Below are 72089 nucleotides of genomic sequence, written 5' to 3'. Positions count from 1 at the left end.
ATGATGCAACAAAGATTTCTAAAGTCAACAGACCTTTCTTTCAGATCTTTCTAAACTAAATTTTACCCTACTTTTATTCAAGTACAAGCTTTATATTTATCCACCACTGCATGTGCTGTGCTAGTAAAGGACGTGGCAAAAATATGTGATGCACAGCAATTAGCAAACTCAAACAAAGTGTTGGCTATACCAATTTTATGTGTGCTACAAATAATTGGGATTCATACATAAAGTTCTTTCCTCAACTCACACTTTGTCTTCTCATTCGCCCTCATTACAACACAACTCTCTGAGCCACACATGCAAAAGACTATAGCCTTCTGTCCAGCCTGTGTCAATGCAGAACCGCTAATGAACTAGTGTTGATAGATGTCTCTTCAAGGGTTAGCCAATCCCATCGTTGCAAAAAGGGAAATTGTATATATATATATATATATATATATATATATATATATATATATATATATATATATATATATATATATATATTTAAGTATCTAAATTATGTTTTGTTACCCCATTGACCAATTATTATTATTATTATTATTATTATTATTATTATTAAAATTATATATAGTTATAAAATAGTGTTATACTTCACTTGTTTCACTTGTTAAATTAAACTAGATGTTAAAAGATGTTTAAAATATATTTAGATAAAAAACAACACTTAGTATTTTATTATTATTATTATTGTTATTATTATTATTATTATTATTATTATTATTATTTGATAATACTTTAATATTATTTATTATTTTATTTAACAATATTAAAAAGAGAGATTGGACAATTTTGTTTTATTTTTTATTTTTATTTTATTTTATCTGATCTATCTCTTCAAATGTGGCCATTCATTGTGGTGCTTTTCCATTATAAATGATTAGACCCCATGGCGAACAAGCTGAACAAGTCAGTAATTAACCTCAAAGGGGATTTCAAAGTCTTCATGTCCTACTGGGAGCAACTAATTATCTTTCATGTTGTACGGTGTAATGATTCCATGCTAAATCCAGCATAGCTACAGACGATGAGAAATAGGATAGGATTAAATTTAATTCGTTTAATTCAAGGTTTATATGCTCTGATAATAAATACTGCTAATGAGAAACATATGTGGTCATTAAGTTCAAGCAGGCAGTACCTTAGATAACAGACAGACTGTTCACATGCTCCAATAGCAATCACATTAGCCGCACTGGCCTTGATAGTGGCTCACCGTCTCGGCAAAACAATTAAAGATGTTACCATTGGCAACGGCTGCATCTGAGAGAGCTGTGGGGGGCTGAGGATGTTGGTGGCGTGTGTGACCGACCCCTGAGATGCTGTTAAACACAGGGCAGGCGAGCAGGAGGCCGGGGGGATTCTAATTAATCGACTTGTTTCAGTGCCACTGCACAGCAAGTATTCACTGTTTAAACAGATGAAAGCCAAAACCCAGTGGCATTGTAATGGTTAACAGTTTACTGGAGCAATAAGGTAATGCTTCAGAATATATTAAAAACTAGACCCACAGGAAAGAAAAATATCTCAGTTGTTTCTCCTAGACAGCAGTAGATGATCAAGGACTTCTGTTTATGTCTTCTTCTTATTGAAGATTTCAGCTGAGAGAACAACTCCATAATGTCGGCGATTTCTTACAAATTTCAGAAGCGATTTCAAGAAAGGCTAAGCTGTGATCAGATTTGGCAAGATAACAATGTCTGGAAAAGAGTGAAAAGCTGGAGATTTCATTGTGAACTCAAATACTTGTCATCAAAATCTGCGAGGGCCAAATGAGAAATGTACATATAGACTCTCACTGTATCAGGTGTCTGCTTTGTTTACTTTCAGTATTTCATATTAGCGATCATATGCATTGTTTGCAATCATTCAGTCATCATACACCATGTCATGTATCGCTGCATAGAAGTAATCTTTAACAATTTCAGTTAAAATCAATGTTTCATCATGTTTCATTTATTTGACAAATAATTTTGCATTGTAGTGTCAGGGGCATCGTTTATGAGGGGGCACAAGTAAGGGGGGGGGGGGGTCTCTCATGCTTGTCATGTGACACACAGCAGCCACAAACTGATATAGGCTTATGTCCCTACTGAACAAAAACAAAACAAAACAGTAACAATAAAACCATCACAGTATTACATTACAAACCATCAACTTTTAACCATTAAAACCCATTAAAAATGGTTTTCTGTAGTTTGTTATGGGACATATTCCATTAGGATTTATTGGTTTTGATAAGCAACCAATAGAAGGCAACCAATTACCAGTAGAGACCAACAGGGCAAAAAGAGGAAACAACTAGAAATCAGTGGTTAAATTCTATTTACAACACTGTTACAGAACAGTTCAACCCAAATATTCACATGTGTACAGCGTATTTTATGGAGGACTGTTTCCTGATCCTGGTTTCCTGAGAGAAGACTACAATGCCTGCTGTTCTGACTCACAGTCTGTAAGTAAGTTTTCAAATTTAAAGAGTTTGAAACTGATGACTCAAATGTGAGTTTTTATCAGTTTAAAGTAGCGCTTGTTGTTTGTAGTTTCTTCGATCACAAATGCAGAAATGGTTTTATGTTTATGCGGAGTTTAATGTGTAAAAGGACAGTATAAGTCATTATAATCAGTCATTATAATAATGATTACGATCATTATAATAGTAATTATCCCCACTGGATGCAACAAATACCTTATTTGTAATGGATTTTATTGGTTTTGTCTCGTCGTGATGAGACAAATGTGTTCCACTGTCATGATGTGAGACAGTGTACAGTGGTCAGTTTGATTATTATAAGGGAACATGGTTCAATCTGTTTATTTTATATATATTTATATACAGTTTATCATTAAACAGGATATTCCTTGAATCATAAATAATCAGGAGAAAACAAATCATAATATATATATACAGTATTGTTTAAAATAATAGCAGTACAATGTGACTAACCAGAATAATCAAGGTTTTTCGTATATTTTTTTATTGCTACGTGGCAAACAAGTTACCAGTAGGTTCAGTAGATTCTCAGAAAACAAATGAGACCCAGCATTCATGATATGCACACTCTTAAGGCTGTGCAATTGGGCAATTAGTTGAATTAGTTGAAAGGGGTGTGTTCAAAAAAATAGCAGTGTGGCATTCAATCACTGAGGTCATCAATTTTGTGAAGAAACAGGTGTGAATCAGGTGGCCCCTATTTAAGGATGAAGCCAACACTTGTTGAACATGCATTTGAAAGCTGAGGAAAATGGGTCGTTCAAGACATTGTTCAGAAGAACAGCGTACTTTGATTAAAAAGTTGATTAGAGAGGGGAAAACCTATAAAGAGGTGCAAAAAATGATAGGCTGTTCAGCTAAAATGATCTCCAATGCCTTAAAATGGAGAGCAAAACCAGAGAGACGTGGAAGAAAACGGAAGACAACCACCAAAATGGATAGAAGAATAACCAGAATGGCAAAGGCTCAGCCAATGATCACCTCCAGGATGATCAAAGACAGTCTGGAGTTACCTGTAAGTACTGTGACAGTTAGAAGACGTCTGTGTGAAGCTAATCTATTTTCAAGAATCCCCCGCAAAGTCCCTCTGTTAAAAAAAAGGCATGTGCAGAAGAGGTTACAATTTGCCAAAGAACAAATCAACTGGCCTAAAGAGAAATGGAGGAACATTTTGTGGACTGATGAGAGTAAAATTGTTCTTTTTGGGTCCAAGGGCCACAGGCAGTTTGTGAGACGACCCCCAAACTCTGAATTCAAGCCACAGTACACAGTGAAGACAGTGAAGCATGGAGGTGCAAGCATCATGATATGGGCATGTTTCTCCTACTATGGTGTTGGGCCTATTTATCGCATACCAGGGATCATGGATCAGTTTGCATATGTTAAAATACTTGAAGAGGTCATGTTGCCCTATGCTGAAGAGGACATGCCCTTGAAATGGTTGTTTCAACAAGACAATGACCCAAAACACACTAGTAAACGGGCAAAGTCTTGGTTCCAAACCAACAAAATTAATGTTATGGAGTGGCCAGCCCAATCTCCAGACCTTAATCCAATTGAGAACTTGTGGGGTGATATCAAAAATGCTGTTTCTGAAGCAAAACCAAGAAATGTGAATGAATTGTGGAATGTTGTTAAAGAATCATGGAGTGGAATAACAGCTGAGAGGTGCCACAAGTTGGTTGACTCCATGCCACACAGATGTCAAGCAGTTTTAAAAAACTGTGGTCATACAACTAAATATTAGTTTAGTGATTCACAGGATTGCTAAATCCCAGAAAAAAAAAATGTTTGTACAAAATAGTTTTGAGTTTGTACAGTCAAAGGTAGACACTGCTATTTTTTTGAACACACCCCTTTCAACTAATTGCCCAATTGCACAGCCTTAAGAGCGTGCATATCATGAATGCTGGGTCTTGTTTGTTTTCTGACAATCTACTGAACCTACTGGTAACTTGTTTGCCACGTAACAATAAAAAATATACTAAAAACCTTGATTATTCTGGTTAGTCACATTGTACTGCTATTATTTTGAACAATACTGTACAGTACAGACCAAAAGTTTGGACACACCTTCTCATTCAAAGAGTTTTCTTTATTTTCATGACTATGAAAATTGTAGATTCACACTGAAGGCATCAAGGGCTGTTTGAGTGATGGGGTGCTGCGCCAGATGACCTGGCCTCCACAGTCACCGGACCTGAACCCAATCGAGATGGTTTAGGGGTGAGCTGGACCGCAGACAGAAGGCAAAAGGGCCAACAAGTGCTAAGCATCTCTCGGGGAACTCCTTCAAGACTGTTGAAGACCATTTCAGGTGACTACCTCATGAAGCTCATCAAGAGAATGCCAAGAGTGTGCAAAGCAGTAATCAAAGCAAAAGGTGGCTACTTTGAAGAACCTACAATATGACATATTTTCAGTTGTTTCACACTTTTTTGTTATGTATATAATTACATATATAATTCCACAAGTTTGGATGCCTTCAGTGTGAATCTACATGTAAAAATCAACCTGTCCTCCAACCAATACGCTCGTACAGGTCGTTTGTCCAAATCCCTGAAATACGACCCATCAGAGCGTATACTACAATTGCGCCCCTATCGGCAAAAGGTCGTTTTCATAATAATGTTTTGTACTCTTTTATTTACACTCTGATTTGTGTTTCGTGTAGATCAGTTAGTAGATTATTGCGTTATACCTTGATATGTAATCATGCTATCATGGGTTCGATCTCATGGAATTGACGTGCACGAAAAATAATTTAGCATGATTTCTGTGAGGATTAGGTTTAGGGGTGGGGTTAGGTGTGGTCATTCGAACGAATAAGCCACCTACAGTAGTAAAATATGTAGGAAATACTGTGAGATCGGTGTTAAACGCCCACACATTGCATTTAAATAAACGTGCGTTTTGATTGGTAATGACGTCATACGTCATTTCAGGACGACAGACGCAACGCGATACTGTCATTATTTTTAAGCCTGCTAGAGGGCGCTTAACTTTAAAACGTAAATATAGGTCGTAATAAATGCTTGCACAAACGACCTATATGGTCTTTTTTGTTGGAGGACAGGCTCCTACTTTAGATTGGGTACTGCCAAAACATGAACAAACAATGAATAGATTGTTTGTTAAGATGTGTAAATAGAGGTCTACACAACAAACAAAGGCCAACAAATGAAGATCATATGAACTGAAAGTTTCCTGACATTTGTAAGCATTTCAATTTACATTAATCATGTTAATCATTAGCTAAGTAACTTTAAGTAAGTAAGTAAACATCAACAAGAACATTATCTAATATTTCTAGCGTGAATATATAAAAACTAATAATATGTTAAGCTCTATATAATATTTGTTAATTATAAATGAAAGTTATGGGTTACCAAACATGTGAAAACACAGCAGTCATGATGCACATTTATGCACAGAATATGTGCTTTTATAAGTACTAATAAACAGATAATATGCTAGTAATATGCATGCTAATAAGCAACTACAGTAGTTAATGGTGAGAACTGGTACCTCTACTAAAGCGTTACCATAAGTATCGTAAACTAACAGATGTAACCTAAATATGATCACTATTAACTTCCCACATGAAGCCTCTCATATGAAGAACATTTTTAGTCCAGTCAATCACAGAGTATCTAATTGTAATCAGCAGCAATCCTATCTGTATTCCAGAAGCAGCCATTCCCCAGCTCCTGTTTCCCTTTCCATGCACTTGTTTTCACTTCTTTGTTTTTCATTATGAATCCAGTTTATGCAGCAAGGCAAAAGCTTAATAGATAGTGGGCTACTTCAAAGCACTCCACCTGAAAGGCCATCATTCACCGCACTGAATTAGCATTAGCGTGAGCGCCTGTGTGATTATGTGACGTGCTCCTCCCCATGCAAACAGAGGAGGTAATGAAGCTCTTCAGCGCTGCACAAATCATTCGCCAGAACGGAGTTGGACGCAAGAAAACATACTTAGCTTGTGATTGATTCATCGATGGAAAACTTAATGCAGAAATAACTAATAGTGTTGTCAACTTGATTAGCCTGATACATTTGCAAATGTTTTTGCCTTTTGGCAAGAAGAGATGCATTTAATGCTTGAATCCACGTGTTTTATTACCGCTGAGATTATGAACATTTGCTAAATAAGCTGGTTTGATATTTTTTGAGCTATATCAGCCTATTTCTATCCAGAAAAAAATTGCATGAATCATATTAATTTTCTCCAAGCAAGAACAAAATAAGGTTATTCATACATTCATTACCAGCAGGGATTTTTTTTTTGGATTATTGCTGGATTCTTCACTGGCCTAAATACTAAACACTGCAACTAGTGTCATTTCTAATTGATTTTAAAGTATTTTGGATTGTATAAAAATCCCATATTGGCTTAGGACCGAAAAAATATCTTGCAGAAATGCTGGTAGATTGTAAACCAAACAGAGCTTTATTCAGATCACCAGGAGCATCCCAGTTAAAATAAGGGTTCACTTAATGCATGCTGAGAGGACATTTAGCTATTATGCCTCCCACAGCTGAGGTGCAGCTTAGACTAGTCTTAAAAGTGAGCAATCTATTTTATTTTATATTTCTGCAATACTGGCCGTGACTGATTCTGTTTAGTAGAGAGGGAATACATACACCCATTTTTCTGCATTGCGTTTTACTCTTCTATTTTGCCTTTATTTCTATGTCCTTCTTAATGTATGCCTTTATTTAATTTTATTTCATTTGGATTAATTTATCTCTAATTTTCTACATTTTGTATTTCTTCATTTTTATTTATATTGTTATTGCATCTTTTCATGGCTAGTATTTTTAAAAAGGACTTTGGGTCATTCTGTGTCAACTCAACCAGACGTCCCTGTCTGGTCTCTCTACCAAAAAAATTGCATAGAGCATTCCTGTCTGTGTCAGTGCCATACATATTCTTTTTTTTTTTTTTTTTTTTTTTCACAAGTTTGCATTCCTGTAACTCAAGAAGTCTTAAAATTCTGGTTCTTAATAAACTTTTCATTTGTAATCTTCATCTTCAAGACCATTAAATTGTTAAGTCCCAGAGATATGTAGGGACCAACAAACCTCTTGAATTTTACCCATTTTCAGTGGATGAAAACCAAATGTTAGTCAATTTGCAAACAGCTGATATTTTTTGTATGTAAAGTACAAAGTATGAAGAACAAATAATATTGAAATTTTTATTATTTATTGTTTCCTTCTATAAAGAAATTTGAGCTTAAAGTTAAAATATGTGTTGTTTTATTATTAAAATTGTTAATAATTGACATACTACTTCACATATAACATATTTTTGCTTCTTTTTTTGATCATGAAAGATTAAATAATTATATTCTGAAATTGTTTTACCAAAACAACACCTTCAGTAAATTTGAGGACAAATGTCTGCATGTTTCAATCCGATGGACTAAAAAACAAAAACTAAAAAAATAAATGAACGTGCAATCAAGCAGTAAACACTGTTTTCCATGGATAGACGGGTATCTTGATTATATATTGAACTCAAAATGCAAAAGTATCTTGTCAGCATGCTTGTTTATACTCAAAGTGCAACTTTGACATGAAATTGAAAAGCTGTTCTTCATATCAGAATGCGGAGTCGGACGAGCATCCAGTAATAACAGAATAGAAAACAGGAATATGTGCTACATGATAAGATATAAACAATTTTGCTCCAGCCTATCTGTGATGTACAGACTCTGTGGCAGATTGGGAGGACGTGCAGGGAACAGACAGGGAGGGGGACAGCGATGCATTTGAGACGCACCCCAGCAAGTGTTGCGAAACACACAAACACAGTTACACAGCAGGTCGACTCATTCCGGTCTGTCGTGTCTGTTGTGATTAACATGCACTCTTATCAGTCTGTCCTTCCTCTCCCACTGATCTGGGTGCACGTGTAGTGCCTCTGTCCCCCTTCTGTCCTTTATTTCAATGGCCCAGAAATCAGAAGATAGACTGCAGAGTTATTCATCTGTCTAAAAATTCAAACTGCATGGATATAAAGAGTGAGTTTTAAGAGTTTTTCAGCATGGCTGGCAGGAGGTCACGCACTTTGCTGAAATGCTGGCTGGTACTGTCTGTGCATTTCTGGCTTCTTCAAGTTTGTAATAATCAGAGGCTATACAATTAATTAATTAAGTCCCGATTAAATGTGATTAGGAATGACATTTTGATTTAGGACTTGGAAATTAATTTTGAAGTCTGCATGAAGACTAAAGCAGAGCATTATTATATACATCATTTGTTCTTGCGTGTTCACATCATGACCATATACTGTAAATACAGAAAAACTCCATCTAATATATGGTGAGGCATGTAGCGAAACAAATAATAAGAAGTTTTTTATAATAAAAATTATGTATTACTATGTTTGCCATTGTGATGATCCATAATTAACATACATAAAACTGCTCTAAAGCATGTGGGAGAAATTAATGTAACAAAATATGTCCTCCAGAAGGCAAATGATAACAACACACCTCCTAAAACTCTATAACTGAACGTAAACTCTCAGTACTCAGAGATTCAGAAATGAGAGCAATGATAGACAACATTGTAAACAAAAGCAATGGAGCTCAAACAGCCTGCTGCACTTTAATAAAATCATTCCCATAGAATGAAACAGCAAAGCGTTACATTCATCTGCCCTTTACATATGCAATCTGTTTGTATTTGGTATTGTTTTATGTTTGTCTTTCCATCTGCTTGCTTGAAACCAGTGGCTATGAAATAAATAAAACTGTTGTTCTTTCTGTCAAAGTGGATTCCATCCAATTCCTTATTCCACAGTCCTTTCATGGATTGTAGGTGAACAAAAACTACTGGGATGAGACACAGGATAACTGCTTATTTAACAAAGACCAAAACTTAAAAGCATCTTCTTGCTTTGATTATCAGCTTTCCTCTACTGCTCTATCAACCACCTGCGTTTACTAGCATCCCTGCCAGCATTCACAAAAACAATACTGATTACATGAATGCATTACTTCTGAATAGAAGCACATGATTATTCCATGAGCATTTGGCACCATAGGATGAGCAATTTGCTGCAAAAAAACAATTCAATTGTTTCATTGTATCAAAGCAGTTATACAGAGATTGATGATGTTACTGCTTAGAATATATTAATATTTTTACGTCGCATTATGCAAATTAAAGCTGGGTGATAATTTGCATTTTGTAATAATACCAGTTAGTTGAAGTCATGTTTTCATTTAAGCAGAAACAATGGATACAATAAAGCGATGATGTCCTTGCAGGGTTCATCTTGAATCTCTGTAAGATCCAGAAACAAGCTCCGGACTGGAGTTGGCATAATCCCCAGTTTCCTTTTCGGTCCATTTGAGTTTCACTCTCGACGTCACTTCAGATGATCAATAAATTGGGATCTCGCTTAGAGAGACCAATCCACTTCAAGTATAAATTAAATGAGCCAATGCACATTTGGCATGTGATTATTAAATCCAACTGCTGCTGATCACAGCGTGAGTATAAGTAGGCAGCAGGTGCAGCGCATATTCAGCTTTTCGCTTTGGAGCAGAGCGATCACTTTGTCTTGGCGGCAGTCTAGCGGGGTCTTCTTCAGGCAGTAACGAGGGCGGTCTGAGGGTAACAGTGCTGGTAAACCCTCCAGGCAATCAACCCTCGGGGGACCATCGCTCCTGTTGCACTCTGCAACCAGTTGAGCTGCCAATGGAATGTGTTCGGCCCTCTAAATGAAGAGTACCAGCAATATCCTTTGGCGCTCCTCCCAATGACTGTATGTTGATTGCTGCATCGGAGGGTGAGCCGGAGCTCTCTGGCGAGGAAGATTCGGCTTCGCTGCTGTCCTCTGGGACTGTAGCAATGCCTGAATCAGATCCGTAAATAACGACTATGCCAGGGGTCGCAACCTTTTCGGCATGATGTGCCTTTTTTTTTTTTCTGGTTAACCACTGTGCAAACAGTAAAACTTATTAATCGAGACTGAATCGTTACATTATATTTCTTAACAACAAGGGTGCAAAATTACTTCATTGTTTGTAGAGAGAGACAGAAGCAGACAAATCTCTCTTTCTCTCTCTCTCTCAAAATGACCAAATCATCACTGGATGTAGCTGTCAGTCAGTTAACATTTCTATCGTAAAATGTATTATTAAAAGTTGACTAATATTAAATGAATTGCAGCTTCATCTTACCTCACTCTCTTTAACATTAAACTGATGCTTCGCGCTCTGCTTTTGTGAACAGTAAACCCCGCCTACTTTGATTTGATTGGCCATCTCAGTCATTTTGACATTGACGAGCACTGTTAGACCGCTGAGGCTTTGATCTGAAGTGCCTAAAATGTGCAGTGTTCGCTCGTGCATCCGTAGACTAGCTCAAGTTAATTCTCAAATTTTAATAGTATTTATAGCTTCTAACAGGCTGTGTGACTATGATAAATTATTACCTCAAAATGGACGTCATTGTGATGCAAGGTCTCCACCTCTGACTGGGCTAGAACGAGCCAGTCATCAAGGTTACAGAGAATGAGGATTCCCTTCTATCTTAGAGTGGAGAGAGCTGCATCCATGTACTTCGTAAACATGCGAGGGGACAAGGATAGCCCAAAAGGGAGGACCTTGTATTGGTAAGCCACACCCTTGAAGGCAAATCTCAAGACTGGCCTGTGACAAGAGGGCTATTTGGATGTGAAAGTAAGCTTCTTTCAGATCCAGAGAAAAGAACAAGTCCCCTGAGAATATTTGTGAGAGGATCTGTTTCAGTGTGATCATTCTAAAGTGCTGTCTCATGAGAGCACGATTAAGACATCTTAGATCGAGGATGGGGCAAAGGCCACCATTCTTTTTGGGGATGAGGAAGTAACGGCTGTAATAACCTGAGTTGTGTTGAGCTGGAGGGAACAATCTCTATGGCTCCTTCCAACAACGGATTTGTTACTTTGGCCCGCAGAACGTGAGCATCCTTGCTGTGTACCGATGTGGTGACCACTCCACTGAAGTGCGGGGGCCTTCGTGCAAACTGAAGGAAATAGCCGTGTGTTATTAACCCCAAAATCCATTCTGACACTACAGGAATGGCTTGACATTTTCTGGCCTGGATGGACAGAGGTTGGATTGGTTTGAGTGCTTAGTCGCTGCGTGGGGACACAATACTTGTGAGTGATGTGAGAGGAAAACTGCTCTTTTGGCGAAAAGGTGTGTTTTATTTCTTGCGTTATCATAGTGCTTTTCTGTTTGGGCACTAGAATGGGCCCAGTGTTTACCGCAAACACAGCTCTGTCGACTCCTGTCAACAGCGAGCAGCAGTTCAGCTGAGATCAGCAAGGTACTCGTCACTGAAGGAGAAGAAATCTGAATCCTATGGTGAAGCGGGTACTTATATAACCAGAAGCCCCGCACATTCTGGCGGGCTTTGATGGGCTTCACAGCCATAGGTTTGTGTAGCACCCCTGCTGAGCCATTGGTTCATTTCTATCCAGTGCACAAACCGATAACCATGCAGTTTCACTGCGTGATTGAATAAGGCTTCAATCCAGGACAAACAGGGGGTGTGTACGCTGCTCTCGCCCGAAGAGAGTGTGCGCACTTAAAACGTGTCTCTCCTCTCGCTCAAACGGTGTCCCGTGCACTCTCAAATCTCTGTGTGCTCATGCGCCATATATTGATTATTTTCGCACCTGAATTAAACGTTGTCAAAGGTTATCATTATGCACTTTCAAAAATTAGTTTCAAAACAGATTTGTGCAGGGCCTTTCCTTGATTTTTTTATTTTTTTTTTGCATTTTGTTTTAACATAAACTGGTTGTTGTTGCTACTTGCTACTTTGTTTTACTATATCTCTTTTTTTTATTTGTATTTAGGTTTGCATGCAGTTTTTGCCATTTCCATGCCTCGCGCATCTGGTTTTGTGCGAGAGCAAAGTAAATCCACGCATGAGCGGAGACATTTGCGCTCACGCATAGTATTAATGTGCTTTCGCGCTACAATAAAGCACTCTCGACATTTGTCAGTGAAATAACGCCATAAAAAATGCTTCATCACAGCACGTGAGTACCACATTGAGATGTCTTGGGCTCAAATTACTTAAAAAAAACTTTAGTGTTTAAACTGACAAGACTTAAAATGCGTGAGAATGAACAACTTTCTTGAGGAAGCAGCACTGGCCTGATCGCTAATGCAGTTTTTAGGGTCTAGGTTGACAGATGGGGGGCTGAAACCCACATAAAAAGTGTTTAGAACTGCCCCTGGTATAGCGTGCATAATTATGCTGAAACATAAATATATAAACAGTTTACGTGATTCAATGTGATGGCTAAGGGTTTTCTGAGGTACGACAAAACGTGGTTGGATTTCTGACATGGCTAACTGTTAATCATCTTACACTGTAATTAAGCGTGACTGATACTCAAGCCAACTCTGCTCTACCTGTCGACTCAGATTGCCCCCTAGTGGATGGCTAAAGATTTGCTAACTCATATTCATAAATCAGAGCGCTGTAAATTTCTGCCTAATTGTTTTGTGCAAATTTTATTTTTTTTTTGCCATGCAATTAAGCTAAGTTTAAAGACCAATTTAAAATATCGGTAGAGTAAATAAAGTGCAATAAAATCTGTATTTTGTTTAGGCAGTAGTTGTGGCAATTGATATATCATGTTGTGAGATTTGTCCAGAGGTGTACGTTTTTGTGCACAATGCATTGTTAAAGGATCAGTGTGTCATGTAATTTTCCCATATCAACTTTAACAGCCAATTAAACAAATAACGGTATAGTAAAAAAGCTAATTCACTTTATTAAACCGCTTTGTCGAGTTTAATGCATCCTTACGCAGGTTTGAAATGCTGAATTGATTCAATCACTTCTAACAGCACTTAATGGGAACAGTTCATTCACAGAGGGTAGATTGTCACTATTTAAAGGGAAAGTTCATATGTTAATGAGTAGCAAATGACTAAGTAGCTGCATTGATTACTTTTATGCCACTGATCAGGCTTTTATATGTAGTTTGGGGTAACAAATGCAACAAATTTAAAACAACAAATAACAAATGTATAATGCATCTGACACTTTAAATCAATGTTTCAAGCAAAGGGGGTCAAATTGTCTAGAAATGGTCCTGTGTCTGCCAGAGAGGTTCTTTCTGATATTTCTAGCCACTCTTTGCATCCTGTGATGAGACAGCACCTGGAGCTGAACTGTTCTTCTTTTTTTGATCCAAAGTTTTATTGGACTCACTTGGGGCCTTGTTGTTTGGCCATGTCGGACTGTTCACGAAGTGGTCAAATTTCATCAGTGTCTTTGTGGTTTTTAGAACCGTTTTACTGTGAGCATGTTGGTTAACTTGTGGTTTTAAAGTTGATAAATGTTTCACGTAGTTTAAAAGGCTCATTGGATGGACATTTTCCACATGTTGGCATGATTTATTAGGGTCTTCATGAAAGATCTATAACATATTTTGCTTAAAAACACTCAATGGCTTTGTAAACAATTCCCTTTTTGCCTTGTCAAAAACAGCTCTGCCCCCTCCACCACCGCCCTGCCCCTTTAACCTCTCGGCTCCGTCCCCTATGTACGGCTGCCCTCCGCCCCGTCCCATGTTCAGCATCCGCGTGCCTCCGCCCCCTCCTTGCTTCTCCATCCAAGCTCCGCCTCCCCCACAGCAGGAGGCGGAGCAACCTCCACTCTTCCAGAAGAGGAAGAATGTCTCTTTAAATTATGAGTTACTTCCCACCTCACCATCCTTCCAGGATTTCCTCTAAAAATAAAATAAATCCACTCCTCTCTTGTCTCCTCCGAGGATAGGACTAAAACTAATAATTTTCATTCATCTGTGCAGCCAGCGACAGAACATTTAGCCTGTTTTCTGCTAAGTTTTGCCACAGCATCTGAACAAGTACACGGCTGTCGCTTGCGAAAACAGCGGTGTTTCTGAGCACCATAGGTGGAAAGGATCAGATTAATGAGTGGTAATATTATAATGAGAACCCCTTCTTATGTCAGAAAGTGGGAGAAATCTGATCAGCTCATTTTCTCACATGCTTGCAGAGAAAGTCATACAAAACTTACTGGGTTCTTCTTTTTCACATTTGGTAGATGCACCGGACACTTATTATAGCACTTAAACATCTGTTGAGCCCTTTTAAAATATTTGATTTCATTTCCAATTTATTTTGGAATTCAAAACTAGCAAGACTTTGATTAGCTGCTTCAGGTGTGTTTAATTCGATTTAGAGCGAAACTCTGCAGCACACCGGCCCTCCACAACAGAGTTTGGAGACCCCTGCTTTATGCAGTGAAATATTGTTTAAAGTTTATTCTGCTATTAGGAAAATATATACTGCATATTACACCTGTCCTATAAATACAGCAAGGTATGCACACATTAAAGCAGCTTACTGTAGTAAAATAATAATAATAATAATAATAAAATAAAGGAATTCAGACTTTTTTTTTTAAAGACTGTTATAAATATTCATACAGACCAATGGCTATTATTTCTTAAATGAAAAAATAAATAAATAATAAAAAGATAAATAAAATAATCTTTTCGATTATGTATACAAGTCAAATCAAGTATAGATTTGGATGGAGCCAGACAGTTGGAAATGAAAACCAACAGTAGCCGCCCACTTCCATCGCTGAAATGAGTCTACAGACAAACTGATTCTACTTAATTTGTCTTGTTATGTGAGGATATGGGAAAATCAAATCCAATTTTCATCTTCACCTTCTTCCATTTTCTCCTTCATCTTTTCCCTGCTCTCTCCTTGTCCTTTCTCCATTTTCACTCTTCTCGTGCAGTCTGACCTCCAGTAGAGAATGTGGTTTACACCCGGTCATGCATGGAAATAAATACCGTCATATACTGTGAAACCGGTATAATTGTGACGCATGTCGTTATTATTATAGCTCTGGTGTGGACATCCACATTCTCATAACATTAGAAGGATTATTAAAAATGCAGTTATAGTTATCATTCTTGGTGTGAACGGGCCTTGACTGGGACGTAAGAGAGTTAGAGAGACAGTATGTGGTTGAGAGAGGGACTGAAGAGGGTGAGCAGTGGAAAGCCATTAAAAACTCACAATACAGGCAAACTTCAACATGTGATGATGGGTGGGCGTATCAATAAAGAGGCCACAATGGCATGCCCCCCTTACACGCTTATTAATTAACATTTCAAAAGCTTTTGAGTGTTCATAAAGAAGCTAGATTTCACTCCGAAACCACGGCAGACTGACACAAGTGCTGATACGTCCCGGTTTAAACACACGACGCTATAAGAACAAGGATCACCATTACACGGCCATTGAAATATAGTGCAAGAAATTCTTGATCAGGTAAAAGAAACAGAAGACAGCCAGTAATTCTGAGCGGATCAATAGTGCCCTCTACAGGACACAAGTAAATATTGCAAATGGAAAACATCCCAAAACCCATGACATTACAACATGGTAAATGTCCGTTTGTTGATGAACACATTTACTAAAGTTGTAAAAGGGAATCAAATTGAACTTTGTGTCCAAGTAGCACTGATATGTTCTGTGTATGAGTACACAACCAGACTCTTTATGTAAAATAAACCCCAAAATCAACCAAACGATGCTCACAGTTGTGAAGTGAATGCACATGTATTAATCGACAGACCTTTTAATATAGCTTTACATAAAAAAGTATCTATACAGCTGTTCTGTACCATGTCATTGTATCACTTAACCTGTAGTCATTCTGTTTGTACCTTATAAAAACAGGATAGTGTAACACTATAATTACAATTCAAACACATTTCTGATATCAGGAAGACGAGATATACAATACAATTGAATCTACAGCATGTCTCTATACAGTGCACAGGTCCTCTGGTGGCCTACAAAACGTGTAGCATTACACAAGCAGTGACATGGAAATGAGTTTCATCTTCTGTACCACTCAAAAACGCATGATTTTTACAATAACTGCATGATGTAACATCAACCATTTTGTTTTCAATTGTTCAATGCATGGTGAATTATATCATCATCAAGAGCTGAATCTCATGAAAACGGTCAACAATATGTTGACACCAAAAAAGAAAAAAAGAAAATAACGCTTTGCTTAAAGAAGGAGCTTTAGGATCATTCAAATGTTTGGCATTGTGAAGAAAAAAAAAAAAAACATTCCAGTGATATGACAAAAAAGAAAATGAAATAAAAATAAATAAAACATTTTATTATGGTAACTTGATGTTTTTTAATTGCTTTTAATCCATGTTTATATGAAAAGTGTATTTTAGTATTTTACTGTAATAAAAAAAAATCTATTACAGTAACAACATTTACCATTGAGTTTAATGCACATGAGAATAATCAGAAACATACTATTAGAATAATTTAGGGGGAAATTATGCTTAAATGATGCAAATAATATCACAATGCTTTCTGATGTATAGACTTAATTTTCTCCATGCTAAAAAAACATTCTTATGATTTCAGGGATAAAATATGGACTGTTTTTGTGGGATTCACTTTAAAATATCTAAAGTGGAGTGCTATACTGTTAAAAAGAGAAGCAAAAAAAAGAAAAGATTAAAGCAGGTGTTTTATCAGTGTGAAAAGGTAAAACTATGGTGATTTACAGTAAAATGCACATAAAGAGAAAGTGAGACTGTGTGCTGATGTCCTGAGAATATCAAAGATGTGCTTTTAGACCCACACACACCAGTAAGTGTGTGTTCAGCGTGAGAAACAGTGCTAAATGCAGCTGTCAACAGACTTTCTTCTGTATTCCTCAGAAGTCAGGCTAAAGAAAGTCATGCACCAGTGTTAAGGCAGAAGTGGACAGCATTTATCATTACACACACACACACACACTTTCACACACACCCAACCAACCACATCTCTCACAATCGCTCACCACTCAAACAGTTTAATCACCAGTGTCATAATTTCCATAAAAGTATTATTGTTATGTACACAAGCCTATTGTTGATCTCAGAAACGTGTGCACCATGAAGACAATTAAACCAGTCCTGTGTCCTCTTCTCCTGGAAATACTCTGCAGAGCGCTGGTCCTCTAAACCTGCTCCCCAAGTGTCTGAATGAAAGAGTAGCAGCATCCTGCACACACCCGCATCACTTCCTGTCCAGAGCACTGAGCGGCTGGCCTGGATCATGGCAAACAGGATGCTGCGGTGAGATCAGGCTTTTAGCTGCTTCCTCCTCTCAGATGACGATTATGGCCGATGAAACCTGCCAAGTGGAAAAAGACATGACATTTTCATCATAAAGTCCAGCTGATGGTTGAAGACAATGATTATTATTTTCCAATTATCCCCTTTAATCAGAAAAAAAAGGTGTCCGCCCCATACTGTTCTACGAACAACTCTCTATTTCTCTATTCATCACTTTCAGAAAGATTGTTGTAGAAGTAACTAAGCTTTTTTTCAAGGACCCACTGAATTGATCAAAACATGACAATATAATGTCCCGAAATAGCTGTGTTTGAAATATATGCTGTTCTTTTAAGCATTCGTTTCATTTGAAAGGTTTCTTTAGCAGTAAATCAGCAGATTGGAATGATTACTGAAGGATCAGTTTTGATTACAGGAATAAACTACATTTTTACATATAATCACATAGAAAACAGTTCATGTTTACAATATTTCTAGTGTTCGTTTTGATTTGATCTGAATACAGTGTCCTAACTAAACGTGATAAAACATTCTGCTACGAAAATAACACTGAATATTTCACAATATCACTGTTTTTATGGTATTTTTATAAAAAAAGATGTGTTCCTGTAGCTCAAGTAGTAGAGCACTGCAAAATCAAGCGCAATGTTGTGGGTTCGAATCCCTGGGAACACATGATAGGTAAAAACTGATAGCCTGAATGCACTGTAAGTCGCTTTGGATAAAAGCGTCTGCTAAATGCATAAATGTAATTTAATTTATTTTAAATAATTGTTTTCAGGTATATCTACATAATGTTTGTTAATCAGGTATTGGCTGCTGGGTTATGGTGTTCACGTGAAGTAATTGACCCAAGTTCCCATTAACAGCTCATTATTCTTGTGTGTTTAAATACTTCTTCATTTATTCCAATTAAAAAAAGTGCTGAAAGTCTCGGACCTGGTGTATATCCTGCTCTCCACGTGAACTTCCATTTCTGAGCTCTTAAACTCGTTCAGCTCTTTTCTTATGGCCGCCTGGAAGAGGACAAGAGAAGAACATCACCAGCGTTCAGGGTATCACTGCTTGTACCGAGTAACAAAACACATTTCTGAGGATGTCATGGTCAAATCAACAACTATTGCAATACTTTAACATCAGTATGGTCGATAAATGCCTTATCAAAAATGAGAGCAGTGATTGGGCCGGACCTTGTCAGCAGGGGTGAGTTTGGTCCAGGGTTTGTCTGCGCGCCGGTCGTAGTCTTGAGCGTGAGTGGACTCCACATACTCATGAAAGCGCAGGATCTTTCTGGCCTGCAGCTCGGCCACCGTGGGCCTCTGGGACAACTGCACACACACACACACACACACACACAACAACCATTGTTTTCAAGCTCAGTAAGATTAGTGCCTACTTTCACCACGAGCAAAATAGTTTTGCCCCTAATGGAAAGAGTGTGAAAACCATAACTTAGTTAGTTTCCATTTTCCTTTGTCCACTTTTCACTGACAGTTATGAAGTTAAAGGAGTGAGTGGAGAAGCATTTATATTTGAATATGTATTACATTACATTTAGAATTTTAACTCTCTAACACAAGTGATTTAATAAGTTTTTATTATGAAAAAAAAGAGATAACCTACATGAGCAAAATTTAATATAATAATTTAAATTATATTTAAAAAGACAAGACAAAAACTTGGACTCTTTAAGTCTTAATACTCTTAAGTCTATTGCACATGAATGCTGTATTTTTTTAATTTCTATTCATTAAAGAATCCTAAAAAACATATAAAAATAAAACCTATGAAGCAGCACAACTGTTTTCTGATATTACCGATGTTAAAATGGTTCTGAAGCACAAAAAGGAGTTAAGGCTGCTGAAAAATCAGCTTTGCCATCAGGGGAAGACATTACATCTTAAAATATATTAAATATAAAAGTTATTTTAAATTGTAATAATAGTTCCCTATATTACTGTTTTTTTACTGTATTTTAATCAATTAAATGCAGACCTGGTGAGCAGAAGAGACTGAATTTAAACAAAATAAAATCTTAACGACTCCAAGCATTTGAACAGAAGTGTATTTTTAAACAAAACTGATGTCAAACAAGACCTTTAGAGGTAAAAAAAAAAAAAAAAAAAAAAAAAACCCTAATAAGTTATGGATGTGTGCCTCAAACCTTTCTGGTCAGTCTGCGCTTGATTTCACTCCTTTCTGCTCGTCGGTCAGCTTCATTCTTGGCTGAAACAGAAGAGCATGCCAATATTATTATTATGTTTAACTGGAAGTATCCAGAGCATTAGGAGACCAGGGCTGTGAGACTGACCTAGCAGGATGTTTCTCTGCTCAAGCTCTTGTGCGGTGGGTCTCTGACTCAACCTCCTGTGAGAACACACAATACACACAGTGTCTTCATCATAAGACTACAACAAACAAAAACTAGCCAAGACACATCTAACAGAACATACATAGTTTTTGTTTTGTTTTTCCCAACATAAAAATCCTTATTCTTTAAGTAAAAAAATTACTTTATAATAGAGGATACAAATATAACACAATGTTCAAAATACAGTGCAATCTTTATATTTATATCCATATATATATATATTGGAAATATACAGTTAGTATATGGTTATAACATTTTCTTAGCGATATATGCTATTTACACTATAGCAAGAGATAGTTGCACCTCAGTATTGTATATTAAATCATTCAATAGTATGCAATAATAACATATTGAGTGCAGATAATGAATAAACATCGCCACTGTTTCTGTTATGCGTGTTTTGTGATGTGGTCTGTCCCAAACAGACACTGGGGGCAGAGTTACTGTTAATAGGCTCTGCCAACGAGATGGGATTTTTGCACTTAATGTAAATAGTCTCTCCGTTAATATTAACATTTCTGATTATTTAAACAATCTATTCTTTGGGCAATTGCCTGCCCTATTGCTATGCCTCTGAGTGTCAGTGTGGACAGTAGAGAGACCCATAAACCGGCGGTGAACGCAGACCTTGTGAGTGCGGTGCCGATCTTGCTGCGGACGGCTTCCCACTGCTCTTTGTTGTTCCAGGTGATGTTCTCCTGGTCCGGAGACTGCTCCTTCTCCAGCTGACGCTCCAGCTTCAGTGCCAAAGTGTCCTTACGCTTCACACGGAGCGCGAGACCACCTGACGAGATACACACACAGACACACACATTACTTTTTCTTGTACACATTAGATTTACTTGTTGGCCAATCATACACAAGAGTGAAAAATATCGGTTCCTGCATAGAAGTCAAGGTATCGGTATTGATATCGGTACTGATAACCAGCCCTATACCATTCAAAAGGTTTTTAATGTAGGGCTGCACTATTAATCGAATGTGATTGTCATGTGTATCTTGTCAGTAAAGCCGGTTCTGTGATTAGTAGTAAATCTCAATCACGTGTTTTCAGATGGAGCAGCATTTACTACACAGAGCCGTAGTTCACTGACAAGCTACACAAAATCACGTTCATATTCACATATTATTTCATTTTACTTAAAATCGAATAAATCATTCTAGGATAATGACAGCTGTTGGCGCTGCTTGTCAGTGAACTACGGCTCTGTGTAGTAAATGCTACTCAATCTGAAAGCAGGTGAAAATACCACATCTAATAACGTTTTTACTCCAAACTCACTTCATAACGTCAGCTGAGTGTTTGAAATAAATCCTTCTACTTACACAGAATACTATATTTCAGAGTATTATAAGCAATGATAATAGCAAGATGGTGATTAGCATTGCATTATTATATACTTTATTATAAGAAACGTTTTAATAAGACTCATTTGTAATATTGAAAACATCTTGACCAACTTAATATTTCTTTGTTGAATAAAAGTGTATATATATATATATATATATATATATATATATATATATATATATATATATATATATATATATATATATATATATATATATATATATATATATATATATACACATACACAAAACCAGTCTCAAGTGTCAATTTTCCGATAAATAATTTTCCCATTGTTATGATAACCCTAACCTGGAATCTGAGGGTGTGAAAAAAAAATCGAAATATTGAGAAAATCGCCTTTAAAGTTGTCCAAATGAATTATTTGCAATGCATATTACTAATCAAAAATTAAGTTTTTAAATATTTACGGTAGGAAATTTACAAAATACCTTCATGGAACATAATATTGATTCAATTTCCTAATGATTTTTGCCATAAAAGAAAAGTTGCCTGTGGCAACAGTAAAGTGCTGTTTTTAATGAATATATTAGTGCAGGACATTAAGTAAATAACCCTCATACAGTGGCTCAGACCGTATAAAAGGATCATACTCATGGGAACATCCTCATCTTCTTCATCGTCGTCTCTGTAAAGGATGGGTCCATCCGAATCGCTCCCACCGTCCTCATCATCACTGTTTGCATGTCCCGCATCCTCAGGAATGATAGTGACCCGCGGGTCTCCCACCAGACAGCGACGACTGCGCGCCTCCAGCTCCGGCTGCGGTGTGGGCCGAGGGGCAGGCCGCAGCTTCTCCAGCTCTTCTTCAATGTCAAAATCATCATCCTCAGGCCTAAACAATACATGATGATCATAAAAACACAGAACATATGAATGGTGTGTGGTTGTGTATATATTTAACGCAACACACAGCAAGCATGTGACGTATTATAAATGTAGTGTAGAGTATGTAGCATGACTAGGACGATTTAAAGGCAACGACAAACCAAGATCTCAAAAGAGATCACTCTAATGAGATTGGTGTAGAAGAGGCAAGCATGTGCTGCTTTGTATTCGTTTTTAATATCTGATGGCATAGAACTTCTGATTTCTCTTTTCAACAAATAGATTACTGCCACCTGCTGGACTGGAGAGTAACTTCCCCTCACATAGGCACAGACTGTACGTACTAGTCGGCTATAGTCACTGAAAATTAAAGTGGGGGAAAAAAAAATGCATTTGCCCTCAGGCCCCCCAGAGAGGAGTTTGTTTATTCATGGCAACAGATCTGGAGAAATGTAGCATGTAGCTCACCAGTGGACCCTCTGCAGTGAATGGGTACCATCAGAATGAGAGTCCAAACAGCTGATAAAAGCATTACAATAATCCACAAGTAATCCATACCACTCCAGTCCATCAATAGTGAGCAAGTGGATGTTATGCTACATTTATCCAAATCTGTTATGATGAAGAAACAAACTCAACTACATATCAGATGGCCTGAGGGTGATGATATTTCCAGGAAAAAATAATTTTGGGGTGAACTATTCCTTTAGGTCTAATATGTACACATAAGCAACATTTCTCCGTGGGATGCAAAAAGTAGCAGTCTGCTACAAGTATTCAAGAGCAGAGATCACTGAGTTGAGATAAACTGATGTGCACACTCACAGTCGCAGAGGTTCGATAGTGACGGGAAGAGAGTACCGCCCCCCTCCTGGGGCCTCCGTGAGAAAGTCCGGCGGTAATTCAAACAGAAGCGAATGAGCTCGCTGGGATCCCTCCGGGTTGGCCTGGACTGGGCCTGGGCTGCTCAAGGCTTTCTGGATACGCAAGTACAGAGGTAAGGGCAGATGAGAGGGCGGCTCTGTGGTAGGGCTGGGCGGGTCCACGTGGGGGACCTCAGGGGGTGGGTGGGCACGAGGAGGGGTTGGCGGGATATGGTTCGGAGGAGGAGAGAGTGCTTCAGAGTTTGAGTTTCTACTGTCATCTGATTGGGCAGGGGGCGGGACAGAAGCAGGGGCTGGAACTGGGATGGAGGTGGGGCCTGGAGACGGAGGCTCATGCTGATTGGCCGAAGAGTCATCTGAGTGGTGTTTGGTCACAGGAGTCATCCTCTTTGGAGGAACGGGAGGAGATCGCTTGACTTGGACCGGGACTTGAGAGGGATCCACTATAGAAAAAATAAATAAAAAAAATATATAAATATAATCAAAATAAACCACAAGAAATGAGGGTTAAAACACAACTGCAGATTAGTCTGTATGAAAGAGCCATGCTAGGATTCTAAACCAATGATTTGCATGCCATGGAATTAATCATATGATATTAGTACAAGATGAGGAGGGATTTAATATACTAAGATAATAGATTTTACAGATAATACTCTAAAGATAAGAGATTTACCATTAACTGTCAAACACGTATGCTCTGTTCCCTTCAATGCCCTAGAAGCAAAAGCAATGGCCCATTCCTCACATTCCAGATTTTGAACCAAGATTTCTAACCAACATTAATGGCATCAGTATAAATTTGAAATGTGTGGGCAAGGTTTGGAAAAGCTAATATTGGGGCTTGCTGCAATGCTTGCTTCATTTGTTATAAGGCTAAGTGTGTCACACCCCCGTGGACTGTGGATTGTGGTTTCTCCTTTCTTTGTCCATATATGGTTGTTCCTGTTCTCATTAATAGTTAAGGTTTAAAACACACTACTCTATGCATGTTTATGAACGCAAATCCTAGCTAGAAATGAGTTACAGTCTGAATGCTGCCACAACAGACGACGTAGGAAAGACTTGTTCACACCAAGGATGATAAATCTAACAATAACTATAAAGTTTTAATAATTGTCAATAACTGGGAAGTCCACATCACAACTATAACAATGGCACAGAGCAACAATATAGCCATGATCACTTTCAGAATTTGTAAAGTTAAAATGAACATGAAATCTAAACCAACCCCACTTTGTTTCTTAATGCCATGTTAATACACAGACGTGAAGAAAATAACTCCTGTCTGACTGAGTGTTAGTATGCACTTGCAACATTCGGGCCAAGCATTCATGTCTGAATTTGTAGACTTTGTAGAATGTTTCTGGGCTAAATGTCAAAAATCTTCACCTTATGTGCATGCCAGATCTCTATCGAAACCTCTAAAAAAACCTCTAGACAGTGAACGCTGGCACTCTGTACTTGCTGTTCAGTGACACTCAATCAATTTTTTTATTCTGCAAGAGGGTGAAATGTTAGTATACAGGTACATTTTCAGATGTCAACCAGATTGATTCTGAATGGTCTTTACTGGTTATTCTGTTAATCTTCAATCATGGTTACATGTAATTATCATATCCTTTAAACAGGATGAACTGAACTCCATTCATTAGTTTTCAGTAATTGCAGTGATTTGGAGCAGGATCATGGAGATCTTGAGTATGGGTGTGTAAACAAGCATGACTCTGTGAGATTATTAGAGCATTAGGACATGCATGCCAGCTGTGGGACGGGACGGCACCAGGGCTACCTGGGCGGAGCTGAGCACCCCTTTGGCTGAGGTAGGTGGGCAGGGAGAGATAGCCTCCAGAGTCTGCCTGCCATCTCCATCTCGTCCAGTACTGAGGAGGCGAAGCTTTGTAAGATCTTTGTAACGTTGAAGCTTTAGGGTGGACGAAGGGAAATGTGTTTTTAGCATCTCAAACAACACTTGGACACTGGTCCAGTTCAACAGGTGACACCTATGAAAACCTCCAAGCCCTTAAAGGGATAGTTCAGCCATAAATGAAAAATCTGTCCTCTGAAGATATCACTTTGGTGTAATATGGTGAACAGATGTAATAAAAGCTTTTATTCACTTATTAACACTGATCAACGCGCATTCATAGAGCTAATCAAATATGGCAAATGAAAGCACAAAGGTTTGATGTGTGAAAACTAATGAGGTTTGCTCTTGCAGCAATGTATATACACAAATAAATGCTGAAATTAAATTGGTTTATCATATAACATAATTACTTCTATTTAGAAGACTTGGATTAAACTGCTTGATGTATTTGGATTTTTATTATGTACTATATTTATTTACAGTGACCTTATGAAATGCTTGAAATGTCAAAGTTTTGATGGAATTACTTTAAATAGAGGAATGAAAAATTTATTTGTGTTGTGTTTTGAAGAATAATAAAAGTCTTAAGGGTTTGTATGATACCCTTGATTGATGACAGAATTTCTCAGAAATGAAGTGAGAAAATGTCATCTTAAGCCGTGTTTCCACCACAGGAACTTTACCCAGGAGCTATGGACTTTGGGCTGGTACTTGATGTGTTTCCACCGCAGGAACCAGGAACTAAAAGTTCCGGTTAAAAAAAAAGCCCCTCAGAAAGTCCCTGCTGGCGAGGTGATACTTTTTCAAAGTTCCGGAACTTTCCGGGGCGGGACTTGGGCGCTAAACATCCTGATTGGTTGAGTTCACGCAGCATTGGTTGAGTTCAACCACCATTTATTCGGATCATTTTCAAAATATTACTGTTATTGTGTCATGAAATGTAATTTTAAAAGTATTTCAGGCGAGAATGTAGTTGTTTGAACTCAAATCTGTGGTTTTTTTATAAAGACAGCGCCTATTTAAAAATGTGTTTTGCCGATCTCATAGACGGTCAGCTCCACTCGATCAGCGGGAGCTCAGTGATCATCTATCCGCCGAGAAGCAGCCTCACCTCGGATAGACCTTCTGATGTGTGCCGCTGGCTTTGATGTCTCTAGTGGTTAAACATACAATATCATTCGTTTTGGGTAAATCTAACAGGTTATCTTTGGTCTATATTCAATTTATCTATATGTTAAAATGAAAATAAAAAGCAATCGATATAGTATTTCGTTTCATTGTAATGTAGGCTGTATATACACATATCCCTCAACTACGTATCCCTCAACTAACAAAGTACATTTCTGCGGTTATTATTTTAAAATTGAAAACGAAATACAGTGGTATTTGATATCCTATTTAGTTTTATTGTAAATATACAGAGAGGAAAATTGCAGTAGTCAAGGTGAGCTGACTGAAGTTATCAAGTACGCTGTTGTTTGCAGAATTACCGGATTCGTGAATGCGCACAGTCTGAACTACTGAGGACGCACGTCCAAAATCAGCGTAATTTATATTGAGAAACACGCAGACCTACGTCACTAGTTTATTTGCCTAATCTTCATGGTACTTTACACCGTGGTGGAAATACAGAAAGCAACAGGTCTGGGGGTAAAAAAGCTCCTGGTAAAAATGTTCCGGGTAATTTCAGTGGAAACGCGGCATTAAATACAAGTGAAAAATTCCAACAACAAAACCAGTATAAACCAGTTTGTGGGAAACCCTTCAATTGGTATTCGACTGTATTTAAAACTAAACCAGCCTCACCAAAAAAAAGGCAAATCTAAGAATACAGATCATTAAAGTCAATAGCCTCATTCAGTTTTAATATTTTCTCAGTCTCTCAACTGTTCAAGAAATTCAAATGTAATGGGATTGTCCTGGTATCTGGACTAGGGGTGTCTATAAATAGATGTGGTTAAACAGGGATGTGTGTGTGCTGTGTTTCTGACACTTGGGCAGCTGCTGCCTGCCTCTCATGCCACTGGGCCACGCCATGTCTAAAGTTAACTTTCCACAATGACACTTTAAACCATCACAGTGAGCTCTCTTCTAGTTTAATTCGGTTCACACAATCTACTGGAACAACCGATACAAAATTAGCTGCATATTAATGAACTGAACTCACGGATTCAACTAATCAAACATTTAAACATAATATATGGTTACTTTAATCCATAATGTGGTTCATGGCTTAGAACTTTGACTGAAGGATTTTCTAAAATGTAGAAAATGAAAGGGGAAAATACATCCAGAACCCTCCATTATGCTAACAACATAAACGCTGTGAACAAAAGTACAGCTTATTATATGCATTTATTTTTACCTTACTTGTTTAACAACTCCCAAACGATTCACTAAACTATTCATTTTTCCAAACCCCTCATTTGCGTGATGCTAATCTGTGGTGATTGGTCTGACTGATCTCAGTTTCATGTCATCATTCCTGTAACCCTGATAAAGCAGCGTTTTTGAGCGCAGTGCTGCTTTGTGTACAGTGTTCCCAGGAAAACCGCTACTTTTACCGCTCCAAAAGCGGCATGAATTAGCATTTTCATTCAGACCAACAAGTGGGCGGGCAATAAGCTAATGTTTCACGTCAACATGAAATAGGGCTGCACAATTAATCGAATTTCTAATCACAATTACAATTATGGATCCCATAATGATGTAATCGTTCAAAACAACAATTAATCGTTCAAAGTCCAGTTATGTTGTTCTCTGTGCTTAAGATGCTTTTTTTTTCTGTCTACATGTTATCTTAAGGGTTTTTCAATTGTTTTAATTTTACTTTTAGTACAACACCATTCATAGTTTTACTTTTTTTTTTTTATTAAAAGGAGAAACCAATCCAATGTATATTTGACAGTTGAGGCTTAATACTATAGAAAAGCAGAGTTAGTGTTTTCAGCTTGTTTTGTTTATATAAAAATACGGCACGCAGTTTCATCAAACAATGGTATAAACATCGTTCAATGTATATTGTGGTAATCGTAATTAATAAATCGCAATTACAATTTCAAGGGATTAGTCGACAATTATGATTTTTGTCATAATCGTGAAGCCCTATTATGAAATGGCGTAGAATACCTATATAAAAAAAAAAAGAAAATAAAAGAAAAAGAAAAACGATTTGTTTCAATGATTAAGAATCAACTCTTTCTTTTGAGAGACAATAACTTTATAAACACTGCACTTTCAGATTTAAACTCTGAAGGATGTTTTCATTCACTTATAGCGGTGTTACACACTGCATGAAAAATCCATAATAGGGACACTTTAATTCTACAGGAAACAGAAACACACACTCACTTTTTTTTTTCATCTCTTTCCGAGTTTTTCTTTGGCCGTTTTTGTGTGATTTGTTGTTTATAGTACATTCAAAACCTGTCAGACAACAAGCATGGTGTCTGAGTGTAGCTGTGTGTATTTCCTCAGAAGTGGCTGACCCCGGGGCCACTGCAGCTCTCAGAGACAGGTGTGTGTGAGACATGAAGCAGCTCAGTGAACAGTGTACATGCCTGAGCCTGTCATCTCACAGGAATGCTCATCTGTTTCTGGGCTTCAGAGGGAGGCAGCAGCAGACACTAGCACACCTGATTCACTGAACACACAGGCCTTCATCTACTATTAACTAACCTGATTCTGTGTCAGTATATTCTTTGCTCAATGCCACAGAGGTTTCTTCCAACTAAAAGCCTTAATACTGTAATATGACCCAAGACATCTACAGTGTGCACCAGACTTTGTGCTGAGAATCAAAAGTCCTGATGTGATTTTTTTTTTTTTTTTCAGATAGAAAATGTGTACATAAACAACTCCGAGTATGAATTGGGTCTGGTATTGTCCGAGCTAAATCATGTCTGTCTCTGTCATGAATGAATGGAAGCTGCATTAGCAGTAAAATGAAGCTCTGTTAATTAAATATGAATTAAATATGAATCTGTACTAAGTCAAAACAATACACTGCATGACAGGACACAATACAGCCGATGACTGAAACAATGAAAGCGCGGTATGACCACACAGGCAGGCGGTGCATGGACAACGATCGACAGAATGACAGTCCATGATGAAGACAATGTACTACAGTCAGGGATATGTACAGTATGTATGGAGATGGTCCAGACCCAGCCGTTTACAGTGCAGTGCTGCATATATGTATTCCCAAAAAACACTGTTCTTACCCTTTTTTTAAAGAGCAAAAAAAATCTTAAAAAGAACTATATAATGATAAATACAAACACATCTTAAATCTCCTAAGGGGAATATGTTTAAGCATTAAGCATTGTACCATAACACCAGCTCCTATAATACCTATCACTTTTCTAGAGGTGTGCATGAGTCATTATGAGTATGTGTGACACGACTTTTTCTGTAGACAACCTCACTCAAAATGACTCAAATGGGGACCTTGTTTTTAATTTTAGAATCACAAGAGCGCTCAAATACAGGACGTGCTCACTCTAGTAGTACACACACACACACACACTTGCACACAGACAAGTGACACATTCACTCATTCACACAATTTTTGAAAGCCACTGCAAAGATATTATGCAGTAGACATACGCAGCATATCCAATCTATTTCCATAATTTAAATTGTGCATGCAACATAAAATAAGTTTGTGTTGATGACATCGGAATATTCTTGGATTTACAAAAAATATGTTTTACACAATGTAAATAGTGTGCAGGTTTAATATGATAATTGCAGTAATCTGAAGGCAGCACAAAAGACGGCCTTTGAGGCGTATGGACCTGATCAGCAAGTCTTCAGCCACAATCACAGAACAATCAGTTTCTTCTGAAGAAAACTATACCATGTTCTCAAGAAAATATTTGATTAATTCTTAAGAATTTTTCAAGAACTGCACTCAGGAATATACCCATGAAATTATTAGAAATGATCTTGAAACATCTCAGCTTTTTTCTTAAGCTTTTTTTCTGGCACCAGTTCACTTGCACAAGGATTGAAACAAGGATTTTCCACAATATTCATAGTTTTCCAGTCATTCAAAATTAAATTATATATATAAAAAAAACACAACCAAAAAAAAAAATGTAAACCCTTCTTTTCCAGACCTTGAAATCACCATTTTAACCCCCCCCCCCCCCCCTGATATATCCAGGTCATACTCCTATCATTCTGCACTACTCTGGCTCAGGTCTATTAGGAAAGCAGCATGAAGCCACATACACTTTACAGTTGCAGTTCAGGAGCGAGAGCTGACAGGACAATAATGACTCACCTTGCAGCGCTGTGTTGCTGTTGTGCTGGGTGGGTTTGGGAGGGGGCACTGGTGGCTGTTTGGGGGCAGTAGGGGCAGGAGGGGTGGAGTGGGAGGGTGCAGTGGGAGGGGTGGATTGGGAGGGTACAGTGGGAGGGACTTCACAGTCTCCTGCTGTTACGGGAGGACTGGGATTATTGCGGGAGGAGTCGTCTACGTTTAAAGACACAGTCCGAGGAGGAGGCTTAGCAATGGGAGGAGCAGAGGTTGATGATGAAGACGATGATGATGAGGAGGAGGAGGAGGATGGGACCGGAGCAGTCTCAGTGGAGGAGGAACCCATCAGCCACTTTGGAGGGAGAATGGCCTGTTTAGGGGGCAGCTGGGACTCTTTATTGGAGGTGATTGGTGCAGGTTTGGGCTCAGGAACAAACCGCACACCCACTGATCCTAATGGTGAGCACAAGACACATGCACAAACACACATAAACACACAAGAGCACAGCACGGTCACAGCAGCAAGCATGAGTGAATCAGGCATGGGGCGGCATGTGGACAGAATGACAGCGAGGTGCAGGAGCGTTTAAAGACCCCGGCGAGTCAAAATTGTAGTTTTGTGGCTTGAGGGCATAAATATGCCAAATATACAGCACAATAATGAGCTAATGGATGTACACTTCCTGTTTCAATAGCTGATATACCAATACAGGAATCAAGCTGTTTGATGTGGTCTTTACTATCGCTGTGCCGTGAGCAAAACTTCTAGTGCAGTCCTAGAAACCTTTTTCCCTCTGAAATACAACTGCATGAATTTTATAATCAGCATCAAACTAAATACTGTTTCTCAAGAACCGGATATAAGCTGCTTTAAAGAGCTTAAGCAAACATGACACTAGTGAAAATGTGTCTCCTGATAGCAAAAAATAAATAAAAATGGACACCAACACTGAAATTAGAGATGTTCCGATACCCTTTTTCTTTTCCCGATACCGATTCCGATACCGAGTACTGATCCGATACCTGGGTGTGTATCTGTATATACAGCTGTGTTAATAGTGTTAATTGCTAGAATTATTTTATGGTGTGCTTCAGACAAATCCCTTAATAAAACATGAACAAATACATGGTGAACTACTGTATTTATTATGGTATTTTTATTATCTGACATGAATTTGACAGAATTTGACTCGCTAATGCCAGAATTAGTTGTGGTATCAGTGATATTTCCGATAATAGTATCGGAATCGGAACAAGTCTAACTGAAATATATTATGATCCCATTCTTTTGACAGACAGGATAAAGAGCTAACAAGAGGTAGCAGGGCAGGTAATAATAATAATAATAATAATAATAATAATAATAATAATAATAATAAAAATAATAAAGCTATGAAAAGTAACAAAAGTAATCCATGGGGTTATTTTCAACAAAATCAAAAAACTGTCGGTTTGGATTTTTGATTGTCAACACTAGGGACGCTTAACTATTGCTTTTTCAACAAGCAGAAAAGGGTCCACTCTCAATAACTGATGAATGAAGCGCAGCTAACATAGAAGTCATGTTCAATCAAGCAGCTTTCTGTAGGTCAGTGTGTTTACAAATACACAGCCAAATTACAAATGTATTTTTCATCAAGTTACAATTATCATTTTTCAAATGTATTCAAATTTTCTAATTTATTTAGAATTCAATAAATATTACATCAAATAAATAAATGTAATTTAATTAATCATGTCTTTAAAATGAACAGCATGATATTGTATACATATTTTTATATCGCCCACAAGAAACTTTAACCTGATGTGAAATGCATGTGGAGAAATCTTCATCTAGTGCTGAATTTGGATTTAGTGCTCAAACGCAATTTCATTTAATTGTATATATATATATATATATATATATTTGTACTTTATTTTTTAAAATGTGTTCAATATTAGATTTGACAAAACTTCACTAAACATTATTTGTAATGTGCCACCCAGCCAATAATCCCAATAAACTTTGTGCCTTGCTTTTGTTTTTGTTTTTTATATGAAACAGTTTGAGCTTTCAAATTCAAAGTCAGTTTTATTATGAGATTCCAGCAATAAATATAGTTTTGGTGCTCTTTAATGTGGCGTGACAGATTGGCTTGTTCAAGCGTCAGTCATATTTTTCCAGGGTAGAGGTATATTATTTTATAATTAGTCTAGCTCTATATGCATGTGAATATTAAAACCCCTAGTAAAGCCTGTGTTGCTCACACATCTATCGTGATGAATGGAGAGTTGTACCTGTGCGTGCCCTGGACTCCTCCTCTGCAGGTGTGTATCGTGGCAGTGTGCTGCTCTGGACGGCCTCTGAAAAGGGCCGGACCTTCAGTCCGATGTCAGACGAGCTCTTCTGAGAAAGAGGACGCATCTCCTGTTCTGACTGAGGCCGGAAGAGTTTCCCATCGGACACATGTTTCACAGGCTCTGGCCTCCTGACGTCTCTCCGTTCTCTCTCATCTTTCCGGTCTCTTTCCTCGCGTCTATCCCGATCCCGGTCTTCTCTCCTCTCGTTCTGCTCCTTTCGCTCTCGGTCGTCTACTCTCTCGGGCTCATCCCGTCTTTCGTGTTCCTCTTTCCTGTCCCGTGGCTGTTTTCTGTCCTTGTTTTCTCTCAAGTCTTTCTCTTCCCGCTTTTCCCTGTCATTCCTCCTCTCTTTCTCGCGTTCCTCTCGCTCACCTTTTCCATACCCGTCCTCTTTATCCGGCCTCCTGTCTCGTCTATCTCGGTCATCTCTGCGTTCGCCTCTTCCTTCCCGGTCATCTTTTCTATCCCGTCGTTCTCGGTCCTTGCCTGCTTTCTCGTCTCTTTCCTCCCGCCGATATCGTCCCTCCTCCTGTCCCGGTCTCTCTCTCTGTAAAGATCCCGCTGGTCTCTCCAGGTCTGACTCGGGTCGGCTGCGTCGGTCTGTTTCGGGTGGTATCCGCGTCCGAGCGTCCACGTCCAGCGGCTGGCGGTTGCGACTGACGTCGGAGGGCGCTCGGTTGCGGCGCTCCGGTTCGGGTGCGAGGCTGTTCCTCTGTTCTTCTCCTTGTGGCCGTGAAGACGGCGCCTTGACCTCTGACCCTGTGTCTGACCTGCGCTCTCCAGGCACTGGAGCAGTGTGGCCGTTCTTCACCGGAGGAGCTTTGTGATTCACGTCATTACTCTCTGAAACAGACAAAGACGAAGCATTTCAACTTTAGTTTCTTTCAAGATTATGTAATTATTGGACAGTAAAATGTGTATCCACTACATATGTTTATTCTTATGTATTATGCATTTACAATTGACTTTTCCAGGCCTGAAAAAACACAATTTTAGTCACCATGAAATCAAAATGAACAATTCTTAGTTTTAACTGAATGTTTCAAGTGTTTGTGCGTAATGCCTCCTCGCAACTATTTTTTTTTTCTCTGATGTGGGATCATTCTGCGGACTTTAATAATCCTGGTCTTCATCGACTGTGAACCCTTCTGAAACACCACAGAGCAGCTAATTATGTGTTTTCAAAACGATAAAGAAAGAATAACCAGCATAAAGAAAAATAAACATTTCAAGCCATTAAATTCAAAACAATGCGATACCATGAGCAAGCTGGGTTGCCGTACTATTTTCTGGGATGTCCTTCAGTAACCCTCGCTCGATCAGCTCCTCTCTGGGTTTCCTCATCGAAATCTTCCTCTCCAGCACTGATCGTTCACAAAGAGAGCAGACACACATTAATCATTTGAGCCACTGGTTTCAAAAGACAGCGAGTTTATGAGGAATCCTAATTTAACCTCCCCTCGAAATTGACAATTGTGATTAATAACAAATCAAAACTAATCACTAGTGTAGTTTAAGAGTCAGAAATCAACAGACAAGTACCTTCAGATGTCTCCTTGAACTTTTCGCTGCTTCTCTTCTTCCTCCACTTCCAGGGTTTGAAAAAATTGCCCAGGCTGGGGAACTTGCCCTTGCCCTTCGCCACAGGGTTTCCTGCTCCATCGCTCTCCGGGACACTATGATCCACTTCATCACCTGGGGAGGAGCGAAGTTTGCATATTTATCATGCACTTCTAATCAGACAGTGACGATGGAAAAAAAAAAGGCAACAAAATGAAACTAAAATGGCTAACTGTAATTTTAAGGTTGTGCACAACTGTAAAATCCTGTTAAACAAACCTGTGACACATTCTATATTAGCGCAAGGCAGAATGCATTCAATATTTTTTGTCATTTGAATAGCATACGAATGCTATTTAATACCAAACGGTCATATGAAAGCAGTGTTAAAACTTAATAATACATACTAGTCAGAAAATCCAATTAACTGAATTAATAGCCCTGTGTTGTGCATTTACAATGACTGTAACACAGAGCCTCTCATCGATTTTTTTTTTCTTACGAGAAAATATTTTCATAAACCATACTCATCATATATGCATAATTTATGCGTCTGCTAAATGCATAAATATATTAATCATATATTACATCATATACTTAATCCAAGAGTGTAAGAACCATCTAGATACAAACAATGCAAATCCAACTACAGGACGTCCTGGCATGATGACGGTCAAAGCATGTGCTCAATTACAGTGAGACATAACTGATATTACACATGAGAACAGCAGGAGCACAAGCACTGACTCACTACAGAAACCTGGCTAACGTTACACACCCACCACACGTTCACGGCAAGAGAAAAACATTTATTGTAATTGTAAGTGTAATGTGTTGCTTAAATGGATTGACAAAACAACTGCAACCCTTTCAACAGCCTAATGAGTCACATGTAACAACAGTGGGTGTTGATTCAGGAAAAGATACATGGATGCTGAAACTTACTCAAACAAGCCATGAGCGATGAGTGATTTATAGTTTTACTAAACCCTCCACCTGTAGCTGCAGTATATAACAACATAACTAGACCGTATCAAGCCACCAGGCCATTTTCATGGTGTTTCACAGCATCCCACATGCAGGAATCTGAGAGGTGCCACCCGTTAATGTGCATTTCAGACATTCGGCTGGTCAACGTACGGATTTAACCGACCAAATAAAGATAAAACACATTAATGTTGGGTTAACGTGATCAGCTATCATGGGAAAACAGACAGCTAAATACAACCTGGATAACAAGTTAAAGGGGTAGTTCACCCAACAATGAAAATGCTGTCATCATTTACTTACCCTCATGTTGTTCCAAACCTGGATGAGTTGCTTTCTCTTTTTGCTTTTTTTATAGGAACAAAATAATACTATGGAAGTCAACGGCAACCACCGACCGTTTGATTTCCAGCAATCTTCAAAATATCTTCTTTTATGTTCAACATAAAGCAGCGCATACAGGTTTGGAACGACACGAGGGCGAGTAAATGATGAAAGAATTATCTTTTTTGGGTGAACTATCCCTTTAAGGTTTATCGACAGTGTTACGAGGAAAATAAAATAATGTTCCCTTGACCTTCAGTTTATGAACAGCAACACTATCACAGCACAGCACCAGGACAAATCATAACATCTACACCCTTTCCAAAAAACAGTAAGACAAAAGTAGTGCTGGGCGGTTTGACCAGAAATGTATATTACGTTTTTTTTCAAAATTATACCGGTTTTCCGGTTTATGCATAATCAGGTGTACAATGCATTTTTTGCTGGTTGATATTCTTGTTACTCTTTTTCTTGTTTTAAACCTAGCCAAAAACCTATGTGACTGTGTTTCCATGTCAATCCAGCTTCATTTTTCCCGCAAACAATGCACTTTCACTTTAATTCAGTGCCTGCAGCACAGCAAAAATAGACTCAGTACGTTAACAATCGCTGCACTGCTGCAAACACACCACTCCTGAAACGTACTGACGGACCGCAACCGCGTGCAGCTGGACTGTGTGTGAAACAGGCGTTATAACGTAACAACACAGCACTGCTGCGTTTATCCCATAGACTGTAAAAAAATATGGACGTTGTGTCCGTGACGTCACCCATAGACTCCTCAATTACGGTTTTGAAGCCTAGTTCCGAAAGCCTAGTAATTAAATACACTGGTATGGCGGTATATTCAAAATCAACATCGTAGCGGTAAAATATATACCAGTTTTTGCTATGAACCGGTTTACCGCCCAGCACTAGACAAAAGTCATACTTGGTTTATACTGGGTCAGATTCATACAAAGCTCTGAAGAAGAGAGAAAAATAAGATAAGATACAGTGGCTACAAATTACGAATTTGTTCCCATGACTAATTAATTAATTGCACATTTATAACAGCTTTCATCATTTTAGGCCAATTTGTTGCCGCAATATCACAACTTCTTTCTCCTGCTGTCATACCCAGGCCTCAAAAATAGCATATATATATATATATATATATATATATATATATATATATATATATATATATATATATATATATATATATATATACTTCACTAAAATAAGATGAATCTTTCTTTCTTTTTTTTTTCTAGTAGAAAAAATTGTCAACTTAAAGGGTGGGTGAAATGCTCGTTTTCACTCAATCTCCTGTTAATCTTGAGTACCTATAGAGTAGTACTGCATCCTTCATAACTCCAAAAAGTCTTTAGTTTTATTATATTCATAAGAGAAAGATAGTCTGTACCGATTTTTCCCGGAAAAACACGAGTGCCTAGAGGTGTGATGTGTGGGCGGAGCTAAAGAATCACGAGCGCGAGTAGGATTTTGTGTTGAGCGAGTCTGGAAGCTGTGACACAGATCCAGAGGCTGAAATTTAACAAGAGCAGCATCAGCGAACGACGTCTCTATGTGGTATGTACTGAAACTGTATATATTTGCTTAGCGGTTTTGGAAAATGACTAAGTTCCACTTTTTTTTTTTTTTTAAGCTGTACATGTGGAAAGTGCCGTTTTATGCCAACATCGCATGTTGTTTACTTGATGTGCTTACACGCCGATAGCTAAGTTAACAACACAAAGATATTTGAAGCAGTTTTACTCACCGCCTGCGGCTCCAACACACGATCGTGACCCTTTTTCGTTGGGACTGCATTATCCTTAATAAACGATGTGCAAATCCGTCGTCAAACTGGGCCTTGTTTGTAAAACAAGCATCTTCAAAATGCAGGGAACAAACACAAACACAACTCCGTTGATGCTCTGTAAAAATAAACCCCATCCACTGGTCCCTTAATGCTGTTTCTCTTTTGGTAATCTGTGCAGCGTTGTCTTGCCCTGGCAACCAAAAACACACTTCTTTTGTGACATTTCGCGACGCTCTCGCTCTGATCAGTGAAGTCTGTTGTGCTCTCAGTGCTCTGCTATACGGGAGCACGCGCTCTTCCGGCAGAAGTGCCTCAGGACCCATATAAGGAAATTCCGCTCCATCTAACTTCACACAGAGCCATACTCGAAAAAAACTTTCCGAAACTTGTGACAAACCGGAAGTAGTATTTTTGGAACAGAAATACTCCTTCAAACGTACAACTTAATTTTTGAAACTTTGTCCATGTTTAGCTTGGGAATCCAACTCTTTAACAGTGTAAAAAACTCAGTATGCATGAAATAGCATTTCACCCCCCCTTTAACTAGACAGTAAAGTTTTAATACCAAGCATGTTTTGCATGGGACTGAATTTTAAAAATTGTTAAATTAAGTGTAATTAGATGTGTTGTAAACACAAATATGTTCTTGTTTCCTCTATACTTGCTCCACAGAATCTATAATATTTGCAATATGTCCCTTGTTTGAACAAATGCTCAGATGTTGTAATATAGGAAAAAGAAGGCTGTGCTTCTCATTGTGCAAACGATGTCTATTAGAGTGAATAACGAGAGTGAGACCGTTGAACTGGTCTGAAGACACAAGACAAGGCAGGTTGTGTATGACACACGGGGAGCTTAGGAATGTGTATGGGTTTGGCAACCTCGTTGGCCTAGATGCTCTTAACTGATTTGGCAAGTGTTTGACAGCACACAGACCTCGATTACTTCACTCAAATGGGATTTTTCCAACGAAAACACTTCACACATGTGGAAAAAACCTTTTAATGAAGGTACGCAAAAACACATTAAAATAGGAAAAAACTACAAGCTCTGACTTGGTCTACTTACTGCTTGCTGTAAAACGCACTGTTCTCGTGATATTTGGGAAAAGAAAGGCACGGTGACAAGAGAAAACAAGCTGGCTCATTGTTATGGCACCACAACCTTGATAAAACTGAAATATAAAGTAATAAATCAGAGAACAGGCCACAATATAGCCAACACAGGCAAGCACCTGACACACACATCTCAATCAGTGTTTCTACGAAGTGAGCCTCAATGAGCTCTTTGTTTCAGGAACACAGTGCATTCCTCTCATATCAGTGGCATACAGTACGTGAGAAACGGATCAGTCGACTGCCCTGAACTCAACGTACAGCTATGATAATGCTAGAGAACATCACACACAGACGTCGAGGACACACTGTGTGTAAATAAACACAGAGGTCGAGAGTCTGTGGGAGAACTGAACGAGCTCATGAATGATCAAACGATAAGCGAGAAGAGAATACGCCACGTGATGACGTTTGACGGAGAACAAACTGAAGATTAACAGCTACACCTCAAACAGAAGCTGCTTGCATGAAACCGAGGGATGAACAGAAATGTGAGCCTAATGACAGAAATATTTTTGCTGCAGGTGGTTGGGGTCAGTAATCTGTTGTATGTTTCTGAATGAGGCCCTTATGCTCACCAAGGCTGCTTTATTTGATCGAAAATACATAAAAACTTTAATATTGTTCAAATATTACAAGGCGATTTCTGTTTCAGTTGATGTTGAGCACACTTTTGGGCACAGTTTAGCACACCATGCGTGCTGGTTGTTAAAAGGCACATTGCTTTTGTGTATACAGCAGCAACAGTACAATGCTACCCAAGACCTCCGTCAAAAACTATTTGTGCATGTCCTTCATAAAACTATTCTTAAGTAAACTGATGTGTTCACTGATGCGTTTACATACGAATAGGTTTATGAATGCACTCCACAGCCTCAGTCGGTGTTCTGTCGCAGTAAATGAACGACGAGGCTGCATGTTTGGGTTTAGACTCATCATGCCGTGATTTACAGAGCTGGAAAACACTGTCAACAAGAAACCACTTGAGTCAGCCTGAATCAAGCCAGTGCAAACAGGTTTTCTCCTTGAACACGGCTGCACCAAACACATGGTCATACATGACTAAAAAGAAGCAATGCGGAGACCGCTATAGAGAGCTAAGGCACAGCTCGTTCTCATATCAACTGATAAAGTCTAATCTGAGAGGAAGTGAACATGAGAATGACGGCACAATCAGCACATTCCATCAGCATGTGCACCCCACCTGCCCATGTCTGTCTCTAATCCTTCCTTCATGACTATACGCGTACACCTGCGATCATTCACACAAGTACAGTTGGCATCGGCATAACTGATATCGGCAGATCACCTCCAGCGAAAAAGCTAAACTTGTCTGGTACGGCTCAACTGTGAGGAATAAAACTAATGTATTATCATACTCTGGAATCCACATCCTGTCTGAAATAACTCACCTGTTATGTAGGCAGGGTTCGGGTTTAAAGTCCGAGTACTCGCTCCCTGTCCCATAATCGTGCCCTGTACCCTGTGTCCCGTGTGCCCTGTCCTCTGCCTGTCCCGGGCCCGCGGCAGGGAGGGCACAAAACAGTTTCACTATTCTCAGTGAGCAGGTACTCTCGCTCTGTAATCCTAGATGCTGGAGCTTGCGCTCAGCCGTTCGTCCCTCCTTCTTACTCCACAACTTCTGTTTTAGTGGCTCGCTCGCTCCGAGTCAACAAACTCCTGAAGGTCCCTCCCCTCAGCAGCCTTGACTTCATAAATAACATACGCCTCTTGTCTGAAGCACATCAGCTGGTCAGGATGCCGGTCATTCCTGGTGCAGTATTTTTCCGGAGCAGGACTGCAGGAGACGGGAGCCGGGCTCTAGTGTCTTGCCCCTAGGTTGCTATACACCTTCATCTCCCAAAATGCATCAGATGGTGCAGTGAAACCTGAGAGTGGCTGCAATATGAGCGGGGCGAGGTTGAGCGCTTGACTGGCAGGAAGTGACATCACAGAGGGCTCAAGTTACGGGGTGTGAGACAGATAGTGAGGTGGAGGCACAGGCTGATTATGTACGGAACGGAAGCCACTGAATTTAATGATTTAGGTAATTTATTAACCCCACATCTAGGTTTGTTCTTGAGTACAGAACGATCTGCTTTCCAGTACTCCTTTTCACGACAGTAACTACATGACTTATGTAGATCAAACTTCCCTGTAGGAAAACAACTCAGAAATGTACTTGACCGAGCATCTCCCTGTAAGCACCAATCAATAAAACCGCTTCGGTGAGGAAGTACGTAATCATCAGCCAACACTGATGCCTGTTCAGGTGACTTAACTTCGTTCACTGATATATGTAGCAATGTTTTTAGAGATTTTAAATCGTTCTAATATCAATTTAACCAAATCATCAAAAGATGCAATGCCAAGCGCAGTTTACCAACGAGTAAAGTATTTTCTCAAATCTTGCACTACTCTAAATGACACCTGACAATCTACACTATTTTGCTATGTTGAGTACATAAAAAAATAAAATAAAAATGCATGGCCTCTAGGGCTCCTATAATGGTTTTATCACAAACTTCTTTTTTGGGAACTTTAACGCTCGAAATGTGTTAATGCTTTCTTAGAAATAAATGCCACTTGTGTTATTTTTCATTAATGCAGTGACATTAAGACATGAGTGTGGTGTATATGTGTCCAGTGTGGGGTCACTAAGATCAGCAATAATGCATTAAATAGATCAACAGTAACAGATATTTACAATATTTTTGTTTTTATTGTACACTAAATCAAAAACAAACTTCTAAAACATTAAAAAAATATACTTTTAACCTAAATATTTTGAACGGTACAGTATGTGGCACATAAAAGAGGTAAATCAAAAAGATCACTATGTAGAGCAGTTCCATTAAATCCCTCTGAAGAAGGGAGTTGTCCACACAGGACATGATGTGGCTCGAGTTATCTGAATGTGTGGGAGTCTGGGATCTGAGAGGTGAAGCACTGAGATGGAGGAGGAGAGAAGAGCAAAGCTGGCTGTCTTTAGTGCCAGTCAGAGCCAGGTTTGCAATGAATCTCTCTCTCTCTCTCACACACACACTCACACACTCTCATACACTCTCAAACACACACACACACACACCACCAGCGCTCGGATAAACTCATTTAAGCTGTCAGCAGACAAAATCCAGACAAGGACTGAACGAAGCAAGATAGATAAAACTGGTTCATTAAACAAGATACAAAACTTAACGTTACATGATAAATGCTCTTAGTATATAAACAACTAGTTTAAGTGTCAATTAAAAGATTTCCCAAGTATCCCAAATAATAATGACAGAAATGAGAAAAACTCTAGAGGTCTGAACTTCAGATAAAGCGAGCAGACAGTGTTATTCTGCCAGCGGAGCGTGTTAACAGCACTGCCCTTTAAAGCACTCGAGACAGCGTCCAACTGCTCAACTTTCCCACAGTCAGGTTAAACTGAGGAAGGGGACACATCTCCTTAGAGAAAATAAGATGGAGGAAGTCTGTATTTAAAAAAAAAAACCTTAAGTAATATCACACACACACACACACACACACACTTATAAATGCTAGTGCAATTAAGGTTGGAAATATATAAACCAACTACACCATGATTGTATGACTTCAATGTAACCAAAAGCTTCAAACAAACAACATTTTGGTCGCATATGCTCCCTAACTTTTATCTGTGCGACCTCAAAATATATATGGGAGCATTTGTGCGAGTGTAGCTTTAATTTCTCTAGTATGTGCCTTCAGAGTGTTAATACGGTGACCTGTCTGCCGTTCTATGAAACGTTAACCAATTAAACTTCATTTTTACATTCTTAACTTGAATACAGATTTTAGATTGGGTGATTGACAGCTAATATTAACCGGTCACTGCTTTCTGCGGTCAGGTGAAAGGGAACTAACTACAGCGAGGAATGTGAAGGGCTAAAGAACAGAGAGAGAAAAGAGAGTGATTGACAGCTTATATTAACCAATATAAAATCTGCATTAAAGTTAATGTAAGGATAATATCCTACATTTGCTGGTGCTCCTAACTTTTTGAAGTTGGGAGCACCAGTGCTACAAAGTAAAAAAAAAAAAAAAAAAAAAAATGTAGTGATCGTAGTTGTGTCAATTTCCTTTCTAGCATCATTGGTGCACAACATCAATACAGTTTTTGGTTTTCCTTTTTCTTTAGTGTGTTATGTAGTCGTTTGTGCATGTATCTGCAAAGTTACAGTACAAAGCTCAAAGTGTCTAAAAGAAAAGGTTGGGTGAGACTTGCCCCAAAAAACCCCACACAAAATCTCCCTGACATGTCTTCGCTACAAAAAAAAAAAAAAAAAAAATCCCAAATTACTATAATCCCACCTAAATGTAGAAGCACAGAAATAATTCCAGACACAAGCTTAGAAAACAATATGATCAGATAATTCTGTTTTTGGGACTCCTTTTTTATCTTAGATTTACTTCATTCAATAACAAATCCTGAAACCAAACAACAAATCTTACAACAAATCTTGACTGTGAAAACAAAATAAACAGAAGGTGACGACGAGTATAATATCAGTAAGCGCAAAGTATTCCTCCACAGACCAAACTGTCAGACAGTTTCTTTCTTTCTTATATATACTGATCGTAGTGCGCCTGGGCCCAGAACAGTTTGTAATTGTGCCGCACCGTAGGCTCACGCGGAAATGCAACTGTAACCGTACCTGACAGTCCTTGGAACCATTCGGCCCAATAGTAAAAAAAACAAAACAAACAGCTATATTCAAGCGCGAATAAAGACCGTTTTAAAAATAAAAATAAAAAACAACCACAACAAAAATAATTTAAAAGTTTTTTAGAATCTCAAAATGGAAAATCTAATGCCAACCAACCAAACGAATAATCGAATATTCTGGTCCAGCCCTATAAAAATCACTAAATATTACAAAATATACATTAGTATTATAAAGTATTTTAAATTGTATAAAATAATAATATACAGTGAGCTAACCACAGACCTTATTTCAGGCATTAAAACCAAAAACCATTAAAAACACACACGCACATGCACGCAGTTTTATTAAAACAGCAGAAACCATGACTTTCTTGAGGTGCAGCTGACTGTGTTTCTTCTCTCAGAAGGATCACAGAATAATTCAATAGAATTTGAACAACTGCAATGATCTTTTCTATAGAGAATGCATGGTGAAACCAGCACCAAACCCATGGGTTCGATCAATCAATCAATCAATCACCTTTATTTATATAGTGCTTTAAACAAAATACATTGCGCCAAAGCACTGAACAACATTCATTTGGAAAACAGTGTCTCAATAATGCAAAATGATAGTTAAAGGCAGTTCATCATTGAATTCAGTTATGTCATCTCTGTTTAGTTGAAATAGTGTCTGTTTTAATTTGCAATCAATCAAATTAAATGGGAAACATGTCTACCAAATGTAATAATGTGACGACCCCTGTAATGCAGAGGCCCCATTAATAGCCTAATAAGCTCTTTTGTTGTATAGTAACAGATACAGTAACTGTAACACAGATATAGGCTGAAAGAACACAGATTTTCACTGGCTCTTTTGCAGCAAGAGTCAAATAACTTACACCAGCACCATCTGAAGGACACAGTGTGTTACTGGAATTTGATTCAGTTCATGCAAATACATTAATTACAAACAATAAAATGATTAAACCAAAAGCACAGCTCTATCCTGAAACTCAGTTCTGAGTCTGTGATAAAGAGAAGGTGCAATGTTATGAATAACTGAATAGATCCAGACAAAATATGTTTTATATCTCCAACTAAAATAACAATATTGCAATACATAACATGATTTAGTTTACACTGACTCACTGTGTGACAGTTACAAGAAGTAAACTAACCACACTTTTTGACCATTGAATGTCCTTTCAACTCAACTGTGATTACTGAATGAAGGACAAACATGTTTAAAGGCAACTGAACTGACAGTAATACATGTTTGAAGCATAAACATCCTTTTTTTTTTTTAAACAAGTTTTTATGCTAAGAACACAAGTCTGTCAACTGTCTGCAGTTTTGAGAGAAGCTCTGTGGCATGGAACTATGTTCCTACTGACACTAAAAACCCTTTTAGATGGGGAGCTAGTTGATGAAGCACATAGCTATTTCTTATATATAAATATATATATATATAAATGAAGACCAAAGATTTTTGCATTCTCTCTGTCTATATTATGGAAACTGGTAAACATATCAGTGAAATTCCTATGGCCATAGCCTATGTTTCTCTATTCAAACATCAGCAGTCAATAAGTGCATTTATTTTGTGATCACAAATGCAAACAATACAGTAGAGATCTCACGACAGAACACAGACCGGCTGAACGACGCTTTCATTAAATTGCTCAATTCAGATTATCATCGGCAGCTCTTCCGCAATGAGGAGTGAGCACGTGCGCATGGTTGCCAGATTGCTTAAAATAAGCAAACACCGAGCAGAAAATGTATCCTTGTAACAGTGGAGCTCTGATTCGGAGATTTAAACTCTTGTTATCTGGCAACCGCTATCATTAAGCTCTCGTAGTAGAGGGGCGTAGAGCAGTTACAGGTTCCTTTTTTGGACATTCGGTGCGTTCTTTTGGGAAAATATGCCTTAATTTGAAATATCGATATTCCCGATATATTCAAATTGTACATCGCCGTCAAAATTATTCCGATATTATCGCTAATATTCGATATATCGCCCAGCCCTACTGACACACACACACACACACACACACTTTTTTCTTATGATATGAATTATTTAAATACAGCAATACTGGTTTCGTTTAAATTGTTTCTAAGCGTGAAAGTAAAAAAAATAGCCAAACTACTGTATATGGTTTTTATGGTGTTTGTTTTGACAAATACATTCAATTACAAATCCACATCAACTGATAGAATAATTAACAAAATAATGTAATTATAGTCCATCACTCCTTTAACATACATCAATATGAATATCCTACATTCCAGTGTTTTTGTGTTTGTTAAACCGCGCACTGCAAACACCTCTTAAGCACACAGAATAATGCAAGTGGGCATTATTAATTCTTTGTTTATTTTGAACGATTATGTAATCGTGGCATCCATAATCGTAACCGTGATTAGAAATTCGATTAATTGTGTAGCCTTAGCAAGGAGGTGTTAAATTGTTAAGCAGTGATAGCAAAGATTTATATTGTTAGAACAGATTTATATTTTGAATAAATGCTGTTCTTTTACATTTTTAAATCAATGATTCCTGAAGTATGGTTGTTTACCAAAAAGTTGGGTTAGTCCATATTTGACCCAAAGTTGGTCTGAAACAACCCTGCATTTTTTTTTGTGCATGTGATCTGTCCCAGCATTAGACACAACATTGTTCTTTCCCGATCTGCTGTCCTGATATCCCTCTCTCTGTCCCAACACTGAGGACAAGAGTCTCTGGAAGAAATCAGCCTAAAACAGGTGACTAATCCTATTAAGGAAATCTCTTGGGACTATTTCCAGCAGAAACTCATGTAACTAAAGAGTCATTCCACTTCCTGGTATAATCCCTGAATATAACTTTCATTACGAACAAAACATATCAACAAATACAATGGTATTATATTGCTTTTTGAATAAAATGGGACATAATATTGAATTATGCTGTGGGAAATTAATTTATTTGTATAAATAACAAAAAGAGCATAAAATAGTAATTATAAAATAAAAAAAAAAAAAAAAATGCTGTCTATAAAGGTTTTAGATTAGGCTTGTCACTGGAGGAAATACAGTGCGGACGACTCAAATGCATCCTCAAGAAAAGTATTGATCTTATTAATGAGAAACTTTTTACCAGTAGTGGAAATATTGAATTATGAGCTCTGCATTTATAATCTCTAAAAGACAACATCGCAATCTCACAAATCTCTGTTATAACACAAATATATGCAGAATTAATATTTCCTAATGTCTACAATTCGTGTGTTTTAATGAGAGGAAATGTGAGCATGCAAATTTCAGCACTGCATTGCACAACGCTGCAAACACGTGTTATAGCCTAAATAGAAACTCTGCATGCACTTGTGCCTGCTATTCGTTTATATTTTAGATGAGATATTTTAAAATAGATATTTCTACTTTACTGGAGTCCCGTGGATCATTTTCCTCTCCCGAATCCCGCTCACACACGAGTCTCTGCTCTATCAGGTCTTGCGTCGGGTCTCGTGGGAGAAGGTCTCTAATCCACTGCTATTTGACTCAACAGTGTGTGTGCTACATCCTTTCCACAAGCTCTAGATTATAAAACACTGCATTCTGTCAGCAATATAACACAGCAGTAACGTATAGAGACCTCGGCTTGTAACTATACTCTAATTATTATTTAGAAAATCATAACACGTTTGATTACTCCGTTACTAAAAAAGTAATCAAATTACAGTAACGTGTTGATAAGTCATTCGTTACTGACCAGCACTGCTCATATGTGCTGTTGCCTATACACAACCCAAAATCTGAAGGTAAAAACAGTCGGTACAAACAAAACCAAAAGGAGGCTTTGATTTTTAAATGTCCTTCATTGTTACCAGAGAAAAGCACTTGACCTTTGATGGAAGACACCAGATATAAAACAAACTTAACAGAGGATCACTGACTCCACTCTACGATCATGAATTAAACCAAACACTGGACTGAAACAAACTAACTAACTGCTAATTACCCACAGTGAAAATGAGTGAAAACTAATTTTGTTATTGATTAGTCAAGTCGTTGAATCTTGGTCAAAAGACTTCGAGAATCGAATTAATCTAAACCAGTTCCATCCACATGAAACCTAAATGATCACTGTGACCAATCACTGGTATTTCTTTAGCCTTTTTGACATAATCCACCCACTTACCTCGGTTTTCCATTCGTGCGTAAACAGCAGCAGGTAGAGGTTTTCCTGAGGAAATAAGAGACAGATTGCTTGATTAGTAAAAAACACTACATATCATTTCACAAACACAATGGCTGCAATGTATTTTAAAGTCTGACAATGAATGACACCATGAGAAACCACGAATGAAGCAAGTGAAGGGTTAATGTACAGACAGCACACCATCGCGATATAAACTAGAGTGACACGAGTTGTGAAGCAATGAAGGAAACCTTGCTTCCTGTGAATGCAGCGATTGACCAATCATGCTCAAGTATCCCATGTAATAACTACAGTAAAACCAACAAAACATACCATGCCTTGTCCATTCCAGCACATAATAAAATAGAAAATAAATATAAATTCTGAAAACTTGCAAGCATGCATTCAAAAGTTAATATACAATTCATTAATAAAAATAAAAGAAATACAACTACAATTCAAAATGCAGATAAACTACACTTTGTAAATTACTGTAATGTAAAATTGATATAAAAAATGATGCCACTTAAATCGTAGTGGTTTTTCTGCATGTTTTTGTGTTACAGTATCAGTTCTGTGCCCTTCCACCACACAAAAGAGCGTTTCAGAGCGGAACGATCAACTCCGTTCTAGCAATAAAAACTGCAGGTCTGGAGAGCACAGGGGAGCAGAGGGTGCACAAATGATGTTGCTGTCTATGACAGTCTCATTGAACAATGAAATTACTTGCACTGCATTACTCTCTGTGTCTAAATATATACAACTGCAAGAGAGATGCGATGTGCAAGAGCAGATCATCAGGTAAGGTCAATAGCAGCAAAGACAGAGTGGACTGGTACACATCAATCAAACCAGTACTTTAAACATAATTACAGAAGCAGGTGTTTGTTTCAGACTGGTTATAGTCAGGTAAACATGTGCTCCAGGAGGGTCTGGCAGAGCACTAGAGCTGGGCTAACAAAATCGATTTCTCGATCGTAATCGATTCTCATTTTAATGAACCAACAATTCCAATGGTTACATTCACATTTATGCATTTAGCAATGGGATTCCTAGATCCCAAGACTGGATGATTTGATTCAAGACATTTTCCAATTGATGCCTGAACAAAACCTGCATTAATGTTATATGTAGTATGCCTTCCATTCAATAAATCACAGTAATAAATCACTCCTTAAGCACTTTAACTCAAGTAGCAGCGAGGAGCAAACATGAACCGATCATATCTTCCTCTTTACTACTAGATATTAGGGATGCACCGATATGACTTTTTTTGGGCCCATACGGATTTTAACTAACACTTATTGTCCGCTTCCGATATTTGTCACTTCCTCTCTCATTTGAAATTTGGCATCAAAAAAGACAGTTTTTTTGATCATGTTTTAAATCAGCAAAGTTCAAAAACATCTGCATTAAATTATACTAGCAGTTTTATTGCTGCATCATCAAATAATTTCTAACGAACATGGATTGGATCCATTTAAAATTCACCAGGCCTTCGTGAATACAACACAACAAAGATACGTATTAAACAAATACTGCTTTATAGGGAGGTTTAACCGTTTTCAGGTACAGAAATAAAGAAACAAATGTAAAAACACTTCACTATATAGATTAAATACATATTAATCCTTTATTGTAACAGACTCTATTAAGATTAATCTTCTGATTTGTTTCTGTATACATTTTAATATATATATATTTTTTTTTAATATGTAAGAGATCTCCTTTACTAAGGCGGGACTCTTATTGTGACGGGTTTTCTAGTCTATGGAGATATATGGCTAATGAAAACAGTTCTTCAGATTTAACGTTTGTTCGTTTATTACATGCCCTTGAAAAGGTATGAGATTTGCATATATTTGTTTACTGTTAGTTGTTATAAGTGCTTTGTGTAACTCGATGTGTGTTGATGATAATGAAACAGAAGGAGTTAAATGTGCAGTTCTCCTGTTGTGTTTTGTTTAGAGTGCAAAAGGACACAGTAAACTTAAAACCTCAGTAAAGATTTGGTAATTATTCAGATGAGGTCCGCTACACTTATGAAAGTTAAATAAGTTATTTAGTCGAGAATAGTGTGTGATCTTTTTCTGTTTGCCCTTTCCTTATATAGTCATTATAGTTGTAAATGTATAGTAAATGATTAAAATAATAAAATAATAATAATAAATATAGCTGCAAGCAGCGATGGCGGGCTCAAGCCATCAGTGCAACGCCACCTCTGTGGCATCAGGTAAACTGTGCCCAGCGGGCACATGCATTCACAATAGCCCTCTGGCAGTCAGGTTTTAAAGGATACAGCAGTTAAAGGGTTAATCCGAATCATCTAGACTTTGAAATCACATTCACAGAACAATCTATATAACTTTAGTTACGCATTAAGAATTAATGTGAATATTAATTTTTAGTCAATTCTGCAAGACAGACTTTTCAGGATAGGAGATGGAATAAAAATAAGCTCCTAAATCTAATGCTAGATTCTGGAAGATATATTCCTCAAAGCGTCGTACAAGAGTCACTCAGAACCCATCTGTTCATAAAGCCTATATATAAAGTCTCAATATATAGTATTTCACAATATTTCATGCTATTCTAATTAAGTCATTTTTGGGATCTTTTAAGTCTCTCACAACCTGACACTTTGTAATTCTGGAGACTCCAGGAAAGTTGCAGCTCTGAAAAATGGTGGGACTGTAGACTAAATGCTCCCTGATAGTTTCACACCTAATTATTCACTTTAATTCTTAATTATTTTCCAGTTAATGTGTTTCTGTTCTTCTCCACTTGTTTTTTTTTCTGACCCCTGTTACCCAGTAAGCATTTTACTGTCCAGTGGTCATGTCTTAACTCTGCAATTACAGTACTGTACTTATTTTGAATTTCTCATGGGGATCTAATAATTTTGGATTTTCAGTCTGAGTTAAACCTTTGTTTTTGACTCATTTTATCAGTAAAGGAAAAATGGCTAATAATTCTTCACACCTGAATATACAGAGTTTTTTTCTTTTCCAGTCTTCATGGTCAACTACGTATATATCACACTCATTGCCTTTTCTAGTGCAGCTCAACCAATTTACATCCCATTCGTCCGTATTTGTGATATCACAAGTCCTGGAAAATATTTGTTGTAGTCCAAACAAGTTGTTCTTTGTTTTTTTTCTAAAATGTGACTTTTGTTAAATAAAATTATCCTATTGAATTGGACTTTGAGCTTTGAATCTTTGCAGAACTTTTTTATGCTGAAACAGCAACATTACAGACTAACTAAAGTTGAAAGTGTGAAACAACATAATAGCACTCCTTTAATATGCATTATTAAGCAGTTAATAAATACAGCTATAAATGTTTGTTCTTGAGCACATCTATAAAGTTCAATCATTGTATTTTCATACTTTTTTAAGGATCTTTTTATCATTTATAAATTAAGTTATTTACAAAAATGAAATATAAACAAATGCAATATATATATATATATATATATATATATATATATATATATATATATGTATATAATGTACTGGCTTTCCAATGCCGTTGCCATTGATAATAGGAGTAAGCAAGTTTAGAACACCTACAAACAAGAGTCCATGCAGACGGATGTAGATTCATAACTCTTAAGTTCAGATAAATGTCATGTCATGTCACAGGATGTCATAGGTCAGTATCAAATGAGTTTGAAATTATTATTTGCAGCACAAATAAGGATTCTTAGGATGTTTTTAAATCCCTAAAACTGTCAGAAAAGGATAGGCCTAAGATATTTCTTAAGCTGTAATGAAAGGGGAAAAAAACACCACCATTAGCAACAACAAAAACAATAAACATTTAAAATACTGATTTTTTTTCCCCCTGATGATTAAAGAGATGATTAGGTCTCTCTCTCTCTCTCTCTCTCTCTCTCTGTCTCTCTCTCTGCCAGATAGCCCCTCCCCTCCCTACAATTCACACACACTGTCAGTCACCAAAAATGCAGTCAGTCACCAACCCCCTCACACTCCCCCTCCCTCTTCCCCTCCCTTCCCTCACACAGACAGAGTGGCCAGAGTGAGATCATGTTAGTTAAGAAGTCTGACAGTTTTTAAATTTTCTGTTGTCCATACAGTGTTGTAAAGTCGTGAAACTATGCATATTTCCTCAGAATGATTTGATCTCTGTATGAAAAAATGCTTTGAAATGTTTGGAAGCTGCACTTTAAAAATACAAGCCAATTAATGATTCCCTTTTTTAGTTCTGTGTTTGTTTATTTTTTTATTTTTTTATTTTGGAAGATAACAGCCTTTAATCTCCTCAAAATAAATGTGCATATAAACTATGAACAATTTAATTATAGCTGTATTTATAAAATGCTTAATAAAATATTAATTTTGGGAGAAGGATATATAAAGCATGAACTGGCTATTTACTAATGCTTAGCTAGGAGTGCAGCTATTATGAAGTGTTACCAATGCATTTACTAATGTTAACAATTGAGAAATTATTTTAAAGTGTTACCAAATCCTTAAATAATTTAAAAGTGTTTTGTTATGATTTCATTAACCTTTAAGCATTTGTGAAATAGTTCTGCTTGCATCACAGCTTAGTCTTGATCTGTGAGCTGAACAGTTTTACTGTTACATCCATGAGATTATGTAAATTCAAATAAATGTCATGTCACAGGGTGTCAGAGGTCAGTATCAAATGAGTTTGAAATTATTATTTGCAGCTAAAATAGGTATTTTTAGAATTTTTTTAATCCCTGAAACTGTCAGAAAAGGATAAGGCCTAAGATATTTCTTAAGCTGTAATGAAAACAGCACAATTAGCAACAACAAGAAAAAAAAAGATATGTTTAAGTCCCTCTCTCTCTCCCTGTCTTGTCTGCCACTCACCTCACACCTCACACCTCTCCCCCACTCACACTCACACACACACACAGTCAGCACGCACACATTCCTCACACAGAGTGACAGAGTGAGATCAGATGTCTGACAGTTTTTTAATTTTCTTTTAATCATACAGTGCTGTAAAGTCATGAAACTATGCAACTATGCATTTCTAAATGAAAAATGTTTTTTAAAGGTTTGGAAGCTGCAATTTAAAAATACAAGACGATTAATGTTTCACTTTTTACTGTTATTTCAAAAAATCACCACGACAAAACCGTTCAAGCTATCCAAAATTCATTCGCAATTTAAGTTCCTCAATGTTTTTTCTTAATGTAGACAAAGTTTGGTGTGTATAGTGTACTTCCCCTGGGAGGAGTATGCATTAATTCACAAAAGAAAATTCCCAAAAATCCATATTCAAGTCAAAATAGCCAACTTCCTGTTGGTCATAGCTTATGACTGCGAATTAGAAAGTTGTCCGTCTTGATAAGAACAATTTATGTACCAAGTTTGGTGTCTGTAGCTAAAACTAACCCCCCCACTTTTGACAAAAGGTGGCGCTATAGAGTGCCTCTTCCACGCCCTTTTAAAAGCTTTTGCCATGGTCTAGCTATCTTTAATACTGATATCTGTTTCGAGTTTCATGTAAATCTGAGCTAGTTATTTGCCTAAAAATCACCAGAACAGAACATTCAAGTTTGACACGTTGCCATGGCAACACTATATTAGATATAAATATCCCCACGACAGATTTTCTTCGGCCGTGTTTTGTCATTATTCTGATGAAGTTTGAAGCAAATCAAGTAAAAATAAGATGCTGAATTCAAAGCGTTCTGAAAATGATTCACTTCCTGCTGCCAGTTGGTGGCGCTATAACTTTGACTCCTAATAGTCACATATATACGATCGGTATCATACAACGAACAAACCAATTAAGTTTGATCAAATTCAGCAAATGTATGTGGATGTTATTATACATTTCCTGTTTCTCATTTCTCGCCATAATTTCAACGCTTCGCCACGGGCAAACCGTTCGAGATATCAAAAATCTCTTCGCAATTTAGCATCCCCAATGTCTTGAGATCGTGTTCACCGAGTTTTGTGTTGAACGGGTGGAGTTCCTCAGAGGAGTATGCCCGGCCCTAATGGCCGCAGGTTCCAAGGTGTGTGCCAATTTTCAAGAGTTTTTGAGCATGTTAAGGGCCCCAAAAGCCCCCGAAACCTTGAAGAAAAATAATAATAATAATAATAATAACAAATAATCCTAAGGAAAACAATAGGGCTCTCGCCCTCCAGGCTTGAGCCCTAATAATCATTATATTGGGATATGCTGTTAAACTGGTACAAATTTACTCACAGTGATACAAGTAAGCAATTACATAAGCCATGATGTGGCTATGAATATAACTGAAGCAGTCAACAACTTTAGGCATTTGTTTAAGTGCAATTTCTGCTCAGCTCAGCTACTGACTTGTAATCAAAATGGATAGACATGTCTAGAGGCAAACCAATCCCAAAGAGTTTCATGAGAAGAAATCCACTGGTCATGGAAACACGGTTCACTTGGCCAGCCCTCTACGCACACCTTGGCAATATAATCGCCATTGAAGAGTAAAGTTTGTTGTGTACTTCCCAAACTGATAATATTTTACACATACACATTCTTCCACCAAAGCTCATTAAATATCTGAATGCTAACATCAGTCAATCAAGCATTATATTATTATTATAATTAAGCACTATTTAATGATAGAATGTTAGTGATTAGAACGTGTGCATGCTAGCAATAGAACCAACGCCTATTTTTTCACGCGACACAAGCGTGTTGGAAGCATTTCCAGGCAAAATAGGATAGGAAAATATTTTTATATGTCATTTTGTACACAAATACATATTAATCCATGACACTTTGATGTTTGAAACTCTATTGACATAAATTCATATAAATGTAATTAAAAAAATAAATAAGTAATTATCGATTTTCAAATATTGCACCTGTCAAACAGTCTATTTTGCCGTCAATACTGTTGACGGTGTCGTTTATCAGTAGGCTTTATATTTATGCTCAACATGAAGTATAGATATTGTTGTCATGAAGACAAGAGCCTGGTCTGTCAACGGTCTCCCTGTACAGCAGCAGTGCGCCAGCGCCGCATCAGGCGCGCTTCAGGTGTGTAAAGACACAGAAAACGCGAGGCTGCCGCCACGCAGCCAGTTTGTCACCGGCCTAACACCGGAGAGCGCCAGGATGTTTTCCTCTTTGGTGCACATGCATCGCATTTGTGCTGCCGTGGTACACCATAACGGTTTTGCAAAGTGAACAAAGGGCCATTTTATTTGGCATCTGTTTAAAGTATTTAAGGTTTCAAAATGTATGCTAAAAATAAATTCACATTAATGTGGAAGTTTTTCCTATCTCTCTCAGTTTTAATATAGTGTTGTATATTGATCTCCACTGAAGGACTGAGTGCTTTTGTGTTTGTGGACATGAATACACAGACCAGGGAACATTCAGATCAGGAGCCAGTCTTCAGAGAAGTTAAGTTATTCCCAGAGGTGTACAAAAACATTGTGCTGGTTTTTAAAAGGCTATTTTGATAATTACTTTTACTCCTATACTGTGGAAAAGATGGAGGAGTACAGACATTGATAATAAGAAATGTTTTTTAAGCATTAAAGAGACTTCTTTCAAAATACTTTCGGCCACCAGTGTAATGATTATGGAGGTGAGGTTATGTGCAATGTTATCTAATGATAATAATAGAAATGTTTTGGCATGTGTTGGACATTTCCCTTTTGATTTTGGAATTTTGGTCGCACAAATTATTTATAGTAAGCCACTCTGGACAATAATGAGCAATAATTAAACTGTATTGCATTGTGATGCATTGCTCTGTCTTGGTATCTTAACCCAGGGCCGTAGCTGGGGTTAGAGGGCCCTGGTGCAGGTTGTACAGTGGGCCCTGTTTGAAATGGTTTAATATGTACTGTATGTTCGTTCTATTTATTTATTTGTGCGATTTACACAATGTTTACCTTTTTTTTTTTTTTTATAGGTGTCCAGAAACTAATTTAAAATAGAACTGCATAGTCTTCACTGTAAAATAAAATACACAGTCAAACCAAAATGTATTCAGACACCTTCAACATTTCTCACACTATCAGAGTTTATTTCTTATAGTTTAGATAATAAAATATGACAATAACTCTGAGTTAAACTGTGTCGGAAAACAAATTCCTCTTGATAATGTCAGATAGCTTTGATAGAACGATATGCAATGGAATTAGGGCTGTCACTTTTGTGGTTTTCTTTTTTCAACGTCAAATAAAAGACTAACGTAAAGAGAGCACTGGAAACGCACAAGTCAGCAATATTTCTTATTTATTGGCATGAAGTTTCGTGCAGAATAAACAGCAACAGGAGTGCAACAATCTCAAATAAATATATATGCAGAGGGGACGGCTGCCATAACAAAAAAGAAAAACATCACTGCATGCTTCAACCCAGCTGCATTTAAGATTTAGGCAATTCAAAAATCTCCAAGATTATTTTAAATAATGATTCAATCCATTTCAAACAACTGTTCAAAACATGAAAATTTAAATGGACTTGAGAACAGGCCATGTGTGTTTTTTTTATTGAACGTAACCGACACTAGGCAGGCATAATGTAATGCGCAAAATAAGGCCAGGAAAACAAGTCGATAAACATTTTCGGGGTCCAGAGCAGAGCGTTTTTTATTCACTATATGTCCAGCTGTTGAGAAGACGCGCTCCGACCGCACTGATGTCCCAGGGACACTCAGGTACAGCTGCACAAGGTGGGGGTATTACTGCCAATTTCCAGCACAAAAGCCAGTCGCTCTCAGCTTGCAATGGCCCTTTTCATATCTCATAACTCGTCTACTGCGCCGCGAGACCTCCAGATGCGCGTAAATGCATCTACACTGAAATCATTCGCGCCAGACGCTATATTCGCATTTGGTGTGAACGCAGCATAAGAGGTTGCTTTTGACATCACTGGGTCTTACAGGATCGTAAAATTGCTGGTATTGTTTGTCTAGCTCTCGGAAGGCATACTGCACTTTCGGATTTCTTGATTTTCTTTTTCTGCTTTTTTGTGAGTTTTGTTACATCTATTTTTTATTGTTTAATTATTTTAAAATTAATAGTGTACATATTTGGTTAAAATCACTTCCCTATTTTCCTTTTCGAAACCTTTTTTAGTTGGTCCGATCGACTGTGCAATCGATTTTCGAACTAAAAGTGACAGCCCTAAATGGAATCAATCATAACTTCAGACAACTGTCAGTATGACAATATTTACACAACTATCAATACGTTGTTGAACAGTTACCAATGCTTAATTTTGTTCAGTCTGTGGTGTGAAAAGGTTGCATAGCAATTAAAGAACACTTAAGCAAAACCTGGTCAGGTCCCTAATTTATTATTATTATTATTATTATTATTATTATTATTATTACTACATTTCACTGGTAGTCTACAGTATGAAGAACTTTTTGGAATAATATTTCACAGATCACTGTATTTTGCTATACTCACTTACATTAATGAACTAGTGTCTGCACCCAATAGTAAAACAATATAATCAATTCTATCAGATTTTTGGATTCACTGTGGATACATTCTTGTTAAAACTACAAAATAATTCATTCAAGAGCAGTGAGTGATTTACTTTAATTTTACTTGGATTAACTTTAAGGGGGGGGGGGGGGGGTGAAATGCTATTTCATTCATACTGAGTTCTTTACACTGTTAAAGAGTTGGATTCCCATGCTAAACATGGACAAAGTTTCAAAAATTAAGTTGTACGTTTGAAGGAGTATTTTTGTTCCCAAAATACTCCTTCCGGTTTGTCACAAGTTTCAGAACGTTTTTTCGAGTATGGCTCTGTGTGACGTTAGATGGAGCGGAATTTCCTTATATGGGTCCTGAGGCACTTCTGCCGGAAGAGCGCGTGCTCCCGTATAGCAGAGCACTGAGAGCACAACAGACTTCACTGATCAGAGCGAGAGCGTCGCCAAATGTCACAAAAGAAGTGTGTTTTTGGTTGCCAGGGCAAGACAACCCTGCACAGATTACCAAAAGAGAAACAGCATTAAGGGACCAGTGGATGGAGTTTATTTTTACAGAGCATCAACGGAGTTGTGCAAGTGTTTGTGTTTGTTCCCTGCATTTCGAAGATGCTTGTTTTACAAACAAGGCCCAGTTTGACGACGGATTTGCACATCGTTTATTTCTTAAGGATAAATCAGTCCCAACGAAAAAGGGTCACGATCGTGTGTTGGAACCGCAGGCGGTGAGTAAAACTGCTTCAAATATCTCTGTGTTGTTAACTTAGCTATCGGCGCGTAAGCACATCAAGTAAACAACATGCGATGTTGTCATCAAACTGCACTTTCCACATGTACAGCTTAAAAAAAAAAAAAAAAAAGACGACAAAGTGGAACTTAGTCATTTTCCAAAACCGCTAAGCAAATATATACAGTTTTAGTACATACCACATAGAGACGCCTTTGTTGATGCTGCTCTTGTTAAATATCAGCCTCTGGATCTGATTGTGGATCATAAATAAACGGCTGAATCTGACTGTAAGCCATGGTTTGTTTTGGATGATGGTTTTTCCCTCACGATAATGTCACAGTTTCCAAACACTCTCAACGCAAAAGCCTACTGGCGCTCGTGATTCTTTAGCTCCGCCCACACATCACGCCTCTAGGCCCCCTTTTTTTTTCCGGGAAAAATTGGTACAGACCATCTTTCTCTTATAAATATAATAAAACTAAAGACTTTTTGGAGTTATGAAGGATGCAGTACTACTCTATAGGTACTCAAGATTAACAGGATATTGAGTGAAAACGAGCATTTCACCCACCCTTTAAAGACACTGACAGCAGAGCTAGTAAATTAGGTGCGGTCACTTTAAGAGACAATGCATCCATTATAATGAAACACATCCGATTTCTTTCCAACTCTTTACTTAAGACATGACCACAGCCTTTTTCGAAACACACTTTCCAAGACGGGTATTTTGACATATTTTGTATGTATTTATTGTCGGTACAAAAGCAAGAAGACTTTGAGACGCGTCTCCGCTCCCTGAACACGAGAACACCGCGGTGATGAATTGAGCTCTTTCACTTTGTTTCCCTATTTAAACTGCGATTTGTATTTGTTCGTTCATGTGCAGGAGGACGCGAACGTCCTGAAGGAGATCTCGGTTCAGTGTTGTTCGTGAGGCGCGGCTTTCTCGTGCGCACCAAACACAGTGCGCGAATAACCAGCTGCTCAGTTCAGCTTCACCGCATCTTGTGTTTGAATGCTTTTAACTTTTTTGAATGTTTATAATTGGCAAGCCAACCTGATGTGTTGAATGCAAGGAGCACGTTATAAAACGTATTGTTAAAATACACATTTCTGTTTTAATAAATGCTCATATTAAATTATAGCATAACACATAAGTAGGTACAAAAATAATCAGTGATACATTTGCGACCCCATAAAATTTAGGGTCGCAATGGCATTTCAAAAGGTCGCATATGTGACCATTTTGGTCGCAGTGTAGTTCCCTGATATATATATTACTGATTAAATACTACTCCTACTACTACTCCTACTACTACTCCTACTACTACTCCTACTCCTGCCACTAATTACAATATACAATTAATTGATAAGCTGCTGGGTTCATGAATATCAATCACGTTGTTTTCTCAAACTGATTTGCTGAAATCAAAACAGGGACACTAATAGTTGAGCGCCAGCCAATGAGATTGCAGTCTGTGCATTAGCTCCGCCTACTACAGGTGAACCTGGCATATCTTCTACCTGTTCTTATTTTGACAGGGAAATATAACAAGAAGAATTGTTTACATGTAGTGCGTTATGTCAGATTGTTCAGCGAGTGAAAATATAACCTTCTACTCGCGAGTAAATCTAGAAATGTATTAGTCAGTGGCAAACAATATAGGCCTAGACATTAATCAGTCACCCAGAGTGAAGATTTAGTTGCATATGCAAGTGATTTACTCCCAATGTAGAGGGCTGATCATGTAAACCTCATATTGAGAAGTCACCTCATGGATGGTTTGAGGATCAGTCATCAGTCAGCACAGAATAAGGATGTGCAAACCATGCATGACGACATTAGTGAAACCCTATCCTACTAATAGCAGAACAAACAGATTACATCCGCCATTATCTTTACTCTGTAGCAATCCAGCAGTCATTTACAAGGAGCAAAGAGAATAATAATAAATGATCAATTAACCACTGACTACACTCAAAACTACACTTTTCTGAAGATAATGCTTATCAATGCAAACACATGACATAATAATAATACTCAAGTCTCTCCTTCCACAAGTAATTTGGATGTTTTTGGTCACTTTATGGTGGGACAGGAGAAAGTCTACAGGCTGAGACATCATGTGTGTGTGTAGCACAGATGAAATAAAGATAAAAGATTCCTCTTCAATCCCACTCTGCGCTTTGACCACACACAGCTCACACGTTTACCAGATGCAGACAATGACACGAAGGGTTTCTGCAAGTTTTATTGAGGTAAACTGAAAACGTGAAGACCTTTTAAAGAGCAAGTAAAGAATCTAAGGAATAAATTAAAAGTTAAAAAAAAAAAAATATTTTCAAGTGAAAATGTCTAGAGATACGTTTAATTGAGTCAGTAGTAGTTATTTGTTTAATTGCCATGTCAGCATCTAAACCTATCTTCATGGCAAAAACATAGTTGGGATGATACAAGAGTTATATAAACTTAAAAGAAAACCAAGCAAACACAGAAATAATGCAGTTTAAATTTTACAATATCTGTATAATAAACAAGTCCCTGAACGAGCTTACTTTATAATGAAGTTTTCTACTTGCATTAAAACAGGGACATTCCAATCTACATCATTGTTCAATGCGGAAGTAAGTGGTTTTCTGTGACTGTGTGCTACTTCCGTTTCATTAGCCGCTGTAAGGAAATAACAAGAAGAATATCAAAGTGCAGTAAACGCTAAAACTGTACGCTCAGCTAATCAGTGCATTCATAAGCAGTTTGCTGTTCGCTTTACAAAACACTGACTGACTAAAACTCAGACAAACTCGTTCAATAATTAATCAAAGTCCATTATAATGCAGATTTCTATCTTTTCAGTATGGAAAGCAATAAAGCAATCCAACAGGGCCTGAATTTCATTTTGGAAAATGGAGGGGTTGTGAATTCCCCCTTTAGGTGGCTCTAATGGGTTTATTTTATTTTTTTATAATGTTGTTGATCCATATTTACATTGTGAGGAAGATATTTACAAATACTTACAATTTATTTAAAAAAAATCTAAGATTTAAAAAATAAAAGTCAGTAATAAAATAAAAACACACTACTGACAAGCAATGGCACAAACAAATACAACAACAAGATATAACTAAAATTAACTGTGCTTTACGTTTTTCAGGTAGGTTTAACAGTAATATTCAGGAACAGAAATTGAGCGGCATTTAATAAACAGAGCCGTAGATCACTGAAAAACTACATAATATTGTGTTCATTATCGCCTTTGAAGAATACGCAATATGAACGTGATATTGCGTAGCTTGTCAGTGATCTATGTCTATTTAATGCCGCTCCATTTGAAAGCAAGTGATGGTGATTTAGCGGTAATCACAGAACCACATTTACTGACTATTTTGCATGATCATATCGTTAGATAGATCGCCCAGCCCTAGTATTATTTTTTTCATGCATGACCGGGTATAAACCACATTTTCTACTGATCGAAGGAGGAATAAGCTACTGCAGTAGATTGACTCAGAATGCCCTATTTTACTGTCACGAGTGAATATTGTAGAAAAATTTAACTCCAAATAGTGACAAAACACGACCCATTAATACATGTTAATCAACGCTCATTTATAATCAGGACGTCGTCTGATAATATCAACATGCATGTACAGTAGATGCATGTGAGCGGCAATGCGGTGGTTTTGGCTAGATTACTTTTTTGTCTCATGCAGTGCACTGCCTGTGTCTGAGTAACAAACAAACAAAAAATATTAACAGACAAACTATGCTCATATGTATAACTTCAAACAGTCAGTCAGTGTTTTGTACTCATTTATTGACTGTACTCATTTGTTACTCATATATAAATTTGGCCGTTTTCGTGCAAAGTTGCACGCTCTCAGATGCGTCTCTATGTGCGTGCACTTTGGGTGTGAGGCGGCTCACAGATAGGGTCTCACAGTCACAGAGAGTGCAAGTGCTGAATTGAGCACTTGAATTTAAAAAAATGTAAGACTCAAAGCCATGTGTAAATGTTCGCCTTACAAGCACGGAAACTGCGGAAATCAGTAGAATTCTGCATAATCCCCGCAATCCCGTGCTGAAATTCAAGCCCTGTCCACAACAGCATAACGTACACTCGTGTACACTTGTACACTCTCCCTAGAGTAGGAAACATGAGCAAACACATGACAGCCGGTGCTATGAGAGTCTGTGTGCAATGTGGACTGCAGTGATATGTTAATCAAATAAAAACCATACCCAAGCACATAATTGAGTGAAACGTCCCCACAGTAGAGAAACTGTGGTCTGCTGAAGGCCCGTCAAAAATGAGACCGAACCGGACCGACTGGTTGTGTAAAGTGACCCAGTGTCACTGCAGTGTTTACATAGCTGTGAGAGTTTAAAGTACAAACTAGATTTTTAGCTCAAGCCAGCAGCACACATGCAAACACACGGCACAGATCTACTGAAGCGACCTGTTTTCTATGTATCAGTGTTTGTGGAGTTAATTTTTTGAGTGCAGTTCGACCAAGAGTGTATTTTACAGGGGTATTGGGGGTGGGCGAGATGGATAAAATATCATATCACGATTTTTTCAAGAAAAATCAGTTTCAGGACTTTATCAGGTTTCTTCTTCATGTTCGGTTTGTAAAGACTATTTTGCCATTACTGAGCCTTAATACAGCCATAATAATGCCCCCATTTAAAAATGCAGTCCTACAAAATAACAAAATATAAAGGGGGAGGGGGGTACCATTTAGGACCAAAGTATATTTTCAAGCATATTTTAATCAAGTGTAGATTTAATGCAAGTGCAGTGTAAGAACATTCAACAAGACTTGCATTCAATTACAACCAAAGCCGTCTCATCACAAAACAAACATTGGTTTAAAAATAAATCTAACATTGGCAACAGCTGACAGCTTATGATACACAGATCCTCTTTTTGAGGTAGTAGCATCTAACATAATGTATACAATAAACAAAGAGATGAATATCAGGTTAAAACTAGCTTAGATGAAAATCTAATTTTAAAAAAGGTTAAAAAAAAAGTTTCAAGAAAAATATTAACTTGGTCTAGTTAAATAAATGTAAGTGCAGTCAGAGACTTTAGCATAACTCCCAAAATAAACAAGTAAACACAACACTCAAACACCATAAAAAAACAAATGTAAATTAATTGTTTTAGTGTAATGCGAGAACCAAAACAAATCAACCAAAGGTGCAAAAATAATTCTGAATGCTGACTCTTGTAAACTTAGCACTTGCAGCTTTTGAACATTACTTTTACCTTCTTAAAACTTACATCTCCTTGTAGAAGAACACAGAATATGACTGATCACACTCTTTATGTGGCTTGAGAGTTGGCAGGTGACTTTGTAGAACCAGTGCTGAAGGAAGCAGTTGTTGCTGGAATGCACAAGTACTTTCTAGCAAGTTGGCTAACTATTTGAAAGTTTGCCTCTTGAACTCTCTACCATTTCAGAGGATCCACCACACTTTCTGCATTTGGTGTGGACATGTAGCCTTTCAATTCCCCTTCTATTGTCTCTTCTAGAGAGAAGGAAGCTGATCCTGCGGCTGCAGATGCACTTAAAGCACCACCTGAGGTTTTTAAAAAGCTCTGGCTTGTGTTCCCTCCATCTTGTCTCTGTCTATGTACTGTGTTTTGAACCTGGGTTCGACAAGCGAAGCCATATCCAGCAGGTCATCACTGGTGGGATCCTGGTTTTACATTGGACACTCTCACATAGTCCTCACCTGAGAGTGCATCAGTCAAGTCTCTCAGTGGACTCAGTGGCCATGATAGTAATATTTTTAGCACAATGCCTTTATGTAAAAATTAACTTATTTTGACTGGCTACTTTTATTTTGACACTGGTTTTACTCTAATGAAAGGGTAAAATGCTTGTGAAGCGACGTTGTTTATTTATTTATGTCCTCATTACTGCAAGCGTCACACGCTTCAGTCTATGTAGTAAACAAACCCGCACTTCTGTGCCATTCAATCATTCACACAGAGACGTGCAGAACACGCAGGATTCAGATTTCAACCAACTTTTGTGGCATATAATTTACAGATACTCGTCCATATGGAGATTTGATTTGATTAATTAATGCTAACTTTGACAAATGCCGTGACTGTCCATATTTAAATTTAAGTTTCATTTTTATGTCTGGATTTTGAGACTCCGTCTGCGTTTTCTGCTTCGTGGAAATCATATCGCTGTATGCTTCAGGATCTGGGTCGACCGGGTCCTCGGTACCACCGGTACTAAAAGAAACCTGGTGCAATGACATTTTAATATTTTAGTACCAACTTGTTACCGAAGTATCGGGTCTTTTGACAACACTATTGTGTTGCCATCTGAGGTGTGAATCTTACTGCAGCATTTGCAAATAACTGTTGTTTGCGCCCTGTCTTTTGGGGAAAATCCAAACCATTTTTTTTAGGGATCCACTGTCACTGCGTTGTTAAATCTTACTGAACTCGGGAGCAAAGTATACGAGCCTGGAAACTCTCATCATGTAGCACGCACCTAATTTTTTATCCTTTTTTTAATACTTTTCTTTTATATATTTTATATTTTATTTTATGAATATTTTACCTCAAATATTAATATTATTCGCTTCCCTGTACTAAAGAGTAGAGATGCACCACTTGCAATTTTCTCGTCCGATTCTGACTTCTGATTTTCTGTGAATAAATACTATTTAGTTGTTTAGGTTTGTTATTTGTCCAAAAATTACAATAACATTTTTAGAATACAATTTTTTTTTGACAGATTCCTAAACTATTTGTGTTTTCTCTTATGACAGGTGGTCTAATAAATTGTTAAGCACTGTATGTTTTAATATCATTCAGTTGGTGCATTTGTTTTAAGGATATTAGTGTTTTTTATTTTATTTTTTATTTTTATAAAAAATAAACAAAACAGGGGTTTTAATCTGATTAATCAATTAATAGAAAAAAAATTATAATCAGCCAACGGTCCCACTTTATATTAGGTGGCCTTAACTACTATGTACTTACATAAAAAAAAATAAGTACAATATACTTATTGTGTTCATATTGTATTGTAAAACACTTTTGCTGCTATTGAGGTGGGATGGGGTAAGGTTAGGGAGAGGGTTGGAGGTATGGGTAAGTTTAAGGGTGGGTTAAGGTGTAAAGTATGGGTCAACAGTGTAATTATAAATGAAATTAAAGAAATTAAATACGGATGTAATTACATGCCGTTTTTTTTTAAAATATAAGTACAATGTAAAAACATGCATGTACACAAAAAGTACATTGCACTAAATTATTAATTAAAATGTAGGTACATAGTAGTTAAGGCCACTTAATATAAAGTGGGTCCCAGCCAACTAATCAATTATCTAAATAATAGTTATTTGAAGTCCTATTTTTAATGTTTTAGCACAGATAGCCACTAATTTTTTGGTATTTGGTACTGGTTTGAGACCGAGCGTGGCTTGTGCGATCCACTAAAGGTAAATTTGATTTCACCAAGTACAACATGAACCAGGATCAATATCCTTGTTAATCCTGAAACAACATTCCAATCAACCAATCAGAATTGAGATATAGTTTCAGGCTTACAACCAAACTTAGGTGCTTCTATGCTCTTGTTAATCAGCTATCATTTCCCACTGATTTTAGGAATAAATTATGTGTAGGGTTAGGTTTAGGGGCAGGGATTGGGTTAATTCTATATTTTTGGACAATAATGTTGATCGAGGGTCATCAGAAGATGTGGTGGTGCACGCGCTTTTGGTGAAAGCGAGAAACCTGCGGGAAAACTAAAATACTGCACAGTACAAGCACTATTTTACTGATGCGAATGAGACAGAAGAGAGTGAGAATGAGCTCTACTAAAGAGTTTAGACTTTCTCTGAGTGCTTCGGTCTGCTTCAGTCTGCTTGAGTTTTTGATGAGTTGAGAGATGTCAGGAAATCTATTTGTGTACGTGTGCAAGACAAGTGTGAGACAAAAAAAAATATTTTAGTTCTGGCTCATTAGAGAATGATTTGCATTAAAATCTTAGAAACTCATCTGGAGGATATAGTTGAACACCTTAAATGTATATATATGCTGAATATGCATTATAATTGGATGAGATCAGAGCTCAGATTTTTACACTTTTTTTGTATGAAATAAGAAAAGCCAAAACCTTTCTTCAGTTTGCTAGTAAATCACACATAATCACAGAAGTAGGTCAGTTCCATATGCTAGAACAATAATGGTACATTTAATGTACTGTATTTAAAAAGTAGATATTTACTGTTGTTATTAAAAATAAATTGTTTATGCAGCTTAGCTCAAGCTCAGAGCTTTACTGTCAAATCTGTGTAAACAATAAACAAAAGAAAAATAAACATATGGACATGAAATATTATTAATAACTGCCCTTATTAACGCAAAACAAGAGTAATTCTGATTAAATGGTCGTTGTTTTTAATGTCCCCAGTCCTACCAAATCTGCTTCTGGAGGCCATTTATACTCACAAATGTATATTTATTCATGTATGCTTGGTTCTATTCAGAACATTTATGATTAACTAATCAAAATAACAAAACATGACACATTGCATCGTAACTAAAAGAGGTACTACAAACCAGACGCAGTCAGCACTTATTTAAACTTAGATATCTTTTGAAAAATTATAAGTGTATTAATGGTCACATTTGATCAATTTAATGTATCCCTGCCAAATAAAAGCATACATTTCTTAAAGAAATAAAAAAAATAATAATAAAAAAAAAATAATAATAATAATAATAATAATAATTATAATAATAATGATAAACTTACTGACCCACAAACTTGTAAATAGTTTTGATTTATAGCAAACACTGCCCATTTATTGTATTTTCATTTATTTATTTATTTTTCTGTACCAAGTAGTTTTATCTCACTGCATTCAATTTATTCTACAAACTTCGGTAAGAACGCTTATTTTATTGTGACATGGTGTAAAAACACAAGCTTTTATTTTAGGGGGAAAAGACCAGTGTAAACATTCTTTAGGTATAAATTCTGAAAAAAAACAACAACAAAAAACACATACCATAACACCTTGTGCGAATCCTCTCATTAGCCATTAAAAGTTTCATGAGTTAACCATCAACTGAGAGCATGAGCCCAGGCGATTAAAATGACATCACGACAGCGGTTTCAGGACGCTCACGGTGCACTTCAGCATCCTAAAGAGCATCAAGAGCTCGGACCTGAACTAAACAATCCTTCATTCATTGTCACGTGCACTGACAGGATGAATGGAGGCTAAATGGGACACAGTCAAGCTTGAACTAGGCCATCTATTGAACAAAATCACTGCAACCGGACACATTATGATTTATGATTAACCCAATGCGAGTCCACCGAGCATTCAGATGGACACCACCAGCAACAGAGCCACACTGCATTCAGTTCCACAGGACTTGCCTCTCAAACCTTCCCTGAACTGTGAGTCTGGAGAGTCTGCTGTCTGTGGATGAAAGGGTCTCCAGCAGAAAACAAACCCTGAGGCTGCTCTTTCTCTGGGTGCACCTGTGCCTGCTGAAACTTGTCCAGCACAACAGAAACCATGTGGGGAATGCCATGAACTCAACTCTTAGTCGAGAAACTTCATCCCAAACTGACTGAATCACAATCACGAGGCTAAAGCTCAGTCCATATATGTAGCTTATAAATCAGTGCAAATGCTGACATGTTGGAAAAGTGAATCATTTAGCAAATGCTAACCTGATTCAAAACGAGTCACTTTATCATTAACTAAATTTTATGACAACTTCATTTATACATATATACTTATGGCCGTTTTAAACGATTTGTCATGTGTACCCGGGTCTTTATATTATCTTCTAAACTGTTTATTGTTAGGATTTCCTTGTTTGCTGGTGATGTTTTGAAACAGTGCAACAGGTTGTTGAGCTATTAGCATTTAGCGGCTAATTATTAACACCAACTCAAAACATCAAAACACCTATTTTTATTGTAAGGTCACGACATAAATAAAAACTTAAAACACATTTAATGTGACATTACCTGTGTGGATGTATTAATAGAATCCCTCCATAAAACTTTTCTGAATCCGTGAAGAGTTGTAAACGCGGGTTGACGTTAACCTCGCGGCTGTCAGTCAAACTCCGTCAGGTCCACAAACTCTCGAAACGAGCCGAGATGAAATCAAGATAAACATCTGAAATGTTCTTGGATTAATATGTCCTGTACCAGAGCCCTCTCATGGCGCTGTTGTGGGCTGAGTTAACCCGATGTCAGCTGTTGTTTATCGACTGCAGCAGTTGTTCACTGTCAGGTTTCCACCGTCTCTGAGTCTGATCGGGCGAGGGATCACGGGTTGCCAGGTGTCTCACCTGAAACTCCTCCTCCGCGAACCTGCGGCGGTTATTATTCCCACAGCTGACAAGTCTCGCAGTTCACGTGACAAGAGAAGCGGAACTCGCCTGCAAGATCACGAGGTTGCCAGGTTGCAACAACAAATTGATATTTATATTTTAAATTTAACTTAAATCATAATATAACTATTTTACTTCATTTATTTATATATATTTAATTTTATATAATGTATTTTTATTTGTAATTAAAAAAGTATATTTAGTTATTTATTTCTGCTGTACTCATTCTTCTCATCATTACATAAATGTATTGAATTCCTTCTTTTAAATTTGCTCTTTACCAGTATATACAAAAATGTAAATGAATTATTGGCAAATAAATGATTTGATCCCTGTATTTTAAATTTCAACTTGATTTAAATAAAAATGCAGCTGTTGTGTTTTTTTTTTTTTCTCTCTCCACAGATTTCTCTCTCTCTCTCTCTCTCTCTGCCTAATTTATTTCTAAATAACAGATATGAGCTATTCTCCAGTCTCTGTCCAACATTCACGGGACATCAGTGCAGGAGGTCAGGGGTCACCAAATTCGGCCCTTGAGGGCCAGTGTCCTGCAGAGATCAGCTCCAACCCTGATTAAACACACCTGAAGCAGCTGATCAAGGTCTTACAAGGTAAACTAGAACCTTTCATGCAGGTGTGTGTTGAGGCACATAAGAGCTAGACTCTGCAGGACACCGGCCCTCCAGGACCAAGTTTGGTGACCCCTGCAGGAGGGCATCAGATCTGCCAGCTGATGTGTGGGACGGGTTCCACTAGTCACGTGTCCCATCTAGTGGCCATATTTAATACTGCAAGCCAAAAAATAATTATAATTTGAGAAGCGTATTGCTAATTTATCAGTATCCACTAAGTGTATCTATACATTCTATAATGTTAAGATTAATGAATACAGTAGAGGAGTCTCCTCTCTCGCCAGCTCAGGGTTGATGGTAGGGATCTGGGTGTTGCCTTAGTAGGTACAACTAAACAGATTATGTTTCTGTTATTAATTTGGTATGGTCTTAATTCTTATCTTCAGACATTTAGTATATTATGTTGTATTTAATTCGGTATTCAGCTTGCAGTTGATTGTTTGAGAATGACCATAGCCTGAATTGCCTGATGTGTACAGAATATATTTATCTAGTAATTCACATGTTTTGTTATATTTATTATTAATATCGTTATCATATTCCACTAATTCATTGTGAATTAAGATGAAGAATTTACGCATCAGTATTATGACCTAAGGTTATTTACAGTGTTTCATGGACTGTGTCTCACCTTGCATTTAGAGCTGTTATCACACATATCTATACATAAATTAATACAAGGCTCGCACAAGCATTTGCTTTTCCAATGTAATCATTTTGTTTATTTATTTATTGTGCTCATCTTACTCTATCTCTCTCTCTCTCTCTGAAATAATAAAAGATGAATTCCAGTAAAGCACAGTTTCCTCTCTAGAGTTTCCAGAGGGGTTTTCCCAGCTCAGGGGGAAAAAGAAGAAGAAGAAGAAAAAAAGAGTAATCTCATAATGTTTAAGAATAACAGATATGATAACCAAGACACAGAGATTTCAATTCTTATATTCAATGTACTGTAGTATCAACACAACTACTATTTCATGGATCAAATTAAATAAAGAAATAAATAATAATCTGATCAAATCTTTAGAGGCCCAATAGTTACAGCCAAATCTCAGATGTCCGATGGTACTTAGGTGATTTGTTTAAAAATCTGAAAAAGTGCATGTACAAACGTCCCATTTGAATATAAATCAGAATTTGGTCAGATTCAGATCATGTGAGATTCATGCGAATGCATTAACCCGATAGCCATAACCAGATCAGCCATATTCAGGTTTCTACACGTTTGCACAAGATAAAAGGCATATGCCCATATTAATCAGAAGTTTCTGGCATGTAAATACATTATTCAGAATATCCACCGGAGCTGAACATTCATTATTATTTACACATCTTGGTGACATTAGATACAGATAGTTATGTAAAGGCAAAGCTGCTAAAGGACATTTGACGTTTTGGATGATTTTTCTGCATTAAACAAAAAAAAAAAAAAAAAAAAAAAAACTCTTACTCTTCATTTTATGATTACAGCTTGTATAACCAAATAGCATAGAGCAAGATGATGTCTTGAGAATATGTGGAGCGAGGCCTGGGTTATTTGTGTCTCACAGATGAAGCACAGGTGTAGGTTAGATAATCATCCTCCAGTGAAAATCTCTTCAAATGAGGAATCTGTGTCATATGCCCATGTACAACTCTGTGTGTAATGTGTGAGTCAAAAAGTATGCATTTTTCTCTCCAGACATGAAGGTAGTGTTTTAAATAACAACTGGGTCAAAGGCAAACAGCTCCTAAAATAAAAATAGAAACGTATCCAGAATGATTATGTTCATATTATGTTTATCATTGTAAAGTCTGCAGTTGACTCTAGATGGGGCACACTTTCACTTAAGCTAAAAAAATAGCCTCATGCTTGGGTGTCATGCTTATCTGTGAAATCTATAACCGTAAGTCACTCTGAGATAAAAAAACAAAAAAAAACAAAGCAAGCATGCTTTATTTATAAAAAAGAAAAAAAAAGATATTTTAAGAGTTAGTAGACAAATGAAGGAAAATGAAGCCAATGAAGTGCATGAAACATCTCTAAATACAGCACATTCTGACAACACCCGAAATATACACAATGCATGCTGTTTTAAACAGCCTGTCCCACCAGGATTTGACTGAAAATCAGTGTTATGAGCAGTCGTAAAAACAGAGATTGTTTTTTTAACAGTCTGTCAAATAAGCCTCCTGTTGACCTTCTGTCTATAAATCCTTACCAAGCTATTAACCTACATTCTTTTCAATCGTGCTGTTATGGTGAAAACACTCTTATTCATATGTGTGTTCAAACTCTGTTTAGTCTTTTAATTCATGTGTAATCTTGTTAGATAAGCTGGCTCCCACTCATGTCATAACTTATCATAATTTTAATGACACACCGTATATAACCTTAATAAGCACACACACACACACACACACACACACACACACACACACACACACACACACACAGACTTGATTCCCTTTAATGATTCATTGGGGCTTTGCTTATTTGTAGTATTACCCAAAGCCAAGTTTCCAAGGACCTCTACAATTGAACAGGTACTTCCCTATTTCTAAAGAACAGAGAGAATAAAGCTGTTATTGCGAACAAACCTTTGATGAGGGAGGAATCTTTCTGGAAACTTTTTCCATGGACGTAAAAAGGGAAAGTGTTTATTTAATGATCTTCTCAACACGTGTACTGCGGTCACAGCTGGCTGTTCAACCCTTGGACAGATGCCGACAACCTTCTGGATAGGAAGAGACATTTTTAAAGCGGTCATTTGATTTGATTTGATTTCAAGTTTTCCTTTCACTTTGGAGTGTTACAAGCTGTTCATGAAAAGATAAGATCCCTAAAGTTTCAAAGACTAAAGTCTCAAACGCGAAGAGATATTCTTTATTAAAGTTAAGACTCGTCCACGCCCTCCTTGTTTAATCACGCCCCCACATGTCTACATCACTGTGTGGGAAGATTTGCATAACACCGCTCAAATGTTTACACAAAGAAAGAAGGATTGACTTTGATCCTGGTGCCATGTTGTTTTGTTGTGAAAGTGAAAATACTTTGTTTGGTCTTCCAAAAGAGAACACAACTAGAAATCAGTGGTAAAGTTGTATTTTTTATTTAATTCGAATATTCAGATGTGTGCAGCATATTTTACGGAAGGCTGTTTCCTGAACCTGGGAAAGTATAATGCTGTCTACCCTGAAAAGGCTGTTCTATAAAGTGAGGTAGTTCCAAGTTTGCAAGGACAGTCTGGCGCTTCTGACTCTCAGCCTGTAAGTACAGTTTCATATTAAAAGAATTTGCCATTGATAATTCATACGCAAATTTTGAGCAGGGTAGAGTAGCGCTTCATTTTTGCCGTTTCTCCGATCACAACATGGTTTTATGTTAACATAAATAATAATAAATGTTTTCATTTAAGGGATGTAACATTTCCGTCACATGATTGAGGCATTCGTCCAATCACAAAGCACTGGATAGCTGGCCAATCAGAGCACACCTCGCTTTTCAGAGCAATGAGCTTCGACATGTTTCAGAAAGGGAAGAGAAATAATAATGTACAGTATGTGGAACATAATGTGTTTTTAACCTTAAACTGCATAAACACATTTCATTACAACAAATACACAAAAT

At 37.5% G+C, this 72089-nt stretch overlaps 1 protein-coding gene across 10 annotated transcripts; it reads right to left on the bottom strand.

The window, feature by feature from the left end:
- Positions 1 to 16140: 16140 nt before the first annotated feature.
- On the bottom strand, positions 16141 to 67900 carry LOC127935201 (phosphatase and actin regulator 4A). 10 transcript variants are annotated; one of them, XM_052532871.1, is made up of 15 exons: positions 67480 to 67900; positions 47255 to 47299; positions 34149 to 34301; positions 33866 to 33970; positions 32544 to 33449; positions 30291 to 30719; positions 24920 to 25051; positions 23069 to 23570; positions 22009 to 22250; positions 20674 to 20830; positions 19987 to 20042; positions 19840 to 19901; positions 18866 to 19003; positions 18615 to 18691; positions 16141 to 17733 (listed from the first exon to the last, which is right to left on the bottom strand). In XM_052532871.1, the coding sequence occupies exons 2-15, from the start codon at positions 47265 to 47267 to the stop codon at positions 17718 to 17720; spliced, it is 2988 nt and encodes a 995-aa protein (XP_052388831.1). In that variant the 5' UTR covers positions 47268 to 47299; positions 67480 to 67900; the 3' UTR covers positions 16141 to 17717. The 10 variants fall into 10 exon arrangements, with proteins under 10 accessions (XP_052388831.1, XP_052388832.1, XP_052388830.1 ...); XM_052532872.1 differs by having other exon boundaries at positions 33890 to 33970; positions 67480 to 67894; XM_052532870.1 differs by lacking the exon at positions 67480 to 67900 and adding an exon at positions 60001 to 60212.
- Between the last annotated feature and the right edge of the window lie 4189 nt (positions 67901 to 72089).

Source organism: Carassius gibelio, chromosome A19, assembly GCF_023724105.1.
Source record: "Carassius gibelio isolate Cgi1373 ecotype wild population from Czech Republic chromosome A19, carGib1.2-hapl.c, whole genome shotgun sequence".
Taxonomy (NCBI): Eukaryota; Metazoa; Chordata; class Actinopteri; order Cypriniformes; family Cyprinidae; genus Carassius; species Carassius gibelio.
Note: the sequence above shows the minus strand (reverse complement) of the source record. Positions and strands in the feature narration are given on the sequence as shown.

What these genes read in the sequence shown, in the direction of transcription:
- LOC127935201 (XM_052532868.1), bottom strand. Translation starts at nt 39,866, where the DNA reads ATGGGACAGGGAGCGAGTACTCGGACTTTAAACCCGAACCCTGCCTAC. An exon ending in ACTATCGAACCTCTGCGACT is followed by an intron (nt 22,251 to 23,068) that starts GTGAGTGTGCAC and finishes TGTATTGTTTAG; the next exon opens with GCCTGAGGATGATGATTTTG. An exon ending in AGCGCAGACTGACCAGAAAG is followed by an intron (nt 19,004 to 19,839) that starts GTTTGAGGCACA and finishes GTGTGTGTGCAG; the next exon opens with TTGTCCCAGAGGCCCACGGT.